Source organism: Porites lutea, chromosome 2 (assembly GCF_958299795.1).
Source record: "Porites lutea chromosome 2, jaPorLute2.1, whole genome shotgun sequence".
In the NCBI taxonomy this organism is placed as follows: Eukaryota; Metazoa; Cnidaria; class Anthozoa; order Scleractinia; family Poritidae; genus Porites; species Porites lutea.
This window is the reverse complement of record NC_133202.1, coordinates 13,017,018-13,083,501: the sequence shown is the minus strand read 5'-3', so window position 1 is coordinate 13,083,501 and position 66,484 is coordinate 13,017,018. Positions and strand designations below refer to the sequence as shown.

The 66,484-nt window shown below is 39.1% G+C and overlaps 2 protein-coding genes across 2 annotated transcripts; both read left to right on the top strand.

Moving 5' to 3' along the window:
* The first annotated feature begins 21,907 nt into the window (after positions 1 to 21,907).
* LOC140925658 (microfibril-associated glycoprotein 4-like) lies at positions 21,908 to 42,633 on the top strand. Its single transcript, XM_073375570.1, has 5 exons — positions 21,908 to 22,079; positions 30,280 to 30,542; positions 38,743 to 38,857; positions 39,870 to 40,250; positions 42,368 to 42,633. Exons 1-5 carry the CDS (start codon positions 21,908 to 21,910, stop codon positions 42,631 to 42,633), a joined length of 1,197 nt encoding a protein of 398 aa, XP_073231671.1.
* Positions 42,634 to 55,320: 12,687 nt separating this feature from the next.
* On the top strand, positions 55,321 to 55,926 carry LOC140925657 (contactin-associated protein-like 2). The gene has a single exon (XM_073375569.1). It carries the CDS (start codon positions 55,321 to 55,323, stop codon positions 55,924 to 55,926), a length of 606 nt encoding a protein of 201 aa, XP_073231670.1.
* Positions 55,927 to 66,484: the final 10,558 nt, after the last annotated feature.

Here is a 66,484-nt window from a genome sequence, read left to right as displayed (position 1 = left end):
TTCAACATATTATGTGGCCTGTTAATAAAGTTAAAGCCTTAGGGGTCTGGTTCTCTACAACTAAAGGCGAATCTCTAACACTGAACTATGAAGAAAAAAAGGAAAAGATTTGTAGGTTAGTTGATATTTGGCAATTCAGAAGATTAACCCTTCTTGGGAAAATAACGGTCATTAAGAGTTTGCTTGCTTCGCAGCTAGTTTACATCTTGTCCCCTCTACCTTCGGCGCATCATGAACTTAAAGAAATAAAAGATGTTTTCTTTAAGTTCCTATGGGATGGCAAACAAGATAAGGTCAAAAGAACAGAAATAATCAATGACTTTGCCGAAGGTGGCCTCAAAATGCTAGATTTACAAAGTTTCAATCGTGCTCTTAAAGCGAAATGGATTCAACGATATCTAGATCCTCATAACAGAGGAAAATGGAAGCTGTTTGTAGAGTTCTCCCTAATAAGTCACGACATTAACCTTCTTTTGCAAGGTAACCTTAATTCGGATGATGTTGCCTCCCTGGGAATAGAAGACCCCTTTACTAAAGAACTTATTGAAACGTGGTCACTTCTGAATTTTAAAAAACAACTTTCCAACTTCGGCGAAACACCAATTTGGTACAACTCTCTTATACGTATTGACAACAAGCCTATCCACTATCGTAACTGGTCCACGGCAGGTATTTATTTCGTAAATGACCTTTTGGAAGAGGATTCACAATTTTTAACGTTTGATACTTTCAGGGAAAAGTTTGCGATAAAAGCTCACTTTCTACAGTACCACGGAGTGATATGTGCCATCTCGAATATAAAACGTAAAAACCATTGTCCACAAATGAACGGTGCTAAAACCGACACCAGAAGCCTATTATCCTCTGAAGCTTTCTGTAAATTAGCTTACAAATCTTTTCTAACTCAAACCGCCTCTATCCCTTGTAAAAGTCAGGAAAAATGGCTGACAGACTGCAACTTTTGTGACTTTGACACGATTGATTGGGGTAATTCATATACCCTTGCTTTCCTATGTACCAACGAATCTAAATTACGTGTATTTCAATTTAAACTTCTGCATAGAAAATTGGCAACGAACTATTTCCTTTTTAAAATTGGAATCAAATCTAATGATCAATGCAGTTTCTGTAAAGAAAGCTCGGAAACTCTTTTGCACCTCTTTTGGGAATGCCCTTTCGTTAAATCTTTTTGGAATGAAATCAGTAACTGGATGAAAAAAAGCTCTTGCTTTCTTAACGAAGAATTCTCCTTTTTGACTTGCATAGGCCTCGTGAACGATACTACAAACCTGCTTTTCCATCATGCACTTTTAATCGCGAGGTATCACATCTATTTCTCCAACCAAAAAGGCTTTAACCCTTCATGGGAACTCTTTTTTCGAACCTTTCTAAATTGTCTTGATTATGAAAGACGTTATGCCATTAAAACTGGGACTTTAAGAAATTTCAATGCAAAATGGGGAGCGTTTATCCAGGAAAATGATCTTTAGTCTTATTTCCTTTGTCGAGATGTACGGAGAACAGCAATCGCGCTAACTCTCTAGAGGCTCTTTCAGGACGTTTCTAGGCGGATAATCAGTAATCGTGCGTAGTGCGTGTGTGTGCGTGTGTGGGTGTGTGGGTGTGTGGGTGTGTGCGCGTGAGTATGCAAAAACTACTTAAGTAACTTTCGCTACTCTGTATTATATATCTGAACTGTTAAGTAATTACTGTATAGTAGCAATGTAATCATGTATCTATATGCTTTATATGTAAGTAATGTAAATAAGTGACGCAAATAAATTAATTAATTAATTAAAAAAAAAAAAAAAAAAAAAAAAAAAAAAAAAGTAAGTTGACAGTCTCTTGCGAGTCTCGATTCTCGACTCGATTCACGATTCTCGATTCCATCCTCTTGCGAAAGTTTCGAAATGGTCCCATTTCATGTTATGACCAGTTGACGTGGCATGGTCACGCGCTTCCACATTTCAATTTTTGTTGTTCTTCACACGGGTATTCAACGGTTTACTCAAGATGTATGTTGGGACATACCAAACGTCGAGTTAAATTCTTTTTTCTTTCCAGAAATGCGTTTATGTTTCTTTATATTTATCACCTCAATTTGCTGACGTTTCTTATTTTAAAAACTAAGATGGCCAAAAAACAAAAGTATCTACGATCAAGTTTTCAAAAATCACAATTTCAATCCGAATTAATCTACTTCTTCAAGTTCGTGCATGGCTTTGTATATGCCGCCATGTGTGTGATTTTTGTATCCTCTTTGAATGTTTTGAACTGTAATTTTTATCTTTCTCGCAATTTAGTGGCAGTTCCCACTGCATGACTGAATTTCGATAAATTTCTTGACACAGCTCCGCTAAGAAGCACAGTATGTTGCCCAGTATCCGGTCACTTCAGTTAGAACATCACAATAACTTTCCTTCCTTAGCCGCAAGAATTCTGAAATTTGGCCCAGAGACAATTTATTTAGTTCTTAATATCATAATGACGAAAGACAGGTTAGAGTGTTATGTAGGGTGCGTCAAGTCCGCGTTGAAAGCTTTCCGGCATCACTGGCGAACTTAAGCAAAATTCACTAAGTCAGAAGGAATTGAAGCCATCAGTTCCGTAATTTCGTGAAGGTGCGATTATCTTAGACTTAGACTTCTAGGCCGTGCCATATCATTGTTATGCTCAAACAACAGAACTCTTTTCTGTTAATTGTTTCTTCCACTCCGGCCAGTGTTGTTAAAAATTAGTGCCAGTTCAGCAACATAACGCTGGAGAAACCTCCTCAGCGAAATAATTATAAGCACCTGTCTTCAGCTTGTAGGGGAAAGCCAAAATTTTAAAGAGGTAAACCGGAATAAGCTCCCGCAAATTGATACAAAAGAGAGCGTCTTTGCTCGGTCGCCTGAAGCATCAGATTTACGACATAGTCAGGAAGCACTGTCACGCAGGGCGCTCATTTTTCATTTTCGCTAAACATTTTGAGTAGAAGCAGGCAACATGCCTTAAAATCTTCATCTTGCCATCCTGATTAAGAATTGCGCTGTTGCCCACTGCAAATGTTATGTTATCTGTCATTAAGCGGGTTTTTTGTCTAGGCCCTCGCTCCTGCAGCATGAAAACGAGGCTGAACTGTAACATTTATATAAACCCAATAAAAAGTGCACAATACGATGGGGAAATAGCTGAATCTTTGTTACTTGATGTTTAGAGCTCGATAGACAGTAGTGTGGGAGATAAAATGCGTCACGTGATCAGTTATGAAGAGTCACGTGACTTTTCAATAAAATCGATTCTAAAGCATAAAAGACGCTCTATTCACACTTTCCTTTAATATAGTTTTCAACTTACTGACGTTTCTCTTTTCGATTTACAGATCCAACAATAAAAACACAAAAATGCAATAGGTGATCAGCTATGATGGGTCACGTGACTAGATAGCAACCATTGAATAGATACTGAATTAGCCTTAGCTGTGTGAATAGCGTGATTGATTAATTGTTTCAGTTAGCTCTTCAGGAATTATTTTCTATTAGAAATGAAAAAAAAACTATGTTTCATGGGGTAAATATGAGTTTCAATCTGTCGGAAACATTGGTCACTAAGTTTACGACTGGGAACGACGATGATGCATTAGTAGATGCCCTGACTAGCAATGAGCTGGTTAATGAAGTTGGACAAGCTGTACATATCATCAAAGCTTTTGATGCCGCACATCATGACAACCCTCGTTCTGTTACTGGAGGCAATACATGAAACTGGTTTCCATCTTACTGAGGTTTACGCGTGCGATCCGGGAAGGGAAGTGGGATCTGTCTTCACTGCGCGCAATGTTTTGCTGTGTCCGAGCCTTTAGGGTGTTTATCTGGCTCAATCAAGTAGTTGATCTCTCTTCGTTCTCCGAAATGCTACCCTATTTTCAGCTTTCGACCACTCGAATTACACCAGATGGGGCGTCATATTTCTTGCAGACATGAAGATGCTTTCGCAGACTGCCCCTGAGGTCTAGCCTCCCCTGCAGACATTCTTAGGCGTGCGTCACGGTCAAGGATACACTGAAAGTGTGGTCATCTGACACATCACGACAAGATATAAGAGAGCTCGCATCAGATCATGAGGAGGTAGATACTAGAATAGTACTGCATGTCCGAGACATAGCAGCAAGAGGGTACAAGCAAGTCAACATTTTGTGTCGTGATACGGACGTTCTTGTCCTCCTTTTGGCACACCGAGAGCAGCTTTGTCAAGAGATATGGATGTTTGCGGTTACATCAAGACAAAGGCGTTACATAACAGTTCACAGAATCCCGCTCTCCGAGGAGAAGAGGAAGTCGCCATTTCATGCCATTACTGGCTGTGGTACGACAAGCCAGTTCTATGGTGTGGGCAAGGCTTCGGCATGGAAAGTCTTCGAAGATGCACCTGACCTCTTGGAACACCTTGGAGAAGAAAGCCAAATCAGTGCTGACGTTCTTGCCAAAGCTTAAGCCTTTGTATGCAAACTCTACAATCCGGGAACACAAAAGGTGGAAATCAACAAAGAAAGAGCAGCAGCGTTTCGCAAATCCAAGAAAGATCTCGACGCCCTACCTCCGACTCCAGATGCACTGATTCTCCACACAAAGCGGGCAAACTATTAGACCATGGTATGGAATAAAACGCTGGAACCATGTCCTTCTCTCCCAAAGCCTGAAGACTGCGGATGGTACTACAGTGAAGGCCTTCTGAAGCCAAAGTTAATGACACGAGAAAAGGTGTCAGCGGCGTGTTTACAGTTAGCATACTGTGGGTGCTCCCGAGAAGGCGGATGCTGTGTAAACCGACGCTGCACTTGCGTTAAACTATCTCTTTGCTGTTTCAAGGCATGTAAATGTGACGACAGATGCAGAAACGACAGGAACACTGCAGCAGAGGCGAATGAAGCACGACCTATAACTTTGATAAGGTGGAAGTCACATGGTGGTCTTGTGTAATATAAGATACTTTGGCTTAAACCGTGCGGCCAAGTAGAAGAAAGTTCAGTTTTTTTACATGAAAAACCATAACTCATGGGAAATGTTACATAGGTTGGAAACGCTATAGAATGAATGAAAATAGAATGATTTCATTACATCACGTGACCCATCATAGCTGATCACCTATTGCATTTTTGTGTTTTTATTGTTGGATCTGTAAATCGAAAAGAGAAACGTCAGTAAGTTGAAAACTATATTAAAGGAAAGTGTGAATAGAGCGTCTTTTATGCTTTAAAATCGATTTTATTGGAAAGTCACGTGACTCTTCATAACTGATCACGTGACAAATTTTATCTTCCACACTATTGTCTATCGAGCTCTAAACGTCAAGTAGCAAAGATTCAGCTATTTCCCCATCGTATTGTGCACTTTTTATTGGGTTTATATAAATGTTGCAGTTCAGCCTCGTTTTCATGCTGCAGGAGCGAGGGCCTAGACAAAAAAACCTGCTTAATGACAGATATCATAACATTTGGAGTGGGCAACAGCACAATTCTTAATTAGGATGGCAAGACGAAGATTTTAAGCTATGTTAATTGCCTGCTTCTACTCAAAATGTTTAGCGAAAATCGTTTTTTGGCGAGCTGCCTCCTGACCAACAGTACCAGGCCTTTTCCGTCTCACGCTAAGCACTGTAAAACGAAGAAAACATTCTGTTGATTTAAGAAATGCGAAATACTAATTAAAAGTATTTTAGAAAATGGGCACATTATAAGTAAACATGCTGTAAGAACGTTTCCGTTTAATTAACACAAAAATTTGTCGTTCTGATCAGTAAACTCGACTGGAGTTTTAGTCGAGTTCATAGAGTTTTTTAAGCGGTTCTCTTAGCTTTTGTCGTCGTATTTTGGTTGTTTAACATTGGGCAGGAAAAGAAATGAAGAAGACATGCAGGGAATGAGTTTTAACACGTACTCGGAAAATACCAACAATATATTTGTTGTTTCTATTTTCACAAAGAGACCAAACTTATAAACCTTAAACACCAATGCAATTTGCCTTAGACTTCATTAAAGATTAATTTTATCCTGTAATGGACGTCATACTCGTGCCAAGCGCTATTGTTGTTTGCGCTTATTTACAAGGTTTCCCATTTGCAGTCATTATATTTGGTGCCTGTGGAGAGACAAATGACTGGTATCTAGGTTTGAGTTCAAACTAGTCATTTTCACCGAGAGAAGATTCACTCTACAAAGAATTGAAGATTAAAATTTAAGCAAACATTACAAAATCTCCAAAACAAGCTAAAATGGTTAATCGTATTTTTTTCTAAAAAAAACTTTTCAGAAAAAGCAACCTTTACCTTAAATTTCAATCAACAGAGTTAAAAGATCCGTTTTAAATTACAGGCCAGCTGTCTGTTTTCATTAACTATTACAGAGAATAAACAAAGTTTAAACGGTGAGTAATTAGGAATTTCGAGAGGCCCTACCGTGTAAATGTTTTATTACTTCGTCATCCGACTGACCTTCTCGTTGGCAAACTAATTTAAAGAAAAGGATGACGAAAAGACTGCAACTTAATTCCTTTTTAAAAATCCACGAGTGATTCTTTTATCTGTGTGAACCCAGACGTTAATATATTATTTAATATTACTTCATTCTAATCGGGTATAGAAAACGGAAAATCGTTCTTGAATTTATCACAAAATACTCTTTTCAAAAATTGCAACATCATATTTTCACTATATACTACGAAAATACGAAAATCCATGTATACTGCAGTGCACAAAAGGGGGGTTATTCTAGGAAGTAAACGAGAAAGAACCCGGAGAACTCATCAGTCAATATTCTCATTTATAGGGATTGGGAGCTCAGAACCTATCTTCCACCTTAAAGGGTGAAATACGAAATTAATAAATTGAAAAAAATGATAAAATGAATAAAAAGCGATAAGCTTACATTTATCTGTAGATTTATCATATATATTCTAAGGAAATCCTACAGTTGCAGCTGACTTGAATAATTTAAAAGACATAAAGTATGCTAATATTCATGGGCACCCATTGCAACGACGATTTCGTCCTAAATACATTGAAAACACTTTTTAAGCTATCCAGAGTACTTTAAGATATCTAGAAACGATTCTATAAGCGGCGCTGTAAAATTTGTATCTGTTCGGTCATCCTAGGGGAACTTGAGTCTTTTCGAAATTACAAGGGCTTGAGTATTATTTTCCCGAAAATTTAGATGAAATTTGACGTATTACGAAAGTGAGACATTTTCTAATTCCTCTCTCCACCACATTTTTGAATTATATGAAAAATAGCCTAACTTGGGAAGAAAAATGCGAAAATTAAACTTCAGAAAATCGTAGGGAATTTACTAGACAAGCTTTGAAAATTGTACATGAATGGAACGGCCATCTAGAAATTTTTAGCCGTCTTGAAGTAAGAGAAAATTCTAGGCAATATTTGCTTCTCGGAACAGATCACATTTTAAAGAAAACAGTCGTTGGGTGCCCCTGAATAATAAAAATTAACTATCTAATAAAGACGTCAAGATGTTTAACTGATGACTAAGCCCGCGGGTGACTTTTTCTGCTTTTCCATAATAACAGTCCGATCGCAATCGGGAGCGGTTCATTCCCGGCCAAGACCTTCAGTATGGCAAGTCGTTTAGCAGTGTTAGCGCTCTTTCTGGTTTGTGTTGTCTGGGGAGGTTGGCTAAACTACGTTGCAACTGCTCGCGTTGAAGGTGAGGGAAACAGATTCAGCTATTTTTCAATTTCAGGCTTTTTCTTCGCTAACATCACTTAACCTTCTCATTTGCCGCAAAGATCTTCTTTGTAATTATTTCAGCTATTATATGCACAAAAAGATCTTGTAGGGTCGCAATTTGTCATGAAAGCTTAAAACTGAAAAATTTTGTCGGGCGCCTCCGATGACCAACCGCCACCTGAACCGTGAGCCTGGAGTTACATACAACTTCAGTATGTTACGAATGCGAATTTTTCAGTGGGGCTTAGGCTAAGTTAGGTTAGATCTGTAGATATTAACTTAACAATCAAAGGAGATTTTGCCATCACGAGAGAAACTTTGAAGTTACCGTGTTCGGCGGACGTCTTCATTCCCACCCCTTTAAAACACACGCTACGCCAGTGACTGCGTAGTTGCTATAAGTAAGCTTTGCGCATCTAAAAGTTTGACCGGTTTCAAACTTTGGGCAATAACTCCCAACGACACATTGCTAGAAATTAGGGACAAGATGGCGCTTGCGCGTGCGCACTAAGGCCATAATGGCTGCGAATTCGTATAAGAAAATGTATGGAGATAAGGAAACTTGTTCAAATACATCGATTATGAGCTTACGGGTCTTCGGTGCACGACTCGAAACATGTTAAGTGCTGTGTAACCTTCGCACCTTCGCAGGTGTTTTATTCCAGCTTTTTTCTTCGTAAAACAGATCCACAGAGCTCAAATTATTTAAAAAATCGCAGGGGATACGCTTTCCCTGACTACGATCGTTTTTGTCCGTCATTTTGAATATGAGATTCCGCTGACAATTAATCACGGGCGCGAAATGTCCACGATTTCTGTCAATGCGCAACAACATGCGTAAACATGCAACAGGGTGTTCAAAGGGACGGAACATGTAACAACAAAGTACAATACGAAATACGGCAAAGAGTCAAATGAGGGATTGCTATAAATAAAAAGACCTAAAAACAATCATTATGTAGCTTGAATCGGCGTATTAATGTTACCTCTCTTCAGACCAACGGGTTGCTCTTGGCGCTCCGCAGCTTTAAAAGTTGAATTGCTTCAAAACTGTGTACGTTCAGCATTGACGTTACCTTGGGAACAAAGTTTTGACAGCCAGGGCCCAGTTGTTCGAACACCGGTTAGCGCGAACCCAGGGTTAAAATTTAACCAGGGTTTCTTTTTCTTTTTATCAAAAGCACTCTCTCGGATAATTTCTTCTATTCTTTTTAGAGTATCCAGTCATCAAACTGTAGGGAAAGAGAATTAAACTGAATATGCTTTTTAAGCTCTCATATCTGAGTTCAAATTTCGCACTAACGCAGCTTTGAACAACCCGGCCCAGTACGCTTGGCAAAATTTGCATTTTTCTATTAAAAACCGTTTTATTTCTAGATTTGCTAAAATTATAAGTTATAAATTATAAATTATTACCTTACACTTTATCTAGCATTATTTAATCAAACTTATTTAAACCCTTTCCGAAGTGAGTCTCTCGAAATTTCATTACCGACGGTCTTCTGCTGGTAAAACATCAGTTCTTTTATGTACAAATCAAATTTTATTTTTGAATTACTCTTTCCTCGATTTGTAAGGTTTTTGATGGGGTCATTTTACTACCACGACCAGAATTCTTTTCGTTTTTCCTTTCACATTAAAATTTGGTCATCCCAGCGAGGTTTAAATAACAAAAGCCCTAATTTGCACAAGAAAGCAAAAACGCGAAGGAACATGGTAATAGTAGTAGTAAAATGACGCCATCATGCAAATGGCCTATTCGATAACACTAAACACTTAATTTTTGGCTCTGAAAACATAAAACAATTAAATTTTAGGCATTTCAACACTAACAGTGAAAAAAAAATCACTGTAACAGTAATTTTTTTTCCATGAAGATACAAAAATTTCTCCAGTAAGGCAAATATTATCTTGTTTAGTATATCAAGGACTTGAGGCCATTTTTTGACAATTCCCGAAGACTACCCAAGATTTCCGAGAAGGAATTCAAAAAACTTTTTATCTTATTTCCATTTTATATTCTTATGTGAAAGATGTATCTTTTAAAGTGTACAGATACGATTTTTTTCCCGAAAACCCTCCGAACATCTAAAAAAAGGTATAATTGCCTATTTTTAACGAATTTTACCTTAAAAAGGTCACCTAGAATTTTCGGAAGCCTTTTTTCTGGCTGGAATTTTCGGAAAGGTAAGTTTTGATCCCTATAATTTTCGGATCATTAGACTTTCAGCTAGGAAATCCGAACAGATGAACAATTTTTAGGGGATAAAAATATGCCTATGTCTACCGTTTAAATACTGAAATATGTTTAACAATGCTATGCTTAAGTGGTTTTGAACTATATTATTCTCGTTGGGTGCCCCTGAGACTAGACGGCCTTACCAAAATTATATTACTAAAACTGCAAGGACCTTGAATTATGAGCACTGAGCAATGTGTTGAAGAAGCATAAGCACGAGCACAGGGGTGCAGTTAAAGGTTTCATTTCGCCAATGTGCCAAATCTCAACCGCGAAAGAAGTTACTGAAAGAAGGAATTCGTCAGATAATCCTCTGTTTTAACTGTCACGCCATCAAAAATTAGTTTGTAACTTATAAAGATCAATAAACTTCAAATTTAATAGAAATTAGAAATAACATTGAAAATAGAAATCGAAACCATTCAATACAGAAAGGCCAGAATCTGGAAGATGAAAGAAAGAAGCCTAGCCAAGAATCGATTGAGGTCTGCGCGATATTTCATTTGAGAGATGCTAGGGAAAATATTTTACTCAGATTTAAGGTGGCTCCCTAGAGTAAATTGGCCGTGCGCAGCGTGAGCACTAGTATGGCGCGAGCTTTAAAATCCGCGCGACGTTCACGCAAAAATTAAAACAAACATGGCCTCTCAGTTTCGAAATATTCCCCCCAAAACACTTTATTAACTTTCTATTGAAGCTCATTGCGTAAAAAGTTTGCTTAGTGTAGGTCAAACATTTATTAGAGGAGACAATGTTACACCGGTTACAAGTCACTATCGATCTCCAAAAGAGTAAATTGTATGTAAAAGCAAGCAGAAATTTCTCAAAGACATCAATTCTTTCGCTTCAAAAGTAGACAAACGTTAAATAGACGAAGTAAATGGACAATCTTTTTGCTCAACGAGAAATAATTTTTACTCACAGACTGACCCTTGACGAAAGCAATAGTTTTCCGTCGAGACCTACGGTCTTGTACATGTAGCTGAGGACATGATGTACGATTTATAGATCGGCGCCATCTTTTACAGCAGACTTTTAAAGAAAAACTTCGCCGTCGAAATTATCCCTAAAGAAGAACAAGGTTGAAAAAGTATCCGGAAGTGGGCTAACATTTGAAGATCTGCAAACAGTGTACAGCAGATTAGGAAATAAAGGGCTTATTGCGATCCTTGCACAACCACCGTCTTCATCGCCGACGATCGCCATCCTCAGTGACCACTACGCTTCGAATTTTAGCTGCAATAGTCAAGTACTTCTAAGAAAACATCCTGTGTTAGGTATAAAATTGAATCCGCTATCTCTCCTTTTTCAACTGGCGAGATATCACCGTAATGATACTAATAAACGGCTTCAAAACAATGGCTTCCATAATCTTCAAAGAAACCACATGTTTTCAATAGCTTTTTGCATTATGCGCATGCGGGCGTGATGGCTCGCGCGCGTATTTTGCTCATACGACCCCGAACCACGCGTGTTTTTCGGATTTTTGTGACGTCAACGCAGTTAATTAACCGTGAATTTCTCCCGTTTCCTTCGGTAAATTTTTTAAAAATCGCCTCATAGCTTGATAGTTGCAGTACCTTTGTACTTACCTATTTTTGTTAAAATCTGTAAGAGCTAAATTCCTCCATTAAGAAAAAATACAAATTTCAAAATATTGGCAAAACCGTCTTAACGACCCCATGTTTTTTCCACTTTAAAATGTTAAGCAATATCGTTAATATAAAGTGGCAAAGTTTAAAGACATTTCACCGTGGGAAATAAGAAATATTAAGAAAAAATGATCAAAAATGACAAAATTACTGCCTGACTAAGGATGCCATGTTGCCATGGCAACGGCCTTAATCCAGAAAATGAAACTTCATAAAGGAGACTTCTTATATTGGTAACCTTAGCGGTGAATCTCGTGAACAAAATCGCAAGGGCAAAGTGACTAGATTTCGTTCTGTAACGTATGCTAGATAGCTAGGGTTATTAGTAAATACTCTAGGGAGCCACCTTAAAACAGCTTTGTATAGAGACGCCATGTTGGTGTTCCTTTGAGGGGTTCGATATGGCGGTCGGGAAATCAACAGAAACATCTGTTTGAGTTTCTGCAAAGGCGTGAATTTATCGCTTGAGGAACTGATAAAGATTAAAGTAATAATTACTTATTCTCAGACTGAGGCAATTAATGTTTAGATGGCAAAACTCAACCTACATGAGAGCTTTCTTGCAATTGGTCGCCACTTAAATTCCGCGTCACGCAAAAACTTGGGCAACTGTTTAAGTGTCCACTATCTCAAAACGAATTAGGACCCTTTCGAGCTGAAAATTTGTAAAAATAAAGGTATTAAGCTTTTTGTAAGACCTCATGAAAGTAGACACTCAGGAGAATCAATAATTTCTTAGTTTGAATTTTGGCGACGTCATGTAAAAACCTTGGATTTCTTCACTTGATATGCTGGTGAATAAAAGAGCACAGAGGTGGGATGTAGTATATACTTACAGATTTTTTTTCGCATTCATTATTTCTTGCGGTTTTAGTGATAGAATATAACCGCATCATCATTTTCAAGGAAGCGATAAACGACAAAGTTCTTCCTGGTCAAGTGATAAGGACTGAGATGGTCCCAAACGAGGGAAGCTGCCGGGTGAAGTGCTTTTTGCAGCCAAACTGTGTATCCATCAACGTGGGGCCTGAAGTTGAGGGAACACGAACATGCGAGTTGAAAAATTTCACCGATGAAAGCGAAACACAAGCTGGTTTGGAGGAAAAGAGAGGTTACATACACTTTGTTGTTGAGGTAATAAAGGATGAGGACAATGAGTGAATCGAAGTTGGACATTCAGTAAATCTTTGTTTAGCGAGTGTATTATCTGTATTATAGTCACCTTTATATACATTAACACTTTTTTTTTTTATGCAGACGCTGAGCAACGCTGATTCTCTTACCTTTATGAATCTCATTTTCAGTTCTCAGATAATAAAAAAAATGTCCAAAATTTGCACTGAGTGTCAATTTGTGTAAGAACCTTTTAACTAGATAACTAGGAAAAAATCAGTTTCAGTTACTTTCGAATAAACTTAAAACTCTCGCACTGATCCAAAACGTCGGCTTAAATGGTTCCCTATTTCCTTGAAAAGTGCGGCCGGAGGTTTCATGAAGTATTGAATGATATCGGGACCTACCTGTTAATGTTTAAAAAAATTCATACAGATGTGTCAATGGACCAATTCCGATATATCAAAATTCATACATGGCTCTGAGGCTTGGGGGAATAAAACAAAAGAAATCATCTTGAGGCTCAGCAATGACTACACTGTGAATAATGCATTTCTTTTATTTTATTCCCCCAAGCCTCGGAGCCAAGTATGAATATTGATATATTGAAAATGGTCTATTAATCCCGAAATTAACATATTAATTCCCCGTCATGTTCGTTTTTTAACTGTTTTTCCGGCACTTTTGTCATTATAGCCGTTGCCCTGGAAAGTACTTTCTGTGCCAAGTTGGGTTTACAAATAAAGGATACAGATGTTTCTGTCCCGAGGGTTTTAAAGGAGATCGGTGCGATGAAGGTAATGTACACTCAATAGGCAACAATCTCGTTCCCAGGTTCTCTCTCCTTTGGCTGATTGACAAAGTTTTGTTTCTGTAATTTTATTCTCTTTTACTCCATTCTTACTTTCATGCATTCCCCCACTTTATCAAGATAAAGTTGATTTGTCATGGATCATTTTACATTACCATGCATGGTTAACAATTAAAAAAATTAAAACGAAAAGTTAAGCACTGATAAAATTAACTGGCCTGACCTCAACATATCATAGACGCAAAGACAAAGACAAATGGAGACCAAAAGTGTTTGTCAACATGTTCAAATATCCACACACATGACCATGTACGTAAATGGCTCCATTAGTTCGATTTTTCAACGGATTCATTTCAATTTTTGTTCTGAGAAAATATGGTCATCGTCATCATCATCATCATCATCATCATCACCATCATTAACATCGTCCTTATCATTATCATTATCGCCATCATCTGCATCAACATCGTCAACATCGGCAAAATGTCTTTCACCTCATTATATATTCAACTTGGCAAAAGCTTAGCTTTGACAATCGGGCCGGAAAAGGAACTTTTATTCTTAGGCAGTGTCAATTATAGTGTAGATGAGGTTCTTATCATACCAGATTGTTCCTGGAAGCAGCAAAGGTGAAGTAAAAATTAAAGAAGCGGAAAGAAATTTCAACTGGGAATCCTCAACAAGACATTCATGCTCCGAAGTCATTAAATTTTCCTAATTCAATGCCACCCCAATACCAAATGTTTTGTAAATGAAATTTGGACCTCCGCATTTTCTATTAATTATTGCTATTATTATTATTAAAGTGTCAATAACAAAATGCTTGAATCTGATTGGTTCTTAACAGCCCATATTTATAGCTTAATTTTGCTAATTGAACTCCAAAACTGTGACCTGTCCGATTACCAGGAGCTTGTATATCAGACAAAAAAAAATTGGACAGTCAAAGAACCAATGAAAATCAAGAAGCAGATGCCATTTAAGCCAATAAAATTTAATTACATAGCACATGATAACCAATCAAAATCAATGAAAAATAGTGACCAAGAAAAGAAAAATGGATGAAACTAACTGGTCCAGTGACTTTTATTCAGATGCTTTGGAATCGTTCTCTTACATTAATATATATTCCAAGACTGAGATTCTCGCATTTTGTCACTGACACAATTAGTTGTGATAGGATGTCGCGTCGTAGAATTCAGGCGTGCTACGCGCACGCCGACTTGAAATTACCCGCACGATTTCTCCCTGAATTGTACTCCACTCAGTCCTATTACCATTATTATTATTATTATTATTATTATTATTATTATTATTATTATTATTACTATTATTATTATTATTTCTTTTTTTTTGAGGGGGGGGCATACCTATAGAGCGTTTTCGCTCACGTGGCCAGCATATATGCAAATTTATGAAAACAAAAGAAATTGTTAAGAAAGAGTTCAACTCTCTCAAGTCTGCTACACAGCCGTTTTTAGTGTCGTCACGCAACGCTCTTTCCCTCCGTGGGGAGGAGCGTTGCGTGACAACACTAAAAACGGCTGTGTAGCAGACTAAACTCTCTCAAGATTTGTTTTAAACGTCAACATGGCCACCGTGACGTCATGTGAAAACGCTCTATAAGGGGAAAACACATGGTGATGAAGACGCTTCGGAATTCATTATTTTTCAGTCTACAAAAACTATGCTGAGCTGTATGAAGCTGGTGTTCCAAAAAGCGGTGTTTATACCATCGACCCTGACAATGCTGAAACCTTTCAAGTATACTGTGACCAAACAACAGCCGGTGGGGGGTGGACTGTGTTCCAAAAGAGACTGGACGGCTCGGTAGATTTCTACCGTGGCTGGGATGACTACGAACACGGTTTCGGAAATCTGAATGGTGAGTTTTGGCTCGGATTGGACAAGATACACCGCCTGACAAAAGGACACAGCAAGCTTCGGGTTGATCTGGAAGACTTCGACAGCCAAGCAGCTTACGCTGAATACGACCCATTTGGTGTTGGTGATGAACACAGCAAGTACAAGCTGGAACTTATTGGACAATACGCTGGTAAGACGCAACACCAAATTTAAAAAAGAAATAATAATGAAGTTCCACGCCGTCGTAAGGCCAGTGCAGTAATTTTAAATTAAAGTTTATACGATTTATGTGCGCGATCTGTAAGCCAACAAACACGCTGCGATTTATCGGGCAAACCATTCTATCAAAAGAAATTGAATGCGAGTATTATTTCTCGAATAATGTTCCAACAAGAGAGAATAATCGGTCGGGGAGGCAATCTTAGCCCGCTGCCCGAGATATGTGATTTACACTAAAGTTATATTTAGAGGCTGGATTAAACGGAAATTTATTCTGCGCATTTAAATCAATTCTTTGAAACGTCACCACCAAGTCCACCACGATTAACGCCTCGTCCAAAATAATTTGTTTCCGTTTGAAAATGTATTTATTTCGCTGTGTTAAGGCCCGCCTTCCACACCTATACGCTGAGCGTTTTCATCCAAAACGCATCGATTGGAAAACGCTTTTGAAAGTATCGCATCGCGTGGATGGTCGAAAACGCATCAAAACGAAAACGATGACGTCATATGTACCACGTGGGTCGTAAAATATCGCAGGGGCGTGCATTAGTATAGCCTGCGTGGCAGGCGTTCGAAAGGGAAGGGAAGGGAATTAGGGCGCGAGACCACGCGCGTTTCTCTCGCGCCTTAAACTCCCTTTCCCATCCCTTTAAAACGCCTGCCACACAGGCTAGCATTTGTAGCATGCGCGTAGGGTTCAACTTACGTCACAACGCGCAATTTTACCGTTTTTGGACGTTTTAGTGTGGACAGTCAAAAAGGCATCAAAACGGTAGCTTTGGAGGCGAATCGATCGCTGTGTTTTCGCTGACAACAAAAACGCATTAGTGTGGACAGAGCCTTATTGCGACACACCAAGAGAGCATAATAACCCCCTATTCTAACTGACAACACTGAATAAAAGTTTGCGGACCACTCCAGAAACCAACTTCCGATAAATTTGAAGCGTTTAATTGGTGTAAAAATAATTTAGTGAAATTCGCATATTCCAAGGGCGAGAATGGGTGTTTCCATCTTTGTTCCAATCTCTCTTGGTTTCTTTGGTATTTGAGTTTTAGCGCTAAATAAGATATAGGAAGCCGTTTCTCGCGTTGCTAGGTGATCGCTTCTCTTATTCCACCTATTTTCATTTTAATAGACGGTCCGAAAACCGGGCACAAGTTACTTAACGGGCAAGCCGAGGCAAGCCTTTTGTGCCTATTGTAGTAGAGAGACGCTCATTAGTAAACCTATACCGAATTAGTATGCAGGAAGACACTGACTAGGCACTTAATTAGTATGGAGGAACGTAATTTTACCCTAGGTTAAAAATAATGGATGACGTCATAGACTATCCCTAAAGCGACTATCCCTAAATTATCCTTAGCTATCCACCAACGGGGCTTAAATTAAAGAATTAAATTTAAAAACTTAGAAGTAATTTAAAAAACTGGCAACTGTTGTTCGGTATTCCTGTACCCGATCTTTAACTCAGACGTTTCTTAATTTTACCGATCTACTATGTTTCAGCGATTGCATTGTTTTAACGCGATTCTTCGAGAGTGTTGTAAGAATAGTTTGTTCATAGTAGCTTGCTATAAGCACGCGTGATTATTCCAGCTCGCTTTGTTTGACAGATATAGGCGAACTTCAGGGTCGTAACGAGTTATATGGGATCAGGGATAAAAGGCAAAAAATGGGGTGGGATCAGGGATCACAGGCCCGGGATCTGGGATCCTTAGTCGTGGGAGCGGGATCAGTACTGCTGTGAGGTGATCAGGAACAGTTTTCCGACAAAAAAATGCTCTAAGGGGAAGGACCTGCTCTCGTTTAAGAACTTAGTTGTATTTTTGGCGTAACAATTTGTTCCTGTACTTAAGTGTACGCAATACGACTTTTTTTAGTACACCGCTGACTCTCGGTTGGGAGTTGCCTAGCTATTGACTCATTTTGTTTTGACTCATTTTTTGTAACTATACCTTACATTCACTGAAATATCGAATTGGTCTGGGTTTTTTTGACTGCCAAACAAGGACTTAATAAGAAAAAATTCATACAATGGACGTTACCTTTAGCCAATGATTTCCTTCTGCACCCCGAACAATGATTTTATACATTCTCTTTCGACAGTGAAAGACGAGGTTTTTCAATGGACAAAACCCTGTTATCACAGCATTTGTTATTGCGCTTGTTACTGTAACTTGTATTTTTCTGCTGACCATGCTCAACAGACAATACATGGTCTCTTGCAAGCCTTTAGCAGCTCCTGATTCCAAACCTCTGATCAACGCTCATATCAAGTGGCAAGTGTCGGGAGAAGACGGCAAATAACGAAGCCTGTTCTTATTATGCTAGGGAGAAAGTGTGCGAAACATCTTAACTAAACTTACAAAGCCTTACAAGGCGAAGGAGTAGTCGATCCTGGCTCTGTAAAATAATATAGTTTCTTAGCTCGTTGTTCGGCAGGCCAGTGGCCTTTATCTTCGCCCAAAGAGACTCAATCTGATCTCGTTTTGCTACTTAAAACTTAGTCAAAATTCTTTAAAAGTCTTGCCTTTTGCAGGTACCTTTTTAGAATAGCTGTCCCAGCTTACTCCATCCGCAGAAAGCTGGTAAACTGCTTACAATTATGTCATGGGGTAACTCAACCGAATATAATTGAAACATCAGTAAGAGGATTAAGTGAGATGGAGAGGTATACAACTAGAGGTCATGTGGCTGAAAAGAGTTCACTTGGTCAACTGGTGCTACCAAGGCGACGACTGAGAAAAAGCTAGCTAGTGCAAACCCCATTTATTCTGAATCGATCAGCCAATCTTACTGACATTTCTTTTTGTGTGAATAAAACTTTGCTAAATGGAATTGATCTCTTTTTAATTTAAAACGGACCGGGCAAAAAACAAAAAGGGGTTGGTTTTTTACAAAAAACGTGACGGATATAAGAAACTTCCCGTATTTCCGTCGAGTTTACAAAATACGGAAACACGTTATTTCGTCCTGTGAAACGCTCTAAATGTGAGCCGTTTAAAGTGTAACTATTATGATAGAAATGATGATAACTAATGGAACTGGCTGGAGTAAAAAACTCTCCAGTCAGTAACTTGGCTGGGACTCTGCTGAAGAAATCGAGAGACACCTAATTTTGCATTTTATTCAGGTCAGTATCCGGAGCAAATGTGTAGACTAGAAAGTATCACCTATTTACGTTTATTTACAAGGGTGTGATAAGTAGACTGTAACATAGTTGAGGTTAAATGCCCTATTTGTAACGGTAAAAATGCCCGTTTTACTTATTTGGAGTGCCGCTACTCTCTCATTTTCCCGCCGAAACGTCTAAAGAAAGGTTAGTTAGGACCATTAATAAAAATCTACGGTAAGAAATGAGATTTGTGTTTATAATTTTAGGGACTGCCGGTGACTCTCTTACAGTGCATCATAAAATGTCATTCTCCACCAAAGATCAAGACAATGACCAAGCTAACGGGAGCTGTGCCATTTGGTTCGAGGGAGCCTGGTGGTACAAAACATGTCATGTCTCCAACTTAAATGGTCGCTATCTTAATGGGAATCACTCCTCTTATGCTAACGGTGTAAACTGGTTGCGCTGGAAAGGTTATCATTACTCCGCCAAGCGGGCTGAAATGAAAATCAAACCAGTAGAAGCCTAATCCGTACAGTTGAGCCCTGTCCACAGACACCGAAGGGACAAAGCAACTACTATGGAGATTTCCGTTTTAAAGATGTCACTATGATAACGCTAGTTGTCACATTCAAGACCCCGCTGATTGTTTTATTTGTAGCCTGAACATGTAACAAGCGTTATTTAGGGCACTCAGAAGGGCTCTGGTGCTCGCAACCTAAACCGGCCTGGATGACCAAAATAACGTCTCCTGCGCCCAGGCTAGTCTTAAGTGTTAAGCAACCAAATAGTAGTTCCATAATTGTTTATAAAATGTACCTAAATTGATTAATATATAGTAGTGAAACACTGAAGGCCATTTATACGAAAACATAAAAGTAAAATAAAACGACGTGTCTCGGATAAGATACGTCGCTTACATAAGACGCGTACTTCCAATTTCAGAAACCTGCTTCCCATAATGAAACAAAGTTGAGCCGTTAGCATGTAGCATACTATAGTGATAGTTTTTTTCAAACTTTATTGTTTGCTTTTAACTAAATCTTTTCTGCTGGTAATCTCTTGCCACACCTGGTGATAGGGATCGATATGCTTGGTCAGTGCTTCGAATTGTTGCTAGTGAGAGTTTCAATGATTTTACGGGAAGAAGAATTTTAGAGAACTTTTCTTCCTTTTTTGTTTTTGTTTTTGCTTGCTAGGTATTCGGTGCACTTTTTGCGCTTTTCAGAAAGTTGTATACAACATATGTGTTCATTTTAAGCTAAAATTACAATAAAAATGCAGGTGAAACAGCATTCAAATGCCACATGTGTTTCTGTCTTACCTTGTTAGTTGCGTTTATAATTGTCAGCCCTATTGAAAGGTTACAGTCTGCTCATACACCTTGATTTTACATATTATTCGCGCCTGACCATTGAGGAATTTTCTGGAAGCTCTTATCTAATAGATTCCCTACGATTTTCTGAAGTTTAATTTTTTATATTTCTTTTCCAAGGTTAGGCTATTTTTCGTGGACAAAAGAAGACTAAAATTTCTGGGTTCGAAAATGTGATGGGGAGATAAATCAGAAAAATTCTCACTTTTGTAAAACGTTTTAACGTTTTAAAATTGGATCTAAAATTTTTGGTAAATAAATATTGAAGAGCTCAGAAATTTCTAAAAGAATCAAGTTCCCCTAAGATGACCGAACAGATACAAATTTTATATCTTCGCTTAGAATGCATTTTTAGACATCTAAAAGTACCCCGGATAGCCCTAAAAAGTGTTTTCAATACATTTAGGAGGAAACCGGCTTCGTTGGGTACCCCTGTATAGTTAACGACCATCTTATATGCGGACACCATAGTAGGTTTAAAATCCAGTAGCTATAGATTTTGCATATATTCAGCTTAGTTCTGGCTAGAAAATAATCGGTTCCATTTATCTTGAAGGCAACTGAAAATACCCTCTTTGAACGGTCGGCATGCCGTTAGGAAACGTCCTCCAAAGTGGGGGTGTTTAAAAAGGGACCTTTTCTTGGTAGTGGAGGGAAAACGGTGGCTTCATCTTTGGGACGGAGACACCCGTGGTGGAAGTAACACTTTCTTGGTCTGCAGTGTTTTTTTCTGCTCCCTTTTCCCTCCTGAAACAAACAGTTCTTCTAAGTTGGCATAAAAAAATAATGAAATTTTGTCAAAATAACCTGCACTCAAGTCAATGATAGTCTCTGGCACACCGGCCTCTATCCAAACGTCAAATTCTCTACAATCATATATTAACCTATTGTGATCGCGTGTGTGTTAGGCTAGGATAAATTCTGCTCATAAAATGACTTATTCTGCCTGCCGGCAGTGCTCGTAAAAATCGCTTATTCTGCTCAAAATTCTGGTCGGACACCGTTATTCTGCTCGAATTCCGCTCGGTATCCGAAACATTTTAGGCCCTCCGGGCCGTATTCAGTTTTTTTTCGCAAATGTAGAATGGAACCTGGGCCTTACTCCTAAAAACTTATTGGATAAATCATTATGCGTAATGTGAGTTTAATGTCAGTGCGTTGTAGCTATTAAATAATCAAATTATTCACAAGGCTTATTTTTCCATTTGTTTTTTACTGTTGTTTTAAAGTTTTCTTACCACTGTTATGTATATTATTAGTGCTGCTGATTTCCCTTATTCTGCTCGAAAATGCCTTATTCTGCCGGCAGAATGCTCGCCTCAAAAATCGCTTATTCTGCTAGAAATTCTACCGGCAGAATTTTATGCAAAAAGCCTAGTGTGCGTGTGCTTCTATTGTTGTGTATGTCAGTAGTCGCGCCAGGTAAGATAATCTGGAATCCGGGAAATTATTACTTATGGAATCAGGAATATTGGAATTCGGAATTCAGTTCAAGGAATCCGAAATTCCGCTAACGATTGGAATCCGGAATATAAGTTCTATTGACAAAGAATCCGCAATCCAGTTCCTGGAATCCAAGACAGCCTTGTATTACAAAAGCGCTTGGTGACAACCGTGACCAGCGGAGTACCACAAGACTAGTGCTCAGTCTGCTAACGTTCGAAGGGGCCAGTGAAGTATTGTAATGCGGATGCCTGCCTCAAATCTACGCCTTTTGAAAACGCTCTTGCTACAAAGGTTTCACCTAAAAATTGGATTGCCAGTTTTACAAATAAAGGACCTTACAAGAATGGTCTTAGATGGAGAAGGCTTGCAGAGCAAAGTCACTTTAAACGATGGCTATAAAATACCTCTCTTCGGTCTTGGAGTGTTCAAGGCTTTGGGTGATGATGGAAAGGAGGCCGTGAAGTTTGCACTGCAGAACGGATACCGAATGATTGATGTACAGCTGCTCTCTACGGGTAAGCATGTAGCATTGCGTTGTGAACCACTCGATCATATGATTAAAGAGAAAACTAAAATTAAGGGACGTCGTGTAAGTCGTCCGAGAACATCTGATTACCGTTGCATGAAGTACCCTTAGTATTGTTTATAGTGAGGTTACGCAATAGGACGGGAGAGAGCCGTGTGTTTCATACAGTACCGTTCAAAAGTAAGTTGACAGTCTGTTACGAGTCTCGATTCTCGACTCGATTCACGATTCTCGATTCCATCCTTTTGCCAAAGTTTCGAAATGGCCCCATTTCATGTTATGACCAGTTGACGTGGCATTGTCACGTGCTTCCACATTTAAATTTTAGTTGTTCTTCACACGGGTATTCAACGGTTTACTCAAGATGTATGTTGGAACATACCAAACGTCGAGTTAAATTCTTCTTTCTTTCCAGACATGCGTGTATGTTTCTTTATATTTATCACCTTAATTTGCGTACGTTTCCTCTTTTAAAAACTAAGATGGCCAGAAAACAAAAGTATCTACGATTAAGTTTTCAAAAATCACAATTTCAATCCGAATTAATCTACTTCTTCAAGTTCGTGCATGGCTTTATATATGCCGCCATGTGTGTGATTTTTGTATCTTCTTTGAATGTTTTGAGCTGTAATTTTTTATCTTTCTCGCAATTTAGTGGCACTGTTCCCACTGACTGAATTTCGATAAATTTCTTGACACAGCTCCGCTAAGAAGTACAGTATGTTGCCCAGTATCCGGCCACTTCAGTTAGACATTCACAATAACTTTCCTTTCTTAGCCGCAAGAATTCTGAAATTTGGCCCAGAGACAATTTATTTAGTCCTTAATATCATAATGACGACAGACAGGTTAGAGTGTTATGTAGGGTGCGTCAAGTCCGCATTGAAAGTTTTCCGGCATCACTGGCGAACTTAAGCACAATTCACTATCTAAGTGAGAAGGAATTGAAGCCAGTTCTGTAATTTCATTAAGGTGTGATTGTCTTAGACTTAGACTTAGACTTCTAGGCCGTGCCATAACATTGTTACGCTTAGACAATAAAACTCTTTTCTGTTAATTGTTTCTTCCACTCCGGCCAGTGTTGTTAAAAATTAGTGCCAGTTCGGCATCAGAACGCTGGCGAAACCTCCTCAGCGAAATAATTAAGCACCTGTCTTCAGCTTGTAGGGAAAAGCCAAAATTTTAAAGAAGTAAACCGGAATAAGCTCCGGCAAATTGACACAAAAGTGAGCCGTCTTTGCTCGGTCGCCTGAAGCATCAGATTTACGTCAGTACCAGCCTTTTCCGTCTCACGCTAAGCATGGTAAAACGAAGAAAAAATTCTTGTTGATTTAAGAAATGCGGAATAATAAAGTATTTTCGAAAATGGGCACATTATAAGTAAACATGCTGTAAGGAACGTTTCCGTTTAATTAACGCAACATTTTTGTCGTTCTGATCAGTAAACTGGACTGAAATTTCATTCGCGTTTTAGTCGAGTTCATGGAGTTTTTTAAGCTGATTCTCTCAGCTTTTGTCGTCGTATTTTGGTTGTTTAACATTAGGCAAGAAAATAAATGAAGACGACATGCAGAGAATGAGTTTTACCACGTATTCAGAAAATACAAACACTGCAGAATATATTTGTTCTGTCATTTTCACAAAAAGATTAAACTTATAAACCTTAAACACCGATGCAATTTGTCTTAGACTTCACTAAAGATTAATTTTATGCTTTAATGGACGTCATACTCATGCCAAGCGCTATTGTTGTTTGCGGTTATTTACAAGGTTTGCCATTTGCAGTCATTACATTTAGTGCCTGTGGGGGAACAAATGACTGGTATCTACGTTTGAGTTCAAACTAGTCATTTTCACCGAGAGAAGATTCACTCTACAAAGAATTGAAGAATAAAATTTGAGCAACTATTAAAAAATCTCCAAAACAAGCTAAAATGGTTAATCGTATTTTTTTCAAAAAAAAACTTTCCAAGAAAAGCAATCTTTACCTTAGATTTCAATCCACAGAGTTAAAATATCCGTTTTAAATTACAGGCCAACATTTTTTCAATAACTATTACAAAGAATAAACAAAGTTTAAACAGTGAGTAACTAGGAAGTTCGAGAGGACCTACTGCGTAAAATTAATGTTTTATTACTTCGTCATCCGACTGACCTTCTCGTTGGCAAACTAATTTTAATTAAAGAAAAGGATGACGACTGAGACAATTTAATTCCTTTTTAAAAATCCACGAGTGATTCTTTTTATCTTAATGAACTCAAATGTTACTAAATTATTTACTATTAGTCTTCATTCTAATCGAGCATTTAAAACGGAAAAACGTTCTTGAATTTAAATATAAAAAATACTCTTTTCAAAATTTGCAACATCATATTTTCACTATATACTACGAAAATACGAAAATCCATGCATACTGCAGTGCACAAAAGGGTAGTTATTCTCGGAATTAAACGAGAAAGAACCTGAAGAACCCAGTCGCCATCTCATTTATAAGGATTGGGAGCTCAGAACCTATCTTCCACCTTAAAGGGTGAAATTCGAAATTAATAAATTGAAAAAAAAGAAAAAAAGGAAAAAAAAGCGATAAGCTTACATTTATCTGTAGATTTGTTATTTTTATTCTAAGGGAATCCTACAGTTGGAGCTGACTTGAATAATTTGAAAGACATAAAGTATGCTAATAAATAATTAACTACGTAATAAAGACGTCAAGGGATGTTCAAATTAACTGATGACTAAGCCCGGATGACATTTTCTGCTTTTCCATGATAACTAGCTGTCCCATCGCAATCGGGAGCGGTTCATTCCCTATTAAGCCCTTCACTATGGCAAGTCGTTTAGCTGTGTTAGCGGAGCTCCACCCGCGCGCGAAGCGCGCACGTGGACGGAGCCCCATAGCTAAGGAAATGTGGTAATCTACCCATCCGAGAAAATTTGGTAATCACGTGACCGTACGCCCGACCGTCCGTCCGCACCACAGGGGAACCAATTTTTACTCTCACACTTTCTAGCTAGTTTGGGAGCCCAATAGAAAACTAATTGCACATCAATATTGTGATCAATTGACAGCTGTCAAAACAGGATATCCGCTGACCAGTATCACCTGACCGTACCGCGGGCTCAAGTGTCGACCCATCGAGGTCGAGTACTTTTTTGAAGTTATCCGCTGACAAATTACCAGTTTCAAATGATTGCAGGCTCAAGTCTAGTTTTTCCAATGATTCATATGAAATATGTTGTGTTTATGTCACTATGGCCCCGCACTGTCAAGATTTTGATTTCAAACTGACGTCAGACGCAAAAATTCAGCCACTTTTTTAAAAATAAAGGCGGGGAAGACCTTTTCTTACCATGGTCACGCGTTGGTCACGCTCTACGTCCAATTTTTGTCTTCTGATTGGGCAAAATGTGACAGGTGAGTTCATGCGGAAAATTTATGCAGCATCTTGAAAGTTGTTTACTTTGACAGCAAAAGCTGACAGAGTTTTGTGTCAACTTGTGATGTTTTTAACTGTCTAAATCTTTTTCCACTGGATGTACAAAATGAAATACAGCTGCTATCAAGAGTTTTCTGTTATCCATGGCTGGTTTGTTTATTGGGTTTTCGGTTAAGAAAAGCGTCGCTTGTCAAAATTGGGTAATCCGATTTCGGATGGCATCGCTTTCGTCTTTCACCTTGCTCAATGCGTAAGAGGGTTTAAAAGTCTCAAGCAACTATGGCCTTCCTTGATATCTTTCAGGAACTGAATCTCGAATGGTAAGCCTGAGTAATTATTGTATTTGATGTTTGTTTTTGTTATATCTAATTTCATGAAGTCGAGCACAGTTTATGCGGCAAGGTTTTGCACGTTTGTTGAGATTTGAGTCAATGATCTGATCTAGTATCAGGTTTGATATAAGCTTACAGAACTTTAAAAGGCCTTCATATATATTTTCTCACGGCAAATAGAAAAAAAACGTTCCGAAGAATATTTAGTTATAGATTTGGCTGTAGAAAGAAAACCTTTTGAGCGATTTTCTTGCTTCGAGGAGTTCATCTTTGAACAAAAACAAACACCGGGAGGCCGGCTGAAAGTAAAACAAAATAAACTTAAGCTTAAGCTTTAAGCTTAAACACTCAGGATTTTTAGAGACACTTTAATACTTGTCTTCGTGAATGAAAATTGCAGTCTCTGTAAATGTTTTACCGAATTATATTTCTCTTATTGATTGTTAGTAGTCTCTCTTGCAATTTTAATCGCTTGTCCGTGGTGTTTGTTTTCATCGTTCATGAACATCGCTTGCAGGAGTACTTAGAAATGTTGCGCGTATCAAACGCTTTATAAGATTACACATCGTTATGACTGGAACCATTAAATAACAAAAAATAATGATAATAAATTCGTTATTATGTTGAAGCGTATCTCCATTAAAGTTCATTTAAACACTCGACCACACTGACAGCTCGCACTAAAAATGAGAACCGGCTGGCCGCATGGCTGATTTTGGAAATTTTTTGAACGGTTTCGCTAAAAGCCCACGATTGATCGTCCTGAACATTGAAAAATTGTGAAATGCCGTATTCTGTCCGAGGTCTGTATGATAAAAAGTACTGTTTCACCTCAGATGTGATGTATAAAAAGTATAAAAAGTTGGTTTACACACCCTCAGATTTGTTGGCAAGAATTTGTAAAGTAAACCTGTCGAACGCAAAAAAATGCGGCCTGATTTGTTTTCCAAGAATTTGTTTTCGAGGCCTAATCTACTGTGATCAAGAGCCATTATGGCTCTTGAATGTGATAGAAGATATTTGCTATTTTTTTGGGTGTACATATATTTAGGCTATCAACTCGATGTAAGATGTTTCGCTCTAAAATAACTTATCCTTTCCCTCAAAAGTCACCTGAATGTGCCCTTAAGTTAACTGATTTGTGGATTACAAGTTTATTGTTTGATTTAAAATATAAATTTATTAATGGGAGCTTCGCTTTTAGCCCTGGCTAAATCTATATATTAGCGCTCTTGCTGGTTCGTGTTGCTTGGAGAGCTTGGCTAAACTTCGTTGCAACTGCTCGCGTCGAAGGTGAGGGCGGTTTACAGATTTAGCTATTTTCTTTTTTAGGATTTTTCTTTGCCAACATCAGCTATAACCTTTTTATTTGTGTCTTTAGCTGCGAAGATCAAGATTTGCCATTATTTCAGCTGTTATATACGCAAAAAGACCTTGTAAGGTCGCAATTTTTCAAGAAAGCTTAATTCATCGCTTCAACTCTAGGAGAATCTTGTCCAGCGCGCCGACGACTGAACCGCCACCTGAACCGTTAGCCTGAGTTACAAAAAACTTAAGAATATTACAAATGCGAATTTTTCAGTCGGGCTCAGGTTAAGTTGGATTAAATTTGTAGAAATGACTTAACACTCAACGGAGATATTGCCATCACGGGAGAATCTTGAAAATTTTCGCGTTCAAGTACATCACATAACGGACAGTTATCTAAGCAGTAACTAAACTGCATTTTAAACGTAAGAACATCCACTGTGCAAAGGATATCGAAATTTGAGTAATAAAACTAGTACAAGTTCTCCAAAACAAGCAAAAATGTTTTTACTTGTTTGTTTTTTTTCTTTTTTCCAAAAAGCTTTACGAGAAAAGCAACCCCTGCAGTTGGTCAGGAGTTGAAATATCATTCTCGATATATGTTACTCGCCAGGTTACTCGCCAACGTTCTTTATAATCTATAACACAGTGTAAACAAAATTCGAATCGTCTTTAAATCGGAAGCTCGAAAAGGCCACACACTAGTAGTGTTTTCCCGGTCCCCGAGATTTGAAGAGAAAGCCCAGCAACGTTAGAATGCTGGCGGATGCTGGCGGAAAAAGTTTAAAGCCCGAGGTACTCCCAATAATGACCAATACGGGGAGACTCCGCCCGAAAGGGGCTCCTTTTGTAGCGTAGGGTTTTCACTATAATCGAAGTATATAAAAAGGGAGGGAAATCTGTCACTTCGGACGCTAAAAGAGCTAACAGGTGCATTTTCTGTTCTGGTTTTGTAATTTATTCATAGCGGAGTTCTCGCGTGCGCGAAGCGGAGTTCCATGGGTAAGAAAATTTGGTTATCTATACATCCAATAAATTTTTGTTCTAAGAAAATCATCTGTACGTTCGTCCGTAGGTAATTCAACCCCCTCGTGTAAGCTGGGGTGAAATTTTGCATTTCAAGCACCTGCTATGCGTTTTGGCATGGCCACCCGGATCCTTAGAAAGACATTACAGAAACGCGCCCATTGAAAAACGTCGCCCGTGAAAATTGGGGTACCCATAAGGCTTTGCGAGCTCAAACAAGGTTTCAAAGACTACCGCCATCTTTCGGTGCCGTCAAAACTCTGAGCGGCGAATTTGCAATTTTTCTGTCTCACACCTTTGAGCAGACAATACAGATACAATAGAAGGATTAACCATTGTTTTGAAGTGTCGAAATGCAGGTTTCATCGGCAAAGGCTTCAGAGCGTGAAGTACTTAATATGCGAAATGAAGCGAATTCCGTCGTGACTGAAACACTACAAACAATCGAAGCGTTGTCCGTCTCGTGGAACCAACTGCTGGCGGCTTAGGATTTGAAAAACTTTACGTGCTTTAATTTTTTAATCTTCTGTAAAAGCAGTTTTGTTCTGTCGTCTGTCGTCCCGTGGACAGATCGATCAAATCGGTCTATCGACGACAAAGCGCGTGGTTACTGCACGGACTGAACAGCAAAGTCAACAAATCCGATTCTTTCTTTCGACTAAATTTCAATGACTACATTGATGTGGATAACAGAGAAAAAGCTCGACTGAGAGATAAAAAACAAAGGAGACCAATTTCGTTGGGAGTGAGAAAATATGAAATTTTTACACTGGCAGTGAGAAAATGAGAAACGCTAGCGGCCACCGAGGTGAAAATGGTCATGAGCGGTAGTGAAAAAACAATAGGGAACAGGAACACATACGACATTTGCTCCATAAAACACGTTAGTAGGAAGTTTCTAAAAGTTTCACGTTGTAGTCGTGCAAAACAACGAAAAAGAAATGTACACAAAAATTGTGCTGGACCCGGCAAAGATGTTTTTTCCCTAATTAAACCTACTGATTTTATTTTGGCCGTTTTCGTTATCGTCTCCGCTTAGCATTACACGATTTTATATTTTGTTTCAGTAAACTATAAAAATTAACGAGAGCTTCGCTTTTAGCCCTAGCTAAACTGGCTATAATAATATATTATTTTAAAGGCAGCACATTTACGGCAGTCAAAAGGGTTCTAAACTAGATTTGTGAAAGGGGTACCATTTTGTCAATAGAAGGTATATAAAAAGGGTACCCTTTCTGGCAAAAATGGTATTTAAAAGGGTAAAGGGTTGGATATCGGAAGGAGCTAGCCTTCCCGTATAAAATTTTGTTGAGTACCCTCGGGGTTTGAACAGTTTTGAATGAGAAAACGTATTTCATGTAGGTTTAATGAAAAAATGGAATTGGATTATAAATGAGCGCGAGTAAAAGTTTTGCACTGGCACTTAAAAATGTCAAGTAATACGGGCAACATTTTCGTTCAACTTGTCCCTCAACGTTGTTGCATTTCAAGTTGAAAAGCGTTGTCGCTCTTATTTCCACCTTCGCTCCCAACTTGTCACGCAACAAATTTCAATGTTACAAGTTGCGGCAACATGTCGCGCAAAGTAGGCGTGAGTTCTACTTTTTGCAACAAACTTTCAATTTTATGTTTTGCGTCACAACTTGCTATGCTTCACAACACTTGTGATTGGTCAATTTTCCGGCACCAAAAGTGCGGGAAAGATGGTGAGTAAGCGCGCGCTTGACCTCGGGTAAATTTTGGGCAGGAACTAATTATAAATGGCCCCTTAGGACGAGTGCAATTTGCGGTCTTTGAAAATTTTACAGGTCCTCTGCATTTCTTGCAAATTACAAGTGATTGTGATTGGTCAATTTTCCGGCACCAAAAGCGCGGGCAAAATGGTGAGTAAGCGCGCGCTTGACCTCGGTCAAATTTTGGGCAGAAACTAAATGGCCCATTAGGACGAGTGCAATTTACGGGTACTCTACATTTCTTGCAAATTACATAGAAAAATCATTTGATTACTAATTAATATACATACCGTTATTGCACTGCAATAAAGTCAATCAAATTCTCTCTTAATTATATCAATTTCTGTTTCAGGAACCTGCGGACAAAACAACCGACGCATCACATTTCTGACACCAGTCGGTGGATTTTACCTTGAAGGACACGTGTTTTCAAATCATTCTGTGGAACTAAACCTAGACTGCCAAGACCAATGCGCCCTTGCGAGGGAATGTGTTTCATATAATATTGGTCCAAAGATCAACAACAAGATGGCCTGTGAACTCAGTAATTCAGATCACTTGCAGCACCCAGAAGATCTCAAACCAAGAAAGGACTGGATTTACAGAGGGACAAAGGTATGATCTGTAAATTTGTAATGTATATAACTTTATTTCTTGTAATAATTGCAACTCTATTAAAGTGTGTCACGAGTCAATAAAAAGATTGTTGTTGTTGTTGTTGTTGCAAATAATGTTGTCAAGTCAAGATGAATTTTTAACCATTTCCACCATCACGTAGTGGTTGATTTATGATAATTCCAAGCTTTACTGATAATAAAGATGATAAAAGTGTCGGTGTTGGCGGTATATGCAGTTTCGTATAATTTATTTAAAATTCTAAATCTCCCTTTCGGATTGGCTGCAATCCGCCCTTTAAATTTTCATAATTACACTTTAATTTTAAAACCTGGATGATTTATATCCATTTTTCCGCTATACATAATTATGTGTTTGTAATATATATATATATATATATATATATATATATACATAACGTTGCACACCAAAAAGAGAACAGTTTTGGGAGTAAAGAAAAGAGTTCAAAACTGAACGCACTAAAAAAAGATACAGTTCAACTTCTATTAAGTGCCCATTATTATTACTATCGACTTTCGGTGTTCGTTTTCGAGCCTTTTTGGACTGCCGGTCGCGCGGGATATTCTTTCGTTCCAAAAGCGGTATTTTTTTCCTTTCGTTTACGTTTCAATTAAAATTATTGCATAATTCCAGCGAAAGAATAACGGAAAGGTTTAAACAGGAACAGGATTAATCGTTTTTATAGCGAATCGAAACGTCTTGTCTATAGTGAGTTTCGACCACTGCAAGACTGATGACAACCTCTCGTGCTGTTCTTGCTGATGAGGCACAGAATGTACATGAAATTTTAGAGTGTCTGCAAAAGTTAACCACATATGTTTTTTATGATATTAATATAAATGTCGATCTCAGTCTTCGTTTACGGCAGGTAAAACCCTCCACGATTTGTGTATTATAATTCTAATGACTGATGATTTTGACAACAAAAAAGATCGCATAGATGATGACGCAGATGATGATGATTGCCCCCGCAGGGATTTCGCCTACAAGGCGAAATTCCGAGGAGGCACTCTAGTAACTCGCGCGTATATTAAGAAAAGTACTTACAGATGAAACATACAGTCAGTGTGCCAGAAAAGATCTCGATTTGCTTGAACAGGAGCCGTGAGAAATCGGTAGGTAATGATGACGTTTCTATTGTTTGCGACCGCAAGTACGAAATGGTTAGGATGACGTAAAGACAGAAAATCCCGAAGGGACCGCTTACAATAGGTAGATTTTGTGGCATTTATTGTGCAGTCATACTTCGATACTCTTTTGCGTTACGTGTTATCAGTGACATTCTGGGGAGCAGCTGTTTTGAAAGTTATGGACCAAAAGACACTCGTTAAGCGCAGATGAAGTTATAAGGTGCGTATAACTGTGTATATATGAACACTTGGAGAGTTTGCCAGACACAAATCTTTGATTGGAAACCTTGCCAGACACTTTCTCTCTTCTTGACCGGAATAAGACTCAGCCCCAAACAAGCAAGACGAGTGAACAACGGCTAGCTTATCACCAGCAGAACGATGGACGATTACAGGAGTTCGCCGACAATCAAATTCTGTGCTGACTTATTCCCTGCTCACAAATGTCCTTCCGCTATAAAGTTTAAAAGAAGACAAGAATGCGCGAGCGTGAATTGATCAACCGTCCTTTTAATTTCTAAGGCTTACTTTCCGGCCAAAAAAAAAAAAAGAACTGAAAGTACAAAGTGAGAGAGAAATTGCGAAAAATTCAATTACTAATTAAATCTTTTCTTATTGTTTAGAATAAACTATTCTCAAAACTGAGAATGTTTTGATCAAAGCTGTGTAAATCGAACTGGAACTGCGCATTGAACCTTAAGTTTCCTATATTTATCTCACCTATTGTATGGAATATGTGTGAAAATCTTCATTATGAATGGGTATATTTCAAAGAGCTACACAACGGCCAAGAATGCTATTAACCGAAAATATACAGAGCGGGGGTAGTTGCAGTGTCAACTATTACTAGTGTTATGATTATGGGGATAATGGTGATTTCGCTGAATTAGGGACCTTAAGATCCGACGACGGCGACAGCAACAGGAAACGCTACAAAAGCAATTGGTGTAATTAGCAAAACAACAATTTTGCACGTGCATCACGCTTCTTTGTACATTTCTTTGCCGTCAATGCACGATTACGACGTGAAAATGAGTAGTGGATAAGGCACCGAATTAACCTTTTCTTTGCGGGGGAATTCCATTAACTTTCGGGGGAATACATTAACGCCGGTGACGTCATACATATCACTAAGATAGGATGATGTCATAGTGTAAATTAATGACCATGACGTCATGCATTACATTAAGATAGGATGATGTCATAGTCTATTTTCAGCTGGCAAGGAGTAAGTGACGTCAGAATAGCCTAGGGTTGACGTCATCAAAAAATGTTGACATCATAATCTATAAATAGAATAGTGATATCATGTCCCCCCTTGGTCATGATGGTGTCATATTTTTTCCAGGTAAGATGATGTCAGGGTTTATTTTTTACCTGCCAGTTTTTTCTATTGTTTCAAAACACATAAAATGGTCATTTCTTACCAAGCAAATCATTCTCGAGATTTGAAATCATGGTTGGATCAGACCAGATCATAATTGATGAAGTTGAAATGGGAGTACACATCATACGGAATAAAATAGGAGAGATTTTTCAAGATGTATTTGTTAGAGAAGTGAATCGTCTGATCTATGTAGCAGTGAATGAACACCGCGATGGTTGTAAAATGGAAGGTTTACCTCAACTGCATCACAATTGCTTGACCACGGATGCTCAGGAGGCGTGGGCAACATATTTTGAATACGTGAAAGGAAAAGTAGACTTGAAAAAATTATGGAAGCTTGCGCAGCAGGAAGTGGAAAATAGACTAAATTTGCAGTTAAAAGAGACTTGGATGAAATATTTAGTTTGCCTTTGTAAGATGGATACTAGCACAGTCTATTTACTCTATATGGATTTTTTAAGAAGAGACGAATGCCATCAACTTGGGTGTTATGAATACATGTTTGAGAAAGATTGTTCACAATAAATGTATAACAATAAAGTGAATTATCTTATTTGTGGTTCTAAGGTAAACCCTAACTTTTTTGGTTCTTGAATAAACTCCATTCTTGTTCCTAACGAGTGGAAAGTCTATTTATAAAAAGAGGGAATAAGAGATGCGATCCCCTAGCAACACATGTCTTCTTATTTAGCGCTAAATATCGGATATATAAACAAAACACACACACACATACACAGAGTGGAGCTGAAAACTCTCTATTCTCTATTTCAATTTTGACTCACCATTACGAAAGCGTTTTCTCCGTTCTATCTCGAGGAAACTCAGCGCTTGGTGAGCTTATGGTCTTGTCAATTCACGCGCCGTTAGCGTTAGTCAGTTAATTATGCGGGCTAACAAGCCTAAAGTTGAATACAAATTAGTTCATCTCTACAGCTAGACCCAAGGGAGCACCTTGACTTATTATTGTAAAAGCACAAACAATTGATAACTTAACAAGGATCAATTTAAACACGCGACGAATAAATTGACAAGACACGAGATACAGTTTTAAAAACTTTATTGAAAACCAGTGACAAAAAGAGTCAAATAAACAGCGATTTGGAAGGGATGGAAATTAATCATCTTCTTCGTTCTCCTCTTTAGAAGGTGAATAAAAAGTGGTTTCCAACGTCTTGGCGTTTCTGTGTGTAATTAATCCACAATCGTGACACCGAAGAAAGCCCTCTTTGATGTATTTTCTCTCCTCGGGGATCTGGTGATCGCATATAGGACAAATCTTGTAGTTATCGTGCCAAAAGCATTTAGGACATTTCATGATCAATGTGGAGTACGCATTAGAGTTTTCGCAACGTTCACATGGACTTTTAGAGTGAAAGGTGGTGGACGTTTCAGGGCTACTACTTTCTGCTTTCTCACTATCGTTTTCAGTGTCGTTGTCGCTCTCTTGGGTGCCTTCAGTTTCAACGTCATTCTCAGAAGCCACTTCCTCCTCCTCCTCCTGATTTTCAATATCCGATGAACTCTCCTCATTATTACTCTCATTATCGGAAGTATTTTCTACATTTCGGTAGCCTTTTTCCTTTTCTATTAAATCACTTAACAACTTTTTGTTTTTGATTAAGCCTTTATCGATTCCTAACTCTGCAAGTCCATCTAGAAACGTATTTAGCGCACGAGGCTTGGTAACCTCATTGTTATGAGGGAGTAACACATACTCAACCAGCTCGGCGATGTTTGTGACGGGAATAGTGCGTTTATTTCGAAGTAATTGTCCGCTGGGAGTCCAGAAAAGAATATCTTTGGAGGCGGCCATACTATGCAGCAAATCAGAAGCACGCTTTTCCGACACTGCTCGGGAAAGATGACACAAAACATCTTTTATTCTTGGTTCTTCTTTTATTCTTGGTTCTTCATCCTCGCTTTCATCACCAGAACTTTCACTTTCTTCATGTTCACTCTCGTGTTCTTCTTCAACCAAATCTATCTTTCTCTTCATTTTGATGAGTACCCGTGACAGACCGTTGCTTCAAATGAGTAACTTATAGTTTCGTTTCCTCTTTTATAGCATCAAAAATCCTAGGCTTGTAACAGCAGGTACCAATAGGTCTTGAATAAAACCATCACCCTCTTGTACAAGGATCCGCTTCTTTGTTTTGTAAGGTACATTTGTTTCTGCTAGGTTTACTAGAGCATCCTTATATGGCAACACGTTCTGCTTATTTTCTTCAGGGATAAGAATGTATTCCTTAAGTATATTGTATAAGACTTGGACTAATGCATGTAGTTGTTTTGGACTGGCTGTCCGTAAAAGAAACTGTCGCTGATGAGCTGGACAAACAGCTAAGAATTGAAGAAAACCACGATTGTTCTTGACAACTTGAGACATTGCGACAAACTGAACTTATGATAGTAGTTTGCAGTCTTTTATTGACTGTCGTGAATTTTAGAATTTTGTGGCCTGAAAACCTATATAAATGCGCAACATTTTACCTCTTTCTCAGTCTACCTTTTACTCCTGAGGAGTTGACATGAGTTGGCTCTGTTCTGTCTGCGAAAAATCTTTTAGTAGAAAAGATAATATGCAAAGGCACGTGATGTCTAAACACCGCAATGCTGGTCTCACACCATTTCAAACAGTTCCAATATTTTCACAGAAATGTCAGCGGTTTCGCTTCGAGCACCCTTTCACCTCCATGATTGCCGGAATGACCGGGTCGGGAAAAACGGCCTGGGTTCGATCTCTATTGCAACAAGCTTCAGAGACAATTTACCCTCCCCCGGAGAGGATCGTTTGGTGTTATTCACAATGGCAGCCTGCGTATACACAAATGTTAATCGCCATACCAAACATTTAATTCGTCAAGGGAATTCCTAGGGCTTTGGAGCAGGATTCCTATTTTGACGTGAACAAACGGAATTTGATCGTGTTTGATGATCAGATGATTGACGCCAGTAAAGACAAGCGAATTGTGAACCTCTTTACTCGTGGTTCTCATCATCGCAATCTGAGCGTGATTTATATCGTGCAGAATCTATTTCATCAGGGGAAAGGTAGCCGCAGCATAAGCCTAAACAGCCATTATCTGGTGTTATTCAAGAATCCACGAGACAAACTGCAAATCCTGACTCTGGCGAAGCAAATGTATCCCAGGCAGACTGATTTCTTTTTAAGTCAGTACGAAGAGGCTGTAAAAAGACCTTTTGGTTATCTTCTGATTGATCTGAAAACTACTACCCAAGATAATTGTCGGTTGCGAACAAACGTCCTACCCAGTGAAGAAGGCTTTAACCAAGCAGGGTTTCAGGAAAATATCCCTCAAGAGCTTCTAAAATATCTGAAGCAGCAAACTCTTTCGCCTGTCCCGCTTCTTCCAGCTATGCAAGAAATACAAGGCAACATGGATGACGTGCTTTCTCGAAACGATCTTCGGGACGATGAAAAAGCTAAACGATACTTTCAGTTGCAAAACAGATACCTGGCTTTTAAAGAACAATTAAATACAAGAACACGACCGGAAGAAATAACCAGCACTGTTCCAGACTTAACATCAAGGACACAAGATTCTTCGACAGCAACGGCAGCATTCGACTCCCCTCAACCCCTTTAATGTAACACCTGAATTAACACAAGCGGCTATCTCTCAAAAACCTGACAAAGAAAGCCTCACCCCTCCACCACCCTTAAATCCTACTTTCCTGACCCCTCCTCCCACAGTAGAAACCCCATCACCACAAGGCCCGAAGCGCAAGAGGGGTCGGATTCAATTTCTAAATTATTTGGATGATCATAAATCTCATGGCAAACAGCTGAAGAAACGTCGGCATAAGAAATTTCGAGTTAGACCTTACAAGTACTCCATGGGCGGAGAAGATGATTAATTTCCATCCCTTCCAAATCGCTGTTTATTTGACTCTTTTTGTCACTGGTTTTCAATAAAGTTTTTAAAACTGTCTTGTCAATTTATTCGTCGCGTGTTTAAATTGATCCTTGTTAAGTTATCAATTGTTTGTGCTTTTACAATAATAAGTCAAGGTGCTTCCTTGGGTCTAGCTGTAGAGATGAACTAATTTGTATTCAACTTTAGGCTTGTTAGCCCGCATAATTAACTGACTAACGCTAACGGCGCGTGAATTGACAAGACCATAAGCTCACCAAGCGCTGAGTTTCCTCGAGATAGAACGGAGAAAACGCTTTCGTAATGGTGAGTCAAAATTGAAATAGAGAATAGAGAGTTTTCAGCTCCACTCTGTGTATGTGTGTGTGTGTTTTGTTTATATATCCGATATTTAGCGCTAAATAAGAAGACATGTGTTGCTAGGGGATCGCATCTCTTATTCCCTCTTTTTATAAATAGACTTTCCACTCGTTAGGAACAAGAATGGAGTTTATTCAAGAACCAAAAAAGTTAGGGTTTACCTTAGAACCACAAATAAGATAATTCACTTTATTGTTATACATTTATTGTGAACAATCTTTCTCAAACATGTATTCATAACACCCAAGTTGATGGCATTCGTCTCTTCTTAAAAAATCCATATAGAGTAAATAGACTGTGCTAGTATCCATCTTACAAAGGCAAACTAAATATTTCATCCAAGTCTCTTTTAACTGCAAATTTAGTCTATTTTCCACTTCCTGCTGCGCAAGCTTCCATAATTTTTTCAAGTCTACTTTTCCTTTCACGTATTCAAAATATGTTGCCCACGCCTCCTGAGCATCCGTGGTCAAGCAATTGTGATGCAGTTGAGGTAAACCTTCCATTTTACAACCATCGCGGTGTTCATTCACTGCTACATAGATCAGACGATTCACTTCTCTAACAAATACATCTTGAAAAATCTCTCCTATTTTATTCCGTATGATGTGTACTCCCATTTCAACTTCATCAATTATGATCTGGTCTGATCCAACCATGATTTCAAATCTCGAGAATGATTTGCTTGGTAAGAAATGACCATTTTATGTGTTTTGAAACAATAGAAAAAACTGGCAGGTAAAAAATAAACCCTGACATCATCTTACCTGGAAAAAATATGACACCATCATGACCAAGGGGGGACATGATATCACTATTCTATTTATAGATTATGATGTCAACATTTTTTGATGACGTCAACCCTAGGCTATTCTGACGTCACTTACTCCTTGCCAGCTGAAAATAGACTATGACATCATCCTATCTTAATGTAATGCATGACGTCATGGTCATTAATTTACACTATGACATCATCCTATCTTAGTGATATGTATGACGTCACCGGCGTTAATGTATTCCCCCGAAAGTTAATGGAATTCCCCCGCAAAGAAAAGGTTAATTCGGTGCCCTATCCACTACTAAAATGCCTAATTTCACGATGTACAGAGGACGTACACAGGCGACGACGAAATTTCCTCTCTCTTTCTGAACTTGGATATGGTTCTTAGGAATTCAACTTTAGAAGGGTTCGCCTACATTTGACAAAGTTAGTGACTCTAAGTAATCGCGATGAAGACTGAAAGAACCCGAATTCACTTTTTCAGCAACATTTTCTCTGCCGTCGCCGTCTTCGGATCTTAAGGTCCCTTATAATTTCAATACGATGGTAATGACGAGTCAAAAGTTCATCATAGCAGAAGCTGATTTAATAAAAAATTCATTGAAACTGAGGTTTCTTTTAACAGAATCTTTGCGCCAGTCAGTCCTGCCTGAACAGCGGAACGTGCTACGTGGGGTATACCGACAAAAACTACGTTTGCGCTTGCACAGCTGGCTTCAAAGGTGATAACTGCGAAAAAGGTATTCTCACCCTGGAGGGGTACTTGATGCTGTCCAGATTTCAAGTGATGGGGATGATCTAACGTGGGAAAAATCAAAACCCAAGAAATCCCTAGGGCTTCCAACAAAAAACCAAGAAAATCCCTAGAGCACAAATGATAACACGAAAAATAAAAACAGAAGTTGAATGTTTGTGTTTATTTATTCATCATACCATCTGAAGTTTTCCGCATCTGGTATAGTCATTCTAACAACAGTCGAGGCACCCAGGAATATCTTCAGTTTCAACAATTATTCTACTACATGCGAAATTTCTGCTTTTTTATTGGATTAGAGCAGTGGTATTTCAGCTTAACTTGAAATACCTACATGGGAAAATTACAAACCTTTTGAGGGTAGTAGTATAAGCAAATAATAGCATGATTTGTACTTGATATTTGGCATAAATACCACTAGTGATATTTCAAAATTGTCTCCAATTTCACTCGCCTAAAGGCTTGTATAATAATTTCGAATGGTATTTATGCCAAATACCACATAAAATCATGCTATTACCTAGTATATTAACACCATGCACTGAGAACTCTAAACACGACCACCCTGGGAAAAACATTACGAACAACCCTACTGAGTTATTTACCCAGTTAGTAATCAAAGTCCAGAAATAATTTTAGAAAAGATTGGGAAATTAAACCTTTATTAAGTGCCCGCGGGCACCTTTTTGCCGTCCCAACCATCAACCGTCACTTGACAGACTATTTTTTGCCCGAGAATTTTTGTAAGTTTGGCTTTATTTTAAGAATATGACGAAGGAAAACAGAGAGTCCAAGATAGAAGTTGACGACCGATTGTGGACCAGTAATGCTGGCCCCGTCGCGTTTTTTTTTTTTTTTTTAAATAAGGTAATATGTCTGCTAAAGATTATGCTAATTTATGACGAGGTTTATGACTAACTTCTTATAGTCACACGCCTTTCATATTGCATTAAAGTGATCAGGTTTCGAAACGCTGTCACTGCATTCGTGTTTTCCAGTTTACAGAAATTGTGCTGAGCTCTATGAAGCCGGTTTGCGAACCAGTGGTGTCTACACTATCGACCCTGATAATGCTGGAGCCTTTGATGTGTACTGTTACCATAAAACAGCCGGTGGGGGGTGGACTGTGTTCCAAAAGAGACTGGACGGCTCGGTTGATTTTTATCGCGGCTGGGACGATTACAAACGAGGCTTTGGAAATCTGAATGGTGAATTTTGGCTTGGACTAGAAAAGATTCACCGACTGACAAAAGAACAAAGAAGGCTTCGGGTAGACCTGGAAGACTTCGAAAACCAAACAGCTTACGCTGAATACGACTCCTTCGGTGTTGGTGATGAACAGAGCAAGTACAAGCTGGGACGTCTTGGACAATACGCTGGTAAGCATAATACCAAACAGGAGCCTATGATGGGCTCCTGTACTACATTAATGATGAAAACCATAAAAAGGGGTAACGTTTACGTTACTATTTGAGAGGTCCCAGTTATTCAAAATTTAAAAACTTAGAATTAATTTAGAAAACTGGCAACTGTTGTTCGGTATTCCTGTACCCGATCTTTAACTCAGGCGTTCCTTGGTTTCACCGATCTACTATGTTTCAGCGATTGCATTGTTTTAACGCGATTCTTAGGGTTGTAAGAATAGTTTGTTCATAGTAGCTTGCTATAAGCACGCGTGATTATTCCAACTTGCTTTGTTTGACAGATATAGGCGAATTTCAAGGTATATGGGATCAGGGATCACAGGCCCGGGATCTGGGATCCTTAGTTGCGGGATCGGGATGAGTAGTGCTGTGAGGTGATCAGGAACAGTTTTCCGACAAAAAAATGCTTTAAGGGGAAGGACCTGCTCTCTTTTAAAAACTCAGTTGTATTTTTGGCGTAACAATAATTATTTGTTCCGGTACTTAAGTGTACGCAATACGACTTTTTTAGTACGCCACTGACTCTCGGCTGGAAGTTGCCTAGCTATTGATTCATTTTGTTTTGACTCATTGTCTGTAACTATACCTTACATTCACTGAAATATCGAATTGTCTGGGTTTTTTGACTGCAAAATAAGGACTTAATAAGAAAACATTCATACAATGGACGTTACCTTTTGCCAATGATTTCCTTCTGCACCCCGAACAATGAGTTTATACATGCTCTTTCGACAATGAAAGACGAGGTTTTTCAATGGACAAAACCCTGTTATCACAGCACTTGTTATTGCACTCGGTACTGTAACTTGACAAGTTACAGTACCAAGTATTTTTCTGCTGACCATGCTCAACAGACAATACATGGTCTCTTGCAAGCCTTTAGCAGCTCCCGATTCCAAGCCTCTGATCAAAGCAAATATCAAGTGGCAAGTGTCGGGAGAAGACGGCACATAACAAAGCCTGTTCTTATTATGTTAGCCAGAAATAGTGCGAAACATCTTAACCAAACTTACAAAGCCTTACAAGGCGTAGGAGTAGTCGATCCTGGCTCTGTAAAATAATTTGGTTTCTTAGCTCGTTGTTCGGCAGGCCAGTGGCCTTTATCTTTGCCCAAAGAGAACTCAATCTGATCTCGTTTTGCTATAAAACTTAGTCAAAATTCTCAAAAAGTCTTGCCTTTTGCAGGTACCTTTTTTGAATAGCTTGCCCAGCTTACTCTATCCGCAGTGAGCTGGTAAACTGTTTACAATATGTCATGGGGTAACTCAACCGAATATAATCGAAATCTACATCAGTAAGAGGATTAATTGTGAGTTGGTGAGGTATACAACTAGAGGTCATGTGGCTGAAAAGAGTTGGTCCGGCAACTGGTGCTACCAAGGCGACGACTAAGAAAAAGCTAGCTAGTGCAAACCCCATTTATTCTGAGTCGATCAGCCAATCTTACTGACATTTCTTTTTGTGTAAATAAAATTTGCTAAATGGAATTGATCTCGCTTTAAAAGGAACAGGGCAAAATACAATAAGTGTTTGTTTTGTTACGGAAACGTGACGGATATAAGAAACTTCCCGTATTTCCGTCGAGTTTATAAAATACGGAAACACGTTATTTCGTTCTGTGAAACGCTCTATATGTGAGCCGTGTAAAGTGTAACTATTATGATAGAAATGATGATAACTAATGGAACTGGCTGGAGTAAAAAACTCTCCAGTCAGTAACTTGGTTGGGACTCTGCTGAAGAAATCGAGAGACACTTTATTTTGCATTTTATTCAAGTTATATGCGGAGCAACCGTGTAGACTAGAAAGTTTCACCCGTTTACCTTTACTTACAAGGAAAAATTACGCCAAGTCAATGTTCAGATAAAATAACTAAAGATTGAAGAGTGTAATAAGTAGACTGTAGCAAAATTAAGGTTAAATGCCCTATTTGTAACGGTAAAAATGCCCGTTTTACTTATTTGGAGTGCTGCTACTCTCTCACTTTCCCGCCGAAATGTCTAAAGAAAGGTTATTTAGGACCATTAATATAAATTTACGGTAAGAAATGAGATTTTTATTTATAATTTTAGGAACGGTTGGTGACTCTCTTACATGGCATCATAATATGCCGTTCTCCACGAAAGATCAAGACAATGACCAAGATCCTAGCGGTAGCTGTGCCATTTCGTTTGAGGGAGCCTGGTGGTACAATAAATGTCATGCCTCCAACTTAAATGGTCGCTATCTTAATGGGAGTCACTCCTCTTATGCCAACGGTGTAAACTGGGCTCACTGCAAAGGCCAGCATTACTCCGCCAAACGGGCTGAAATGAAAATCAAACCAGTAGAAGCCTAATCCGTACAGTTGAGCCCTGTATACAGACACTGAAGGGACAAAGCAACTACTACGGAGATTTCCGTTTTAAAGAGGTCACCACGATAACACTAGTCATCACATTTAAGACTCCGCTGATAGTTTTATGTAACCTGAACATGCAACAAGCGTTATTGAGGGCGCTCAGAAGGGCTCTGGTACGTGCTCGCAACCCGAAACCCGCCTGGATGACCCAAATAACGTCTGTTGCACCCAGGCTAGTCTTAGTGTTAAGCAGTCAAATAGTACGTAGTTCCACAATTGTTTATAACCTGTATCTTAATTGATTATTGTACAGTAGTGAAACGACGACGCGATTCGGATAAGATGCGTCGCTTACATAAGAGGCACACTGCCGGTATAAAGTGAAACATGTTGTCTGACATTATACCTTACTTATTAGGTCAGGCGTTTATTATTATTACTAGTAATAACCAAAGGTTTGTAGGGAGTGCCGGCGACAACGATCGGCAGTCAAAACGCTTTTGCTCCAACGCTGTGCTTTGCGTAAGTTTCATGTGACAGATGGTCAAAACACGCGTAATCAGACTACGAGGGGTAGAAGGTCGAAACGCTCGTGATCAAATTGCGTTTTGTGCATTCCATTCATTGTTAGTAAAAGTTCAAACGAATGCTGACTACATGCATGCGACGCATGCGTAATGACAACCTGGAGATTAGGATTGCGGGCTCCTCTTGTCGCCTGCAATTATTATTGTTATTATTATCGTTATTATTTATTTCTTTTATTGAAAAAAAAAACAGCTCGTACAACCTCTGCTTAGATAATTAAACAAAATCTGCTTTAAATTATCTCCGCTTTAGGAGCCGATTACCTCCAGTCTACGAGTAATCGCCAATTTTTCCTCAGGGATAGTAGAGCGAGCAAAACGCAAGCGCACGTGAAAATCACCCCTCGCGAGAAAAGGCGACACGCGGTGGGAGGCGTGGGGTGATTTTTTCGCGCACTCGCGTTTTGCTCGCTCTACTAGCCCTGAGGAAAAATGGGGGACTACTCGTAGTCTAGATTACCTCCTAATCGCGTGTTATATAAGACGCGATTGTGTGGTAGGCTGGCGTTATTTTAACACTCGCACTTTGTTGGATTGGCAGCATTCACACAGAAATGAGTGCGCGCCAAGAAATAAGGCTTGAACCAGACGCGAACCACTTATACGAGCTGTTCGCGTCTTATGTAAGACCTTATTCAGTTCACATCTTATTTAAGACGCGTATTTTTCCCTGGATAAATGACCTGTATAAGTCTATAATGATCAGGGGCGTTCTACTTTGTATATCTGCGCTGAAAGACCGATTAGCGGTAATCCGGGATTAAAATTTTCTGTCCATTTTTGTATTCACCCTCCTAATGTATGGCTTAGAGTTACATTTTGAGTTATTATGGAGTTTTGTAAACACGAGTTACATGTTCATAGAGAAGAAAACCTTTGGTTTACTTTTTTTCTTGGTTAAAACCATCTTTCGAGGAACCGAGTACTGAGCTACGGGCTGAGGTTTCAAGAGGAACGATCAACAACGCACAAAGCTGTATGCACACTTTCTCTTTGGATATGCATTTTATTTTAAGTTGAAAACAATCATAATCGTTTTCATTATCATAATAGTCATAATCATAATCTTATAGTAGTAGACTAAAGTAGAAGAAAAAAGAAGAAGATTGGAAGAAAACAATGACGACGACGAAAAAAAAGAAAGAGTAGGAATCCACATGGCGGCTCTTCACTTGCCCATGGCCGCCAACCATTCTCACCAGGGCGGATAAAGGTTGGGCGGTGAAACGAGCGCGTCCGAGCAAAAAGGTGTGATGCAGTGGACTGGGGCTCTGCTTAGAAATGTCGCTTGTTTTCGACTTCGGTCAGGGCTTGCGATGTGGTTCGTACATTAGACACTGCCGCTGTCACTGAATTATGGCGGCTTGATTTGTTTTCTTGCACTTCTTCCTCGTTCCTTTGTGCTGGTACGCTGTCTCCGAGAGGGAATGTTGCTATTTTTTGCGGGAGGTTTGGTTGGAGTATACAAACATCTCTTTTAAAGGGTTTCTTTTATTACTTCCATAACTCTACCACTGAATTATATTTTCGTTCCGCTACTTGCCAATGTCGATGTTATTCCAAAACAAAAACAACTAAGTACTTTCTAAAACACGAGGGAAAATCTCATCCATGTCATCCATGGCAAAACTAAAAGACAGCAGATTGTGTTTCATAACTAGATGACGTGTATTTTATAAATGCGTGTAGCTCGTGCTAGGTGAAATTATGCTAATTTCAATCACCATCATCTTTCTTTTTAATTTTGAAAAAAACATCTCATACGTCTCTCTGTTTCTTCGAAACTTCAAAATTAGTTTTCCCTCAGTTTTTATTGTTTACCTTGTTTTGTTTTAGAGAGAAAAACGGAGAAAAAACCTTACAACTAACCTCAATAAATTTTGTTTACATGCGGTTGCCGGATTTGCAACGCATTGCGCGAATCGCCATGGCACGTTGCACCCAAGAAGCAAAGTCTGAAGAAGTACAACGCCACTATATCAATATATATCAATCTAATTTTTTCTTATGTTATGTAAAATTTATCCCCCTTTAACATATGTAAAAATTGAGGTTAAGAAGTGTTAAGCTTTTGCAAACGAAACGGCGAAAGACGATTAGGTGATATTTAGTGGAAGGAGGAGGTCTTCAAAACTTAGAAATTAAACTCAAATTTTGGCATTATACGACCAACAAGTTTGACTTATAGACGTACAGACACAAACATATGAAACTGTTTATTGATATTGCTATGAAACGAATTTATCTATTTAACATTGTAGCCTGAAATTACAGAAAGAAAATAGGATTTCCGGTTTCCAAAAAGGAAAATTTCGCCGCCTTGAAGCGCACCGGAAGCGCGGAAAGAGCGCTCGTGCCAGTCCTACTCCGCATCACACATTAAATGAAGAGCGGAGCGCTCGTTTCACCGCCCAACCCTTATCCACCCTGATTCTAACCTACTGAATATTATAATGTCTGGAGAAATAAAAAATATGTGCAATGTGAACAAAAGAAAAACAGTGTGCATTAATATAACCGTGCATGTATTGCAGCTACAAAAAACCATCACCTGATACCGTAATGTCCGTTATAGAGAGGTTATAGTTTATATGAATTATCCCTCCTTTCTCTCTTGGGTAGAGACTAGACTTGCCACAAGTCGACTGCGTGAGCGCTGAAGGCGCGAGGGACGCTCGCAAAGCGAACGACGTCCAGCAAAAACCCGAAACGGGATGAGAAAGTATAGGTAGAGACTCGAGGCGCCTCCATTGGGTGTTTAGCGAAAACTCTCCCAAAAGCAAATTTCATTTTCAAGATGATCGTTCTAGTTGGTTTGAGTCCTGACTTTTCCGATAATCGCCCCCTTTCTGGTCCTTTGTCCGTTTATATAAGGAATCTTTTTTCGAAATAATTTTCTAAAATTCTCAATTCGGTTTCAAGGTCCTACGTTTTTCAACTCGCTAAGTCGGGAAATTCAAAACAGTGAAAGTATCAGTTTGTTTAGCAAATAACTTAAAAAATTCCTTCTTTCTTAGTTAAATTGAATCTTTGTTGAGCTACACACCTTTTCTTTTTCTTTTTTCTCTTCTTTCTTTCTTCTTTTATTTTTCTTTAAAAAATGAATCGAAATTTTCATTCAGTACCCTTAAATTGTATGGTTTACCCTATAGTTCCGGGAAGTCTACAGTTTATAAGCCGCCGGCTTCTATATAGGCTTCCTTGCCTTTACCACATTTGATCTTGTAAATAATTTAGTTGGAATATTGTATATTATTTTTTAATGTATTTCTGTATACTGTTGTTGTATTTCTTGTTAAAGGCAAAATAAAATGAATGAATTAATGAATTAATGAATCTTTTCATAGGAAAAATTGTGAGAATTTTGTTCGAAAATTGTAGCCGATAGTGCTTCCCCGTTTCTGCAATGTCCGTGATAAAGTGGTGTTTTAATGAGGTGGTTCGACTGTATGTAATTTGCAGGTTTTTTTCACAATTTTGGTAACATATACATTTTTAGCAATTTTCAGGCCCAACAGTGGTGCGTTACTTGTATATAAGAAATCTTAACATACCGTAAATTATATAATTGACCCCCCCCCCCTCAAAAAAAACGTCTCTCGTCTAAAAAACGCCCCTATAGCTACAATGTTTGTATTAGACGCCCCTCTCTAATAAACGCCCTTTATCTAATAGACGACCTCCGTGACAGTTATTGCAAAATTCTAGGGAAAAGTAAAATGGAGCAAGATCATTTAATATACTGTTTTTTACTTGATCAACAAGGGTTTGCACATTGCATGTCGTTTAATGTCAATAATAATTTAATAATAATAATTTACCAATTTATATAGCGCGTATTTACATGTGCTGATCAATAGCGCTTTACAATCATATGTTTAAAAGAAAACGAAAATACATTACCGTGAGAAAAAAATAAACTAAGTTACAAACTATAAAAATACTTCTTAAAAAGATAGGTTTTAAGTCGAGATTTAAAACTGTTAAGTGATGTTGCTTGACGAAGCTCCACAGGTAGCTCATTCCAGAGTTTCGGAGCTGCTGCTGAGAATGATCTTGCTCCCAATGTTGTAAGCATCTTTCCCTTGGGATGGTCCAATAAGAGCTTACCAGTAGACCTAAGATTATATAATGAATTCGATTTTATACTAATAAGATCGCTAAGATAAGTTGGCGCTAGGCCATAAATACATTTGAAAGTCAAAAGTAAAATCTTATAGTCAATACGCAAAGAAACTGGCAGCCAGTGCAGCTCATAAAGCGCCGGTGTAATGTGAGAAAACTTTCCAATGCCAAAGAATAAGTCTTGCTGCTGCATTTTGTATACGCTGTAATTTAGCGATCTGCACATTTGGTAAGCCAAACAATAAACCATTACAATAGTCAAGACGGCTGGTTATAAAAGCATGAACCAAAGTAATTAAAGAATCTCTCGACAGGTATTTCTTAATACGTCTCAAGTTATGTAAATGATAAAATGCCGCATTACAAGCCTTGTTTATATGATCAGTCATGCTTAAGTTGCTGTCAAACCACGATCCAAGGTTTCTAACACATGGGCTTGGACTGATACGATTATTGCCCACAGTTATGGAACACGAATCTAATTTATCAAGCTGTTGTCGTGTGCCGACTAACAAAAACTCCGTTTTATCATCATTGATCATCAACCGATCTTGAATCATCCATTTCCTCACCGCGTCAATGCACTTTTCCATAGCTTGTATAGCATCAGCTTGAGCAGTGTTGCCGAGTGGTTTAAAACCCAGATACAGCTGCGTATCATCAGCGAAACAGTGAGCATCAGGAAGATAATGTGCCACGATCTTAAACAGCTTGGACGCATATATTATGAATAGCAAAGGCCCTAAACATGAGCCTTGGGGTACCCCGCAGTTCAAGTCAAAAGGACGAGAAAGAACTCCATGTACAGAAACGCGCTGACTTCTCTCAGACAAGTACGATCTAAACCAATTCATAGCAGTCCCTCGTATGCCAACCTCGTCAGATAGCCTCTCTAAAAGTATTCGATGATCAACAGTGTCAAAGGCAGCACTGAGATCCAATAAAATTAACATAGTGACATGTTGAGAGTTCATCTTTAACAAAATATCGTTCATCACCTTGATAAGTGCAGTTTCATTGCTATGGAATTGCCTGTAAGAAGATTGAAGCGCAGGAAAAATAGCATTTGAAACCATGTGATCGTAAACTTGATTAAAAACGACTTTTTCAGTCAACTTGGATACGTATTGTAAGTTACTAACTGGTGTGTAATTTTTGTACAGCAAATCCAATCCAGGTTTCTTCAAGATAGGATTAATGAGCCCACATTTCCAATCATCCGCAAATTCTCCAGAATTAAGAGACAGGTTGATCATTTTAGTAATGACTGGTAATAGCACATCAGCACAACTGATTACCATAGATGTTGACATCGGATCAAACATACAGCTTTTCTTCGGAGAGCAGCCAATCAACTTACTAACAGCACTTTCAGTTAAAGGGATAAAGCTGTCCAGTGTTCTAGTTGGTAGCGTTTTCACATAGTCAAAATGAGAATCATGCAAACAATCGGCTAGTCTGTCCAGTTTGACATGGATGGCGTCAATCTTTTCAACAAAGAAGCTACCCATTTCATTAGCTAAAACCAGCTTGTCACTAGTTGGTGGAAAAGGTACTTCATGACCTTGATTTAGCAACCTCTTTGTTGCCGAGAATAGGTTCCTTTGATTGGAGTTATTTTCAACAATAAAGTCTGAGTAAAACTTACGACGGGCTTCATTCATCAGGTAGGTTGTAGTTCCTCTTCTTTTTAAATTCAAGCAAATCATTGACACTTCGAGATCGACGCCATTTTCTTTCAGCACTCCGTCTTTCCCTCCTTGAATCCCTAATATCTTCACTAAACCAAGGTACCAAAGGCCTCACTGTGATAAACTTAGTGACAAGTGGAGCATGACGATCAAGAGCCGCAGATAATGTAGAATTATAACATTTAACAAGATCATTCAGAGCATCAGGGCTGTCTGTACAAAGCGAAGTTGTAGAGAGTTCATCGCATAACAGGTTAACGTCAACCACCTTTGTCTTCCTGAAAGAGATTTTTTTCTTCGGGAGCGGTGGGCTGTCCAGGGTTAGATCACAAATCAAAGTAGAGTGATCAGAAAACAGACAGTCAGTCACAGGGATGTTAGCTAATAAGGAGTCGCTTTGTCGAGTAATGATCAAATCCAGGGTGTGTCCTGACTCGTGTGTTGGCACGTTAACATGTTGTTGAAGGCCCATTGACTCAAGCAGCTCCTTTAAACAAACACTGTCTGCATTCCCCGGAACGTCTACATGGATATTAAAATCACCTGCTATCAGTAACGGTACAGATGACATTATGATATTCTCCAAAAAACTCGAAAAATCAGCAAAAAATGCATTCGTCGTGACAGGATGGTTACTAGAGTAGGGTGGACGGTAAATAATAACAATCTGAAGTTTTCGCGACTGGAACTCAACCATCCAATGAGAAAACTCAAAAGAAGTACGCTCACCAGCATCTACACGACTTGCATGTAGATTTTCTCTTATCAATAGAGCAGTTCCACTACCACATCGATCAGATCGTGTGTGATCAAACAGCTTGTACCCGGGTGGGGTAATTTCGGCTCTGCACGCATCATCAATTTCTGAGAGCCATGTCTCAGTTACTTCGAAAATATCAGCTCCAGATGATTCAACATAGGAAACCAAGTCCGTCGATTTGTTTCTCACAGACCTGGCATTCAAATTACAGAATTTTAAATAGCTTCCACTACGAAAACGTTGTTCAGGAACTATAGGAACCAAAACAGAAGTGCGAGAAGTGGTTCTATCACGGCAAGTAGTATGACTTATTCGATCAGAAATACGTACAGATATCTTCCGTCGGCCAGCTCGACATCCTCTAAACCTCAGAAGTCCATTTAGCTTTAAAACATGGAGAACTGATCCACAAACAAAACTGCGAGACGCGCGACGAATGCCAAGTAGTTCAGCACGGGTGTATGTTATAACTCGAGTATTTATATGCAAATCTAAGATATTCGGTAGATTTTCATTTCGCCTCTTCAAATTGTTTTGAATTAAAGTCTCCGGACCAGGATTAATCGCAATGTCTCCAAAAATTGTGATGTTTAGAGGCGGGTCGTGACCAGGAATTAGCAGAGATGTACATCCGTGCTTTGTCCAAGATACCAAGGGAATCTTGGCGCGATGAAATCCAAAGCGCTTCGCGACAAAAACAATTGAAGGTCGTCCAGTGACAGCAAATCGGCCTTAATGACTAAAATATGCGCCAGGAAAAACCTTGAGAGCTTCTTGGCAAGGCCCATGATGGTGGCAATCGATTGGATCCCAAGTAGAAAGAATTTCAGAACAAATAAGTAAGAAATAAAACACTAAAATCAGAGCTCTGAAACTCGTAGCCGCCATGTTCGGCGCCGCTGGTTAATGTATATATTGTAGTTAATTATTTATGTCAGGTAATTTTTGTTTATCTTTTGTTTTTTGGTATGGTAATATATGCTAATGAAGTTGAAACAAATGAAAAATAACGACTGTACCTGAGAAAAAACAACATCACGTAAGGACAGACTAACGATGACTACACAACGAGCCTGAGCTAGGATTCTGGCATCGAAGTAGCGAATATTTATCTCTGAATCTCTAGACGGCCAAGGTGTATCAATGATTGATTGACTGGAGATTCCACTGTTTACAAAGTAACGCTCGTTATTAGTTTTGGGGTTTCAAGAATGAAAATAAACGCCTCTCTCTTTTGACGCCTCCTATCTATTGAAAGCCCTCTTTTGGACCCCTAAGATTACATTAACGCCATGGGCGTCTATTTGATCATCTAAGGTACACTTTTTCCGTGTACGGGTACGGTACGGGTAGCTTACCCGTACCCGCAGCAAAGAATACTGGCTGATTGTTTCTTATCGGGTTGGAAAGGCTACTGGGTATAACGGTGATAGCATTATTATCGGCACTTCTTGATAATCATAATTGCCTACTGCGTGAGAAACAGATTCGAATACCGGCGCCTGTAGAGACTCAAATGGTGTATCTTAAGGTCCCTACAGCTCTCCTTATACAGTAATGTACTGCAAGCTGAATCACTTGACCTAATTTACTGATGATTTGAATCACTTGATTGATTTCCTTTCATTACCGTCTCTTGAATATTTTCATTTGATTATGTATTTTCAAGGCATTCATGGCAATTAGTTTTTTTCTCTCCAGGGGCAAATTCGGGTCGGAGTGTTTTTTTTGTTGTTTTTGGCGATTGTGAAAGACTGGTTGTTCTGCTGGGGTAGCCTGCATAACTGGCCCAGCGGGATCGTCAGTGCGCGCAAATTTTTTCACAAAGGAGTCATAGACTGTTTTACTGGCGTTTAGATTTAAGACAGAACCAAAGAGTGTGAGCAGAAAAAAACAGCAAGAGGATAGGGTAGGGGGTGAGAGCTCTCCCTCTCCCTCAGTTCCTTCTTTTTAGTTATTGTTTCCCGCTCTCTGATCTCGGGCCACACTCCACATGATCTGAACGCCGGGAACAGGCTAGAGGATCTCAAATCCTGGACTTTGGAATCCGGAATACAGCTCAAGGAATCCGTAATCCCACCGACAATTACAATCTAGAATCCAAGTACAGTTCCACCGACAAAGACTGAAATCCACCACATGGAAATCCGGAATCCACGAAGTGGAAAACAGAATCCAAGATTGTCTTGGATTCCCTTACATAGGGCGTACGTGGTTACGAGTTGCGAAGCAGCCTAGAAACTGTATGCAATGGACATTCTGGGATCATGACAGGTGAATTAACATGCGCATAATGCCAAACCCGTAATTCATTCAATTACAAATAAAAACGCCTTGCTTTAATGTCATTCCCTTAAGGGGCTTAAGGTTTTAGTAACATTCATAGTTTTTGCTATAAAATAAGAATTTTCGACGGTTGTTTAAGTTTCGAACATTTCGCGCGCAACAAGGAAAAAACACTCAGAATTACGGGAACGCAAGGTGCAAACAAGCACGCGTACGGTGACCCCATCTTTTCATTGCAGTCTTTGAATTTCCTATATGTTTCTGACATTTTTTGCCAATGCAGGTTGGAAAAAAATCTGGATAGTACATCATTTTTAAGGGAAGTACCTTAAAGTGGATGAGTGCCGCACTTTAAAGTCTTCATTTCTCAACGGTATATAAAGTTAGTGAAGAAAACGTTTTTCGGAAAAATGTTTGGACTTTGTTTCGGCGAGAACCCGTAAACGTTTAGTGCTACAAGGTATCATTTTTTTTTTTGTTTTAAGTTAAGGTACATAGGGTGGGATTTGGTACTGGAACTCTCTCCTGTTTGCCTATCATCTCAGCCCTTACCCTGTGGTATTGATAGGGCCGATATACCGTTAATTCAGTTATAGTGCAATTGTTGCAGGAGTTTTAGATTTTTTTCGGATCGGCGATGTTTTGGGAAATGTTTTAACGCTAGTTATATGGGGAGTACATTTTTGTGTTTACTTTTATGATTATAATACAACCAGTGTGCAAGTGAAACAACATTAAAATGCATATCCGCAAAATACGTCGCTTTATTCTAAGTCGCTTATCTATATTATTTGCGAGGCTGACTTACTTTAACTTAGGCCTATATATATTTCACGCCTTCTTCAAACTTTGGAGTAAATTTCTGCAGAGGAAGGATTCGTTTTGTAAGCTAATCGTGGTAAAGTAAAAAAATATATAATCCAGCGTCGATTAGCAGCCAGATAGTAGCGATCCCACGGTGGTTACAGAAATTGGCCGTGAAGAATAATGGGGGCCAGAAGAACTACAGACAGCTGGGAAAACCCTTCCAAGTAATTATTACGTAGGATTCATATATTGCTGAAGACGAGTATTTCAATGGGCTTCACGTTTATCTCTTAATCCTCCCACCTCCCCCTTGCAAGGTTGTGCCAAAAAACACCCATTTTGCCGAAAATGGAATATTATTTGGGGTTGGAGCCCCCCCTCCAGCTTCGTTCTATTATTGTTTCGTTGACAAAAGCAAGCCTCAGGCACATTTTGACAACTTTGATGGGTTCCGAGAAAATGACAAAAAGATGTTAAAGACTTCAATGGCGGCAAGAGCCATGGCTCTTGATGGAGGCTATAGATCTTCAGGTAACAAGAGATAAGAGGGCTTCTACATACAAACAAACAAACAAAACACACCTAAATTCGAAATGCGACTGACTTCTGACTGACTAATTAACTTGGATCCTTTATATGCCTCAAATGTCACCATAGAAAGAACAAAATGAGCTGTTACTAAAAAAATACTGTTGTTTCTTTTTTTCTTTAAATACATTTTCTCTATTAGAAAAGGTAGCTGAACTGTAAACACATTTTTTTTTCTGTTGACAAGGGAAGTTAGATTTCTTAACGAAATCCTTGCCAGTGTAAAATTAATACATACATCCATGACTAGTACATTTCAGTGTGAGTATTGTCAATGTTTTACATTACAACTTCACGCCGATTTAAGTGTGTACCCCAAATTTTGGGGTTATCAAGTATTCATATATTCAGGCTATTGTTCTTGCCATTGTCGATTACCTTCCGAAGAATCCACGAGCGGAATTCCTTTGATTTAGGTGCGATATGTCTCTTTTGTTTCGAATTTTGTTGCTTGATTAACTTTTTAATCCCCATTGTTACCTGATGAGTATTAAATTTATCCATTAATATACTCGGACTTGCCTATTAAATTTGCTGCAGTCTGTGGGAACGCTTACAAGTCTTTTAAGCGTGGCGGACAACTCTGGTTATTATAACATATTTTCGTATTACAAAGGAAACAAGCCTGATCAATTTGAAGTTGATTAAAGCTTATCAATACCTGGTCTCCAATAGCATTTTTTTTTTAAAAACTCTCTTGCCTTGAAAATAATTTGGCGTTTAAAGAATTCCTACGGAAGTTATTTATTAGAACGTCTTATTCATTCAGTAGCAGTCTGCAATCAAGAGCGAACAACTCTCTACAAAATGTAAACAACGCAAGCGGTGAATGCATTTAACGGGATGACACAGTTTTATTAGAGTGTAATTTCACTTTTTTGGACGTTTTCGCTTGCCTTTCAATTTTTTTTTGTTGAACAAAACCTTGCGTTTCAGTTACGTGACTGCAGGGCCCGAAATAACCGCGTATTGTCAGTTCATCGATTTGCATGACAACTTGATTCGCGGAGTAGTCGAGTGAGACGGGAAATATCTAAAATCAAAACAAGAGCTGTAATCGACAGATCAAAACTTGCGGAGTTCATAATTCCTCGAAATAATTTTGTAGAAACGCTTGTACAGTTTCATTGCTCTGGAGAAATGAATAACTGTTATGATTGAATGAATGGATATAAACTCTCGGCCGGATTTTATTAAGCGATAGGCGAGAAAAAATGCTTCAGCGGCTTGCTTTGTACTTCGAAACCTCGGCAAGAAAAAAAATCCAATCTCGGTCCACAGTGGTCGAAATTTCTCGTTCAAGATCTCTTTTTGAAGCTCTCAAAATTCTCCCTTTTGAAAAATACGGGTCCAAGTCGAAGAAGTTTTGCGAAAGACTTAAATCCATAAACTTCTACCGCAATATGTGCGATAATTCTCTGTAGTTTTATTGACACACTTAGAACAAAAGGATACCTTTAAAACTTCACGGCCCTGGGCAGCTTAATTAAGCCATTGTTCAATTCCTTTGAATTCGCTTCTGAGTCTTCCGCCATAAAATCTCACCTTCTTTGAACCGAGTCAAAACGAGCACTCTCGAAGGGAAAGTCCCGGAGGAATAAATTGAGCCTTCAGGGTACAAAATCCAGCGGTTATGCCCATTTCTGAAATACACACTTAAATCGACGTGAAGTTGTAATGCATAGTAATGTCTGCAGCATACTATCCTTTAAGCTTCCTTAATAGTCAACACTAGTACTTGACCTCTGTCTAAGACTAAGTCTGTTAAACAGGTCATTTTAGGACCGGAATAACTAATAAAAAGAATAATCGGGATCCTTCTTTGTACAGTTGCGTTATCATGCACCAACTTAAAGAACGGCGACCCTACAGCAAAAGTGGATATTACGACATTGATCCAGATGGTGAAGGAGATATGGCACCATTCTCAGTGTACTGCGACATGAATGACAAGTATGGAGTTGGCGTGACGGTGATCAGTCACGACAGTGAGAACAGGGCTCGTGTGGAAGGATTTGAAAGCCCAGGCAGCTACTCACGTGATATTCATTACACAGGAGCCAGCCTACGCCAGCTGGCCAGTCTCACCAGTGTCTCCTCACACTGCGAGCAGTTTATCAAGTATGAGTGTCGACACTCAGGCTTCTGGTTTGTCAATCCATACGGATGGTGGGTGTCACGTGATTCTGCTAAGATGACGTATTGGGGTGGAGCATCGCCTGGAAGTGGTAAGTGCGCATGCGGAATGACCAGCTCATGTGCAGGCTATAGATATCGGATTGGCTGTAACTGTGATATGAATGATTATGTATGGCGTGAAGACAGCGGTCTCCTTACCGACAAGACAAAGCTTCCAGTAAAACAGCTCAGGTTTGGTGACACAGGTGAATGGTGGGAGCTAGGCTACCACACTTTGGGAAAGTTTATATCTTACGGTACAGCATGATCACCTGGATATCACTCATAAAAAAAAAAAAAACTTGTCGTTGTTGTCATATGATTTATTGTTATTGTTGTGACAACTATTAAATCAATAACGTATGTTTAATTGCAAATGAGTTGATGACATTTCTTTATTTTGTTTTTGATTTTCGTGTTGTAGCAAAATAGCAAAAGATTAACACTGAATTTGTATAGGATTGACTCTGAAAAGCTTCAACTTGTTGTATTTCTTTACTTATTTTGTTATAATTTATACTTTAACTTTGGTTAACTTTGTAGTCGAAAAAAATCAGTCAGCAGTTAAGGTAAAGAAAATAAATTTAAACTAATTAATTTTAAACTTCTATGTGTATAGTTTTGAGTAGCGATATAAATGAGCGCAGTACACTTTGAGTTTACTGAATGTAATAGCAGTAGCTAAATGGTACTCTTTATTTTTAACGCAGCATCAGAATATCTTTCATTTTCAAGCAGCAATTGTTCAGTTGCTGTGAGTTGTTTCAATTGTAAATCATTTTCTGACAATTTTTATTCAGTTCGGTTCTCTTCAATAAACGATTTTCCCTCGTTGCCCACAAGCCCCCCATCTCTCCCGGGTCTCACTGACTGTATGATCTGTATAATTATGCATATTTCCCAATTTGTTTTTCCTGAGCAATCGGATCATTTCACTCGAGCGTGAGGATCGATACGAGGTTCGCGTAGTTAGCTAAGTCAAACCTCAGCATTGCACATATCTTAACCTTGTTTATATTTAATTTGTGTACGACCTCTCTTTCAATTATCACGGATCTTACGGAGACGAAGGAAGGTCCTTTAATTGATATGTAACAGTTGCGTAAACAATACATTGTCAAACGTTTCTCGCGTTCGCTGTAGAAAAAAAGGAACGTCTGTGTACAGGCAAGGTGGGGCCACGGAAACGGGAGGAAAGCCGAGCTGGGAGCAATAGATGGACTTGCCCCTGAATTTTCATACTCATATCGGCTTTTTACGTCTATATATTTAAATATTTATTAGATATATGCATAGACGCCGCTCGCACGCGAACATGGACGCAAGAGGACGCATAGGGCTACGACCTTCTCGTTCACGGAGCTTCCATCCTTTTGGTCAGCGTCGCGGATCAAAACTGGCGATACGAATGGTTCCCAGGGTCCTCCCCTACTAGTCCCCAAGCCCCAGCAAACAATTGAAACGTTCCCTCTTTGCCCCAATTGGAAATCACTACCATCATCAGAATAGATCTCTTTAGCTTTTATGTTTGTTTACCCAATAGAGGTCCCAACGAAACTTTACCCTTTGTCTTTTTTATAAGTTATCCGCTCATATGCACGTGAATAAGACGAAATTTGAAAGGAACAGTTCTCAATTATCACATGTCCTGTATTGAGAAAATGTAGCATTCAACCTGTAGAGGTCTATTGACTTGGGTAATTTACAGCTTGATATCCTCTGTCAACGATCTACAATGTATGCTTAGTGATTACGTGAGTTCTCGGTCAGCTTTACAACCATGCACTTCCCAGTCTATTTTAGCGGACAAGATTACATGCTAAAATGTATGTCAAAAAAAAAAAAAAAGGAAACTTTCAACTACAATTCCATTCTTCTTTCATGCATTTTGTCCGCAAGAGCACTCTTCCACTAATTTTAATTTTCGAGTCGCTGAATGAAGGGCTTCTTTCTCCGTTTAGAAGGTAGATCGGACAAGTCCACTTCAAGGTCGCTGCAAATTTGATTCAACTCGTCAATGGTCAACCTCTCTAGTTTGTCTGAACGAACTAGATCGCACAACTGGGTGATTTAGAGAAATTTCTTGTAGTACCTTTTCACACAGATCAGACTTTTTCTTTACTGCCAGAAGACCAAAAAATCCAGTTACCTTTTGTGCACTCAAAACCTCATTAGGCTTAAACCTGCATACCTCCCCTGTCTTTCGCTAAGGCCATCGCGCCTCGCCTTGGAAACCTGCTGAGGGTTGCTTTCACGTCCTCTGTCCTGTCCCTTGTTAAAATCCTCTGTCAGAGATTGTTTCTGCTTGTCTGTAAATCGAACTTTCTTCTTTAATATTGTTTTCAAAGCCCATCCCATGGGAAGTAGGGGTCCTTCACTTGCAACGGCAAAATCACTTTCCAAAATGGCAATGCGAGCACTTCCCTCGGATAGCTTGCTTGCATACAGTTTTCCAGCCTTGTCATGCAAATTTTCGTTCGTGTTCTATAATCTTTTTATGTCGCCCTGTATCAAGGTGTGCTCGAAGATGCCAAAAATGGCTATATGCTTTCAAGCACTCTTTCTCGGGGCAAGGGTGAATCATATGCTGAGAACGGCTCTTTATGCGCAGAGGTTTTTCAGATACCTCTGCCTAACAGATCTGAACGTTGGAGCGTTACTTGCGTCATAAAAAGGGGGATCTACGGATGTCTAACTACTCAAGCATCTGCGTGCTTCCCTCAAATGTATCCCACGGAATTAATTTACCTGGACCCCATCGAATGCTCTCCTGGCTCGTATGCCGCCCTCTTCGTAATCAAAATTATTCAGCAAGCTAATGCCATACCATTTTCAAGATTGAAGGAATGTTTGGCTTCTTGACGACAACAAAGCTTGCATTTACTCCAATTGTCCCTTTACCAGATTCAATGGCTGTCTTAAGCTGTTTTGCGCTGGTGACGTTGTTCCCCTCTTTGATATATCGTCCAACGTCTCCTTTTATTGTCGCTGCTTAACGATCACACCCTCTTTCTCTACCTTGTGGATCTGAAAAGTCATTTCGTACAACAGACGCTCCAGCCACGTTAATTACCAGCAAGAGTAGTCGACCCGACTGTGCTGCCAGCACACGGCATTATCGTGGTTGAAATAAGCTCGTTGAAGCTCCGGATTTTCGTTCTATTAATACTAATAATAATAAAAAGGAAACAATCATTGTGGACATAGCTGTTCCCGGAGATAGTAATATACTGCAGAAAGAAACTGAAAAGTGTGAGAAGTACCAAGACCTGGCAAGAGAGATTCAAAGGATCTGGAACTCAAGGACAAAAGTGGTGCCAGTGGTTGTAGGTGCATTGGGTTCAGTGTCAAAGAAGCTGGCAGGCCACTTGGAGCAACTAGGTTTTAAGAACCGAACAAGAACGATGCAAAAGTCGGCACTCCTCGGATCGGCACATATCCTCAGAAAAGTGCTGGAAGTCTGAGGTCTCGGGATGAGACTTGACTGGATATTTCACCCCAGGGAAAATCCCTGTGCTAAATTTTACATAATAATAATAATAATAATAATAATAATAATAATAATAATAATAATGATAATAATAATAATTATTATTATAATAATAAAGGTATAACTTTTTCAAGCTTTTCTTTCATATTAGCACATCATAAACTTTAAAAAAACCCTTTCTTTATCAATTGTGGTTTGGCTCTCAGACTCGCTTTCATTTGGGGAATATCACAGGCTCCCTTTACTTAAAAAGGTGTTGAGGGTGTTTTGGACCTTCGGTGCGGAACATCCTCTCTTCAGCGAATACACCTCTTACCTCCATATTCGACATTGCCAAAGAAATAAAAATAGTTAAATACTTTAAACCACTTCCTTCGTTTGATATATCCCCAACTTCTAGCTCATAACACATCAATTAGTAAAATATAGGCTGGTATTCCTATTTTGAAGTAAAAATGCTCAGAGCTAATTTTCCAGCAGTACAAATCATTTATAAAGCGGCGCATTTTATAAATCAAAGTGATAATGATATAGTGACCCAGGCAATGACAGTGGAATCAATCATTAATGTCAGTTAATAACCAAGTTTATTATATGGCCTTGTCTCAAAAGGACTGGAAACTAACAAATTCAAGAATTTGATCGGCTAAAATCGATCTTGACCGCGGTCTAGATTTTCCCATCTAGACCGTCATCTAGACCGATCTTGTTGTAACAGTTGTCCTCAAAAAGTTACAAACCAAGAATATGAAAAAAAATTGGCTTGTTCCTGTTAACAATACTAAATGGGAGAACCAGTGGACCTTCACGAGGAAGCAGGTAAAGAAAACGTGCAAACGTTGGCAAATTTGAGAGTTGCCGAGGAAGCTACGAGCAAAGATGAAGTCGAAATTTTGTCAGTCACTGAAAGAGTCTAGAGCAATTGAAAACATACCTGCCAATGAGCCCGACCTTCTTTTGTCCAAATTCATCATCTCCGTTCGTAAACAAAATGACACTGAGTACGAGCCAGTAGTAAAGGTGGTCACTTCGGGTATCAAAGGATGCCGCCGCCGCTATTGTTTTAAGGCTATTGTTCTAAGTTGTCAATCAAATTAAAAATTCAAGATGGCGCTCGAAGAGCGCTCGGAGGGCTCAAAGGATGCCGCTGTGTTTTCTTAGTTATTTATAAATATGTAAAAGAGATTTTATATATGTGGATAAAGGTGATGGCTTAGACATGTGGAACAGAATGTTCGTCTCTCACCAATTGCGCAGGACGCATGCGCAGTAGCGCATGCTCGGTAAAAACGTTCTAAAACGTTTTCTAAGTGTCGCAAGTTTAATAGGAAGGTGCACAGTGACATAGGTTGTGTAAAAATAAAGAAAAAACAAGTCTTTCCAAACCTTGCTATCGTCACAAGATTTAGAAAGAACGGGCTGACCGGGAATCGGACCCGGGCCACCTGCGTGACAGGCAGGGATACTAAACCACTATACTATCAGCCCCTTTCCCATCAATCACACATCAAAGTAATCCATTTAACAATGTTTATTATGTTCGTGTAATAAAGTTCCGCAGACCGGAACGAAAAGGTGGAAAAAGAGCAGGCGCAGATCCAGGTCAAAAAATATGACAAGAAGTCGTCAAAGAATTGCGCTGTGTGCATGAAATAAAAAACAAAGATTTTCTTTGCTGTGTCCGTACCTTACCGAGTCCTTTTTATAAAATAGATAATAACTTAAATGGGTTACAAAGTTCCTTGACATTCTTGCTGTCTTAATATGGTAGATTTAAACTGCGTTTAAAAGTGTCTTGCAATTCTAAAAGAGCAAGAGGGTAATCGTAAATGTTTCTGACTCCAATGATAGCTGTTTTCTGCACTAAGGTGGGTAAAGCGTACTGTTCCTCTGACATCTGCTCACACGCGTAAAAGAAATCTTCCTTTGGGTTATACCAAAACCAAATGTTTTGTTCCACATCATACACATACAAGACTTTGTTGAGGACTGTAGCCATTTCAACTCCCCATCCTGTACCACCCATGCAAACTTTTCTTTCTGGTGCAAAACAAGTAAACGCCATCACCAAATCTGCTTGTTTCACTACATGATAATTTCGATGGATATACTGTAAACTGATAGGGTCAGTTAACCTTTTGTTGAGACGATGAGCCACTTGGGTAGTAATAGGAATTGCTTCAGCTAATTGTTGGCGAGTTAAGGGAAGTACCGAGGCTTTTCTTGGATGACAAGGAGGTATGAGTACATGCACTGGCAAACCATAGTGTCTTGCTAACTTTTCTGCTTCTAAATCCGCGCCGAGTGCACCGCCAGAGATTACAGTAAAAGCCATCGTATTATGTTTATGATGAGTTGAGCTTAACGTGAGTTTTATAGAAGATGTATGACATCATTGCCCAGACATGTTCAATTCCCATAGGACTTGATCTTTGGTGGCGCATGCATCTCGTAGTAAGAAAGAGCATTTCCAACAATGTTATCCGTGACATGCTGGTTCAAGTCCAATAAATAACGGTTCATTGTTTCCATAGTAAGATTGCGATAGCTGATGCCCTGTATAATAACTTCATGTATAAACTTTTTGTATCCTTGTAGTAGCGAAGGGTCCATTTGCTGTAAAATTTCCTCGAGTCTGTTGGACTGCTCAGTATTGATCTTGTGAGGTAGTTGGTCCATCAGGAAGGAAGCACTGTTGCTTGTTAGCCAATAACTTAAAAAATGCCGTGGTTTCTCTGTTCACTTGATGAAATACCTCTCGGTTCAAAGCAAACAAGTCGTAATTCAGTTGATCAAAGGTCATGCTCGTGTTGGCCAATGTCTCAATCATCAAGGCTCGCATAAATTCTTGGTAGGAGGCAAATTGACGAGGCTGTACTTTTCTTAACAGCCGTTCCAATTTAGTAGACGGTGTCGTAGCCCCCATGTCTTTCAGTTAGATCTTGTACCAGCTGTTCTTGTTTTTGAACCAAAGTTTTCAGTCTAGCCGCTTCTTCTTGGAGTCTCTCAAACTTTTCCTTGAGCTGTTTAATCTGTTGCCACAACTGAGCGCAATAAGCTAGTGATTTACTAGCGATGTTGATCCACTCGAGCTCACACATAATGAATGAACTGTGTTGCCCATCCATGCTTATATGAGCTGGTCACGGTCGAATGATTCATCCAACTTAATGTATTTGCGTTGAGACTCTGTCAGCTTTTTCTTGAAAAACAGGGTGACAATGACTGGACTATCCTGATTGAAGTCGGGAATAATGTTATTCCATTCTGTCACAGTCACTTCTAAAATGTCCACCAAATAACTCCGCATGGAATAAAATTGAATGGGGTTACATTCAATCAGCGTTTTTTCGTTATTATAAGCGACAGACTTCATGAAGGTTCTGTTTCCATCAATGCTTTTGGTTAAATTGCAAGACAAAAACAGAGGGCGTAAATTGTCTGTTCCATGAGATTTAGGAAGTGTGGAAGCTTTCTTGTCCCCCGTACTGGTAGTCGTTGTTTCGGTGGTTGTGTGAGAAGAGGGAATGATCGGGTGATCATCATACACATCTGGTACCTGTTCTACATGACCATCCACACCATACAGCACCAAAAAAGGGTTGTCTTTTAAATCAACTGAATATTTCGCTGACAGTGGTAACCCTATTTCAAACTTGATGCTTAATGTTGCATTGCTTCTTGAAGTTTTAGTGAATTGAATAGTCAATGTGTGGTAATAAATCAAATGGGTTTTGTTTTGCTCATGAGTATGTTTTTCAGCCCGCAAATGATGAACTTGTAAACCCGTTCCTTCCGCTGAAAATTTAGAACGGTTAAACAACCACGCATCCTTTTGGTACCACTCTAATGCCACCGTATAAGTTTTGTTGCGAGTTAAGGAGCTCATATCAATTCCCAGTTCCCCAGCGTAATCTCCGTGAGATGCACCATCCACAATTTTTATTCCTCTTAACAAATGCAGACTCAGAGTCCTGGGTTTCCAATAATGGGGAGACACAGGCAAGTAATAAAGTAATCGTCCAAGTCTAATCCAACAACCTTTTTCCATAATGAAAGGTTAGTCAACCAGGGTTTGAACACATTGAAAACTGTTTTTGGGGTTTCATAGGGTCGATGAATCGCTCTGTCAAAGGCTTCATTTAAATTCACAAAGCGCCAACTAAACGTGGAGCAAAGATACAGCAATCCGTCTACTACATGAATGGGTTGAGTAAAAGTAAATTTTGCATTGAGACAGGTCGCGGGATCTGGTTTTACACTAGTAGTACCGTATGGAAGCTCCATGAGTAAATTCGGTCCCACTGCAAACACATTGGTAGTTGTTTCTACAACCCAACCCATTTGTTTAGCCAAGATCAAATTAATGGCTAAATAAGGCACACTTTTTCTGTTGGTACTGTCAATATTGTAATGTCGAAGCAGCCAAGCCGTGTAATTATCTTGAGCAGAAACATCTATTCTCCAATTATCAGTACTTTCTGCAAATTCATACCCCGTGGGTAATTTTTTGTTTAAATCCTGTTCCATCCACCAAAACACTTTGAACATAAAAAAAAAAAAAATCCATTGGAGGCATCTTGCAAATCTGCTGTTTTAAGTTGGGACAAAAATTCTTGAGATTGACTAGATTTGAAAGCTTTGGCATATTGTTGAAATAAAATATCGGTATCGCTCCCTTTGTACAGGTTGTGAATCGAGCGAATACCGAAAGGTTTGGTAGGATTTGTGTCATGATGTTTCGTCAGAGAGGAACTGACATGGGATGTGACAACATGGGGAATGGGATTGGAAACGCCAGGTAAAAACACACTTGCCAATCCCACTTTCCATTTGCCCGGTAACCATAAGCTTTGAGGCAAACGGTATTGAAATTGTGTGGGTAAATTGTCTGGAAATTCCTGTGTTTTTTGACTAGTCAGCGTCACATAAAACGAGTTGTCATTTGGCTGAGTCATGTTGTTTAATAATGAAATGAGGTAATTTATCTCTTTTATAGTCTGCCCTAACATGTTCAAGTCCCAAGGGGGTGATTAGTGCGAGTTCGTGACATGAGTGACGTCATTGCCCAGACATGTCCAATTCCCGAAGGTATTTTAAGTAAGTATAAATTTGTGTGTTTGATGTGTTTTTGCTGTATGTGTTATCTGCAAGAACCGACGTTTAACATGGATAACTCTGTTCCTCCCAAGAAAGAAAAGAAATCCAGAAAAGCCAAAAATAAGACGGGAGAAGAAGTGGTTCAATCAGTTCTGAAAACTCCAGAACCTCAAATGATTGAGAATGCTGAACCTCTTACAAAAGAATGGACAGCATCCCATTACACTACAGGCGATAAATTTAGGTTGCAGAAATACCTGGACCCAGAACCTCAAATGATTGTCAATGAACAACTTCCTTCCTATGAGGAAATGCAGCAGGCCTGCCAAGATCTATTCAATGGACCGAGTTCTGTGGAAACACAGCCTGACCTAGATCCCGTGCATATCATGGAAGAAGGAGTCGCTGTGTTACCAGATGGTCGACAAGTGGAATGGTGGCCTATAGAAGGGGAATTCGATGTACCTAATTTAGAAGAACTGGCTTTGCAAGAGTATCTGATGGATGCAAGCAAACCTTTGCATACCAACTTTGTCCTGCCTGAAAAAGGACTTGCCAATGGTTATACATGCCCCGTGTATTTTGGCAATGTAGACAGCAAGCAGACAGTGTTGGATATCATTTGTAACAGCATTCATCCCAAAATCCATCAACAATGGGGAACCTTTGCCTGTCACTGTGGATTAGTGCCTAAACTCAAGCTCAGTCAAACACCAAGAAATCCAAACAAAGTGTTCCTAAGCTGCCCTAAGGAGAGAGAAGCCAGGTGTAATTACTTTCAGTGGATTCACCAAGCACCTAAACCTGTGAAGGTCCCTAAAGCTTCTACACCCTCAGCTCTCAAGAAACGAATGCATGAGATGGTACAAGAAAGATTACAGAAACGACCTAAAGTAGAGGCAGGAGGATTTCAATTTCCCTAAAAACACTTTGTTCTTGGCTGTTGTAAAAAAGTTTGTTGTTGTTTAAAATTAAACATTGTGATCTCATTAAAAACGTGTGTTTATTTGTCTAACATCCTTGGGGATTCTTGCCCGATCTTGCCCAATACCCTAGGGACCTTAGGAGGATTATAAAATTGGGACAAACTCTGGTCAAATCACAAACTCTGCAGCCATGACTTGTGAAACGTGTAAAGAAGATCTTGAAATGATGAACGTAGATTTTGGCGGTCCTGACGGTCCTTTAAACACTCAATTTTTGCTTTCTTGTTTTGACGAAAAGAAACTCTGTCCAAGATTTTATGGAAAAGAATTGGACAAACTGAAAGTGTATGATGCCTTAAAGAAAGACATGCATGTAGAAGTAAAAAGCAAATGGGGAGATTTGAAATGTCATTGCTCACGAATTCCTACCCTGCGCATTAGTAAGACAGCCAGAAACCTGAACAAAGTCTTTTTAACCTGTGGAACACCCGCTTCAGCTGAGACTCGCTGCAAATATTTTCAGTGGATTCACACATCCCTGTTTATCGATAAGAGACCCCTCCATAAACTCAAGTATGCGACAAACCTGAGCGGGGCAGAATGGAAGCAACAAGCGGAAGCAAATGTTGAAACGTGGAAACAACGCAATGGATGGTACAACCAACAAGATGCCGAAACTCAAACTTCATGTTTGAACCAGTTTGCTGAATCAGCCAAAAAAATTGCTGAATCATCCAAAAAAACAGGAAGAACAAAGAAAAGCGCAAACAACGTATCCTTGGAAGAGCACTCCTCTGCCAAGCACCTTTCAGTCGAGTCAAGGAGCTCAAGAAACGAGAGCAACGGAAGGAGGCTGTTAGTATTGCCAACCATAGGTTTAATTCTCGTGTGAAAGGATGGCATCATCTTCCTTTAGCTGATGCAAATGTAGCTGAGTATCTAGAAAAACAAAAAAGCAAAGGTCATTCTCTTTCATCTGTGGATGAAAAGTTCTTAAATGCATGCATAGCAAGCAAACACGATGAGTGGAAACCTCCTCCCGGGGCTGAAAAGTATGAAAAGAACGAAGCAGCCATCGCCAAAGCAGTGTATGAAGACTGGCCTTTTGGTTATTTGCCTGAAAAAGTGTGCAGTTTGGCTTCCTATTGTCGCAACAGGAAGCAGAAGGCATTGCCTTTAACGCCAGTTGAGGAACGTTTTTTTGCTCAATTAGTGAATGTATGTGTTCCAGAAGAAACAGACAAGCAAAAACAAGAAAGAGAAAAGAGATTTCTTCAAGAATGTGATGCAAACAATGCAGAGAGAAGAAA

Excerpts from the sequence above, each read along its gene's own strand:
- LOC140925658 (XM_073375570.1), top strand. The coding sequence starts at position 21,908 with ATGGTCTTAGATGGAGAAGGCTTGCAGAGCAAAGTCACTTTAAACGAT. Across the intron at positions 30,543-38,742 it reads GGATTTACAGAGGGACAAAG|AATCTTTGCGCCAGTCAGTC; the intron begins GTATGATCTGTA and ends TTCTTTTAACAG. Across the intron at positions 40,251-42,367 it reads ACGTCTTGGACAATACGCTG|GAACGGTTGGTGACTCTCTT; the intron begins GTAAGCATAATA and ends TTATAATTTTAG.
- LOC140925657 (XM_073375569.1), top strand. The coding sequence starts at position 55,321 with ATGCACCAACTTAAAGAACGGCGACCCTACAGCAAAAGTGGATATTAC.